The following is a 60948-nucleotide window of genomic DNA, read 5'->3' as shown; positions in this document are numbered from 1 at the left end:
ACTTTTTTCCGTACATCCAAACTAATCTTATTATTATTAAGGAGAACCCATATAGATGATAAATGAAGATCTAATCACAGATAATAATAAAACTACTTGCTTATAAAAAGTAAGTATAAACTTCACATACCACCTCCGTAGTTTCGCACTTTCTTACTTTAATATTCTATATTTTAAAATATATTAATTTAGTACCTTATAATTTTATTTTTTTCTTTTCGTCAGTCCTTCCGTTAATTTTTCGTTAAATCACATATAAAAATCTTTCGATACCTCATTTATAATTTATCGAATATTCACTTTAGTACATTTTAGTTTTAACTTTATCACTAATTTAAAAAAAAAAAATTAATGAAAGGGATAACAAAAAGAAAAAAAAATCACAAGATGCGAAAGTGATACACTTTAAACCACAGAACACTGAAGTGAAAAAGTGCGAAATTACTAGAATGGTATTTGAAGCTTTCCAAGAAAGTATGATTAAAAAGTTGTTCAACAACAGACAAAAAGACTTAAGACTGATATCCAAAGTCTTCATACTTTTACCTAAATTTACTTATGGATAAATAAACAAATTAAATAGCATGCTATTACGCGTTCCGCTAGGTCAAAATTGCAAGTTTCTTTTAGAAAAAGGATTTAATTCTGATGCATTTTGCTGATAATAAACAACAGAGACGAAAGAGTCAAAGTTGAAGAGTCTCTTCAAGACGACAGTGGGAGTAGAGTGGGAGTAGACTCGGTTTTTGAAGTTTTTACTGCTTCAGCCACGGCCGTACAACCGCATCTCAATCAGCAGCTGATTATTTGGTGAAGAAAAACAACAAAAAAACTGGGACTTTGTTCAACTATTGCTTCTATTTTTAACTACAGTTATTTACAATAAAAAGCTTAGCAAATCTAAAAAGCAAAAACTTTTGCTTTCCCAAAGTTAATATTAGTATATCTCTGCTAATATAATGCCTTTGCTAACAGCACTTTTGATGAAAAGGAAAAAAAAAAAGAAAGAAAAAAATTCCTCCACCACGGAGACCAAATTTGCCACCGCCACCACCGTCGCCGCTATCGTTATCGCTATCGCTTTCTTCACCACTACTAAGTATCACTTTTGCTGCCCCCGCCGCCACGGCCGCAATTTTCTACGCCCATCCTAAACCATTGATTACCATTTCTCTCACTACAATCATCATCACCATATCTCCCCATCATAAAGATTTTTCTTTGAAGCAATCTTTGTTCAAATCATCATAAATGATTCTCGCATTGAATAATGCTCACATAAAAACAAACAAACAAGCACAAAAACATGTTTCATCCTCCCCCAGAAAAGAAATCTTATTTCGAAAATACAACTTTTAACTTTTGAGAATGGTATATCGCATGAGCATTGACGATGCAGATTATACCACCATGCAAACTTACCAAGCTCATGGTATTACCTATCGGTATTCGAGATAAGATAAGCATAAAAGCATATACTAAATACGAGTAAACATCGGAATCATAGAGAACCTGATCTGTCTTGTCTTGTTCCGTCGTCATCATCTCCGTCGCTCTCCGGCCTGGGCTCGAGATATTCCGGAGCTTCTAACTCTAAATCGACATGAACCAAGTGTTCTCCTTCCTCGACAACTTGCAGGTGATCGCCTGCTCCCCTCGCCAACCACAGAATCCTTTGGAACGTACGCGAGTCATCGAGAACAAACTTGTGATCCTGAGTGTGTTGCTGATTGAATCGGCCAGGAAGATTTGAGCAGCTTTTGTAGCATTCTTCACATAGGTCAAAGCCAATTGCCTCTTTGCAATCCTCGCATTTGTACCGCTTCCCAATAATTGGATAAACCTGGACGGAAAGATAAAATATCTTTTAAAGGGTTTGTAAACAATCTCTTGGTTTTGTTTACTAAGTTGAAAGATGGTGGCACGTCAGTTAAAGTTAGCCGAATTTGAAAAAATTGTCCTTTTTTTTCCTCTCTAGATGGATTTAAAGACGGCAGAAGGTCTCAAATCATAATCTTACAATTGGTAATCTTACTACTGGGAAAAGAAATGAACTATCAAAGACCATACCCCGCATGAATCGCAGCCAACTCCTGCATGAATATTTGCCGCATTTTCATTCAGCCATATATTGCTGAACTGAAAAGGTTTGCTCTCTTGCTTTTTTGCTGGCTCAGCACCTAGAAGTCACAAAAAGGGTCAAAGTTAAACCAACATTAATCTGTCCACCAACTCATACTGTGATATGATTCTGACGTAATAATGCAAAGTAATTAAATAGAAATTTCACCTGGTCGGCCTAATATGTTACTATTTTGCAAGCCTAATAGATAGACTAAGCATATTGCAATCACAAAGGAGTTATTAGAGGCATGATTCTTATTAATTAGTGAGCTTCAAAGATTGCCCACAGCAAAAAGCAGCATCTGTTATCATAAACCATAACTATGGATAAGTGATAAGGCAAAACAAATGGCGATAAGACAAAACCAATGGTCTGCGTAAAAAGAAAAGGGGGTAAGATGTATACAGCTATGATACATTGTTACTGAAGTCCGAACAACTAGAATAAACCCAGAAGTACAACTCCTGAAGATGTAGCATTAAAAGCTTACTAGATGATGAATCTCCTTGGTGATATTGGATCTTTTTGAGCTTAACTTTCTCTTTCCTTGATGCATATTCCACGGGGAATGTTTCTTCCAAGAAATTATCCAGATACAAGCAAACATTCGGAAACCCACCGGGATGTGGGCTTTGGCAAATTTGACATTTTAATTCTTCACCAATCAAGCTTAGTAGACAATTTTCACAATAGACTGCACAATTAAAAAAATCAAATAATTGTCGGCATTTTTCTTTTTCCTGAATTTTTAGCGAGCAACCGACCATGGAAAGCACAAAAATACTCACCATGGCCACAATTAAGAACAGCAGGTCTATAAAGCAGCGCCTTGCATATGGAGCATAATACATCATCCACAGAAACTTTCTTTAATACATCATCTGTGGAAACTCTCTTGGACAAGGGAAATGATGCATCATCAACTAGGTCATGTTCTGTAGCACTCGGCTCTTTTGCAGCTGTACTGCTCCTGGCTCCAAATGTATCCTTACAATTGCCATTCGCTTACAGAATACAGGTGAACTTATCAACGAAATACAACGTGTTGCAATTATTAAGAGACATAATTATTCCGGTTCAGCAATGCTAAGACAAGATTCTTACCAGAGTGAGTCTCTTTGGAGATTAGACGATCTACAAACTGAGGTGAGTAGACCTTAAGTCGCTTTTCTTCCTCTAGAATATAGATTTAACAAGACAAAAATAAGTAACATTTAAAGTGTGCAAAATGAAGAAGGTAATTATCAAGAAAGTGAATGTATGGAAAACGTTAATTTGATATAAGGAAAGCAAGAGTTGCAAGCTGGTATAAATTACTGATCTTGGATCAACATAAATTGCACCAGAACACTTATTCTTAGTTGGATGAGAGAAATGAGATGAAATAAAGGAATTAAGGGACTGTTTGGTTGCATATAGTTGTAACTGCACTGTAGTTGTAATTGCATGCAGATCAAAATTAGGTGCTGAGTTTGATGCATTTAAATTCCGCTGCTACAGTTGAAACTGCACAAGGAGGATCAACTGCAACAGTGAACTATTCCCAAATTAGCTGCAATTCCAACTCTAGTAGTTGGAGAAAGTAACTTAAAACAAAAGATAAGCCTGCCTCCTAGTCACCTTCTAAACAAAAAATATTTTTTCTTTTACATTGGGGGTGATCTCACCACCAAGGATTTAATTGCCGTGAGTCGTGCCAATGAGTCCCGGTCACAAAAAATATAAGTGTGCTAACACATAATGTATTCGTTTAATTTAACAACAAAATATTCTAATTGCTTATTATGTATCTTTATCAAATCTTTTAAATTTTATAGAGAAAATTATATACTAATTTAAAGAAAAGAGAGTTTTGAGTCGTGCCATCGGCACGAGGCATGTAGGCTGTATCGTGCCGATATCTTGTTGGCACGATAGATACGCCCGTGCTAATGGGCACTTAAATCCTTGCTGACCACCCTATATATAAAGTGATAAAATTTTGTAAATACACTTCTCAACTTCATGCAACCTAACATATTATCTATAGTTGCAATATTTTTCTACTACATCCAACTAAACAAGATGCACACGGTTGTAATTGCTGCATTTTCAACTACATGCATCCTTGATTACAATGCATTTGCAATAACATCAAACCAAACTGCCCCTAAATGCATTTGGTAAATGCAATATGCTGAGCAAGAAAATTATAGACAAGTTTAATAGTTTTGCCCTTAATTAAGCTCAATTTTCTGGTCAATTTTCTGGTCTTTACGAAGCGATGGAGGAGACTAGCGTGAAATGATAATATTTCTAGTACAAACTTGGGGAAGGATCAATCGGAAGTAGATTAGGATGATTTTTCATTTTAACCACTAGAAGATCCATGGATGTTTGTGAAGAATAAATTGTTATAGCTACTTATGCTCGTAAATAAGACCACTAATTTGTCATCTCATTGTGATTGTTTCATCGACATTCTGTGCAAAATAATTTATGTGTCCCTCAACCTTTGGATGCATCCTGAGCATAAGCAGTTAGTATTCTGTAGCTATATATACCAAAGCAGTTGAATTCATTTATTGCCATACCATAATCTACATCTGTTTACTAGGATAAGGACATTCACATGTCTACACGGTACATATATGTGTCAATCATTTCTTCAAATAGTATGAGGTTTGGAAGGCATATCACATTTATAGCCTGAAGTTTTTATGCATTTGGTACTCAGATGTTAGAACTCACCTAGCACCTCCTTTTCCCTTCTTTTGTATGCAGCAGGTTCCAAGTTTAAAAGCAATTGATGGAGTAATTGACAAATACTAGGAAAATGAATATATGGCTTCCTGCATAAAGCACAATGTGATTCTTGCACACCATGCATGGCTTTATGTACACACCAGAAGCAAGAAATATGACCACATGCTGCAGTGAAAAACAGCAGATTATTCTATAGAATAATGGAATCTTCTAAACGTTGAGTTGAAATGGTCCTCTCTTACCAAGAACAACTGGCTTGTAGATAAGATCCCTACAAAATCAAAGAACTACAGTTATGAATAACAGAAACGTAAAGAGATAAAAACAAAAAGGACCATAAGACAAAACAAAATAGATTTCAAATACACCAAAAGAGTGGAAGCAGGACAGCTGAAGAATAACTTCATTTTTAAATGGTTGTCTAGAGACTTTAATTGAACAGTGGAATACAGATTAAAAACACTCGCTCTTACATAAATGCAGAGAACAACTTCAGTTTAAATGGTTGTCTAAAGTCTTTGATTTAATAGTGTAATGCAGAATAAAAAGACTTGCTCTTGTACAAATCCATGTAGTGATTAAAATAATAATTAAAGGATTGTAGCTCAATAAAAAGCATGTCTGCTAAAGCCCATGTCTTCAATTGATTCACTTTTGACTATTGGTTCTTTCAAGTATCTTGTGCATTACAAAATTCATGTGAGTCGTCATTTTATATTTCCAAGACCTCATATGTTTATTCTTTTTGAAAGTCAGTTTGGAAGAAGAATAACTCAATTACCTAGAAGGAATTTGCGAAGTTCAGCTTGTAGTCCAATTTGTAGTCATTTTTATGAAGTTCAGCTTGTAGTCCAATTTGTAGTCATTTGGTATATTCCTTATGCACAATTAGCAAGTCCCACAAGATTGTGCAACTATAAATGGTTGATCTTCTATACCACGCGAGATTGTTTAGACTTCCAATTTGCATGGAACACTTTCTTTCACATCAGCAAATAGTCTTCTGTTTCCTTTATGACCTTGAACACATGCTTCTTTTGCATGCATCCTTCTGGCATAGTTCTAACACAGCAGCAAATTTTCTACATAAACCATAAATCTCCGTAATTAATTTCTGCAACAAGATGTAACATTTATCTTTGATTCATTAGTCCCATTGTTCCAAAAAGCGGCCAATGCGGCTGCATATGCGGTGGGACCATCAACTGCACCGCATATGTGCACTACAGTATACAGTCATACCATATACGTGGTAGTTTTCCTTTCTTTCTTTTCTTTTTTGTTTTAAAGGTAGGATTGAAATGCAATGTTGAATAGAAATGTTTGGTCAAAGATTATACATATACATATGACTATTTTTATACAATTTTGGTTAATATGATGCATATAACTGTACTTATCTTCTTTTAAATATAACCCATTACCAACTATCTCTCTTCTTATTTTAGTTGCTATTATTCCTAATATATCAACTAATTACGTTTATAAATATTGGCGAATATGTTTGTACTTGTTAGATGTTATAATGCTAGATCTTTGTTAAGTGGCAATTTGGCCTATTAGATGACTACAAGGGATCGTGAATACCACCTCGTGAAAAAAAAAAAACTATTATTCTTCACAAAAGTTTAGCCAATTTATTCCACGTTTGTTCCTATTCTTAAATATATATATATATTAGTTATTTTTTACATTTATATATGATTTTTTTAAAAAAAATTTAATAGATGAACCGTATATACGCCTGCATATGCACCAACATACAGCATATGCACTATGCAATGGATCGACTGCCCACATACCGCATACCACATTTTAGATCACTGGTTAGTCAACAATTCTTTCATTCTAGTTTGTTCAATTTTCAACCTACGAAGTTGCATATTATACTTCATTAGCTGCTCGCATATATTGCAGTTATAATTTTCCTTTATTTTCCTTTATTTCCCTACGACGAGCATCATTGTGCATTGACAGAGTGGGAAACTATACATCAATTGAAAAAATAAAAAAGAATAAATTAATTAGTCAACAATGACATATGCAGACCAAGATAATCTATTGCTGTAATTAAAAGGTTGTTGAAGAGTCTAGCTAGATCACATTTTGTTCAAATTACAGCCCTCTAGTCGACGAAAACAGCCTAAAATACCATATGATTATTCTGCAAAGCTATGTGCATCGGAGAACTAGTCAACATCCGGTCATGCTACGATTCTAAAATTGTTTATTCCAATCCCCCCAATTCAACTAAAGAAACCCTAGTTGAAGACAACAAGCGCATCGAAAGAAATCGCACGGATCAAATCTTCGCCCTAGAAGCATCCCGATTAGAACGGGGATCGCTTCAACGAAATTGCACGGGTCAAATTTTAGCCCTAAAAATCGTCCGTATCACGCCGACATCGCACTGAGATCACACGATCCATCTCAAATCGAGGAAATCCGGTGCGGAACCGGAGGAGGTGGGGGGAGAGGGGAACTCACAAGCAGACGCAGCATATGAATCGGTGGTTGGCGAGGTCGTCGAGGGCTGCGCCGCCGCCGCCGCCGTCGGCTACGGCTCCTGCGGAGGTCGGCGACGACGCCTCCGCCGCCCCTCGCGGTGGCGCACCGCCGTTCTCCGCCATCGCTCCGGCGAGGGGGAAGGGGAAGAAGAGGGGCGGGGGAGGGGAGGGGATGGGGGATTATATAAGGGGGGGAGGTTATTGGGGCCCCGAGAGCTTCAAGAGGAAGCGCTTCGACGTCACCGAGCGGAGGAGAAAAAGTGCTTCTTCCGGAAGCGTCGTGATCCGTGCATATCTTGATAAAATAGCATGCATGGGGCTTTTTTTTTTTTTTCTTTTTTTTGGGGGATAAACTTCAAATACCCTGGTGTTGTTTGACATTTTATCACTTTAGTACTTTATAATTTAAAGTGTATCAAATTAGTCCCTATGGTTTCGCACTTTCTCACTTTAGTACCCTATGGTTTAAAGTGTATCAAGTTAGTATCCTATGATTTCATTTTTCTCTTTTTATTATTTATTTCACTAATCTTTTTCGTCAAATCAGCGACAAAGTTTAAATTAAAGGATACTAAACTGAATATTCGATAAACCTAGATAGGGTATCTGAAGTTTTTTGTATATAATTTAACGAAATATTAACAAAGGAAAAAAAAATTAGTGACAAAATTAAAAATAAAGAGTACTAAAGTAAATATTCGATAAACCTAGGTAGGGTATTGGAAGTTTTTTTGTATATAATTTAATGAAATATTAACGGAGGAAAAAAAAATCAGTGACAAAGTTAAAAATAAAAAGTACTAAAATAAATATTCGATAAACTTAGATAAGGTATATAAAGTTTTATATATATATAATTTAATGAAATATTAATAGAGGAGCCGGCGAAAAAAAAAAAATGTGAAACCACAGAATATTAAATTGATACACTTTAAACCACATAATACTAAAGTAAAAAAGTGCGAAACCATAGGATGGTATTTGAAGTTTTTCTTTTTTTTAATATATGTATATGTATATGTATATATAAATACAATGGGGGTGGTGGGGTGCTTAATTAAATTTTGCATTTGAAGAGCCATTATTATTTAAATCTCGATACTAAATCAAAATTTTAAAAGATTGGACAGTCGAATCAAAATAACCTGTAGTTCAAATAAGTTTTATACAGGTTTACCAAAATTATATATTATTTTTTATATTTATGAACTAAAGTATTTAGGTTAAAAGTATAAAAAGATTTGCAAACAATGCGGACCTCTAGGCAGAAGAGTTTTTCCACCTCTCGCATCATTTCTTGTGGGGTTGGGACTGATTTGAAATGGGTTAATTTTTATCCTATTTTTTACCTTCATTCACCGCTCCATTTGAAGTAGATCGCGACGAATCAAAGGAAGAAGGGAGTCCCCCACCTTCTGCTTCATTTTCTTGGTGGATCGAACCTAGGGGTGTAATGTGGGCCGTGCCGATCGGGCCAAGGTTCAGCCCGGCCCGGCCCAATTAAAATTTGGGCCGTGCTAATGCCGAGCCAGATTTTATGGATTGTCGGCCCAGCATGACCCTCCAGCCCGGATGTCACAGGCCAGGCAGGGCTCCGGGCCAACCCTCTAATATTTTTTATATTTTTTAAATATATAAAATTTTCAAAAATAAAAAAATAAAAGTCATTTTTTGCTAATTTGTTGGCTAAGAGATAAAATTTATTAAAATATTTAGAGAATACTAAAATTTAAATAATTTTGAAAAATTATTTAAAAATTTCCTCTACGAAGGAGGATCTAGGGTCCTAAGCTCTTCATTTCCTCTCCCATGGGACTCGGGGAGCTAGAGTTGGAGACCCAAGTCCCAATGTTCAGCTTGGGGAGTTGGGGCCAGGGCCGCGTCGTGCTGGCCCGACAGGCACGGCCCATGTGGGTCGTGTCGTGCCGGGTCGTATGCTAAACTATCGGCACGGCACTGCCTAGGCTCGTAACGGTCGACGGGCTCAATTTTATTGGTCCAGCACGATCAGGCCGGCCCGGCACGGGTTCTAACGTACCCATGTCGTGCCTACGCCCGGCCCACTTTCGTGGGTCGCCCGACCCATTTTACATTCCTAATCAAACCGGATTCAAGACGAATTTTATTTTTTCATATATTTGGTTTTTACTTACCAGTTACCACTTCATTCCTAGCGGATCAGAGCGGGAGCCCCACAAGCCCGAATTCATTTGCATGCCTAATTGCAAAGACAATTTTTCCCCCCAATTTATTTATTTTTTAAAACAATTTAAAAAGATTGATGGAAAAAGTCAAGGCACCAACCAACCAATGGAGCCGCAGGAACCGGACCCACCACTCACACCTCTCCACTTGGTGCCACGTGGCAATTCAGTTATTCCTCCCCCTTTCTCCCTACAATAAGTTGTGGGGTTTTTGTCTAAAACTAAAATTTTTTTTTAAAAAAAAAAAGCAAGCAAAAGATTCAAAAAAGGGTAGAGAGAGAGAGAGAGAGAGAGAGAGAGAGAGAGAGAGAGGGAGGGGTATGGCTTTTAGTGTAGCCACTCCCAAGTTGATAAATTTTGGCTCAACCATGGTTAGAGTAATCGCGCGGAATCCGAGGACTTTTTTTACCGCGGTTACACGGCCTCTGCAGGTGAGCGAGTCCAAAAATATGACATATCTATCACAACTCATTCAAACAAAAAATTTCTATTCATTATTATTGTTTTAAACATAATATTGCAAATTTAGCACATCTCAGTACATTTCTATGTAATGCCTAAGTAGAAGAAATATATATATATAATTGCTTGAAAAAAAGGGAAAAAAAATACGCAGATTTTACGACTATTTTTGTTGAGAAATAATTAATTTTTTAATTTGAATTTTTCTTTATTTATTATTAGGCGAGCGCAGAGAAGGAGGCTAAGGAGACCCACAAGAACATCAAAGATGCATCTAGCGAGCTGAAGAAGACAGCAGAAGATCTCAGGGGGAAAGTCAATGAGGCTGCCGATCAGGTTGTCAATTGAGCTTTAGATAAGCCTCTTTGTTTGTTTAGCGTAATTTTACTGTATTGTTATTTTATAGTTTTATTTTATATTTTAGAAATAGTAAAGTAATATATCTTGTTACTCAAAAATTTGATGGAGGAGAAAACAGTCTAGAGATGTCAATGAGTACAAATATCCGAAAATTTACCGGAACCTGAACGGAGTGGATTTATCCAAAATGCTAAACGGATATGGTTTCGGATATTTATATTAAAAACAAAACTCGACAGATATGAATTTGGATACGGGTTTTGACTGTACCCGACTCAAACCCGAACCCGATCCGAATCCGATCCAAACCCAAATTTATTTTACATTATATATAATATATATATAAAAATTTGATGTTATATTTGAATTTATATTTTAAAAATTTAGATTTAATAAAATATATTTTGAAATATTAAAAAGAGAAATAATTATTTTGGGTTCGGATTTTCGGGTTCAGGTTTCGGATTTTTGATTGGGTTTGGGTTTGGATATGAATTTTTAAAATTCGACAGGTTCGGGTTCGGGTTCGGATTCGGATTCGGATTTTGGGTTGGGAGTCGGGTTCGGATTTAGATTTTTGAAAATCTACCCTGAATTTGACTTGTTGACATCCCTAAACGGGTCCAGAAATTCATATGAACACGGACGCCAAATATAGATAAGTAATATATTTTGTTACCTAAAAGTAGCGGTGGAATTGGGACTGTCGTATTTGGGCGGAGCTTTGGGTATTAAAAACATAACTTTGGATTCGGGCCAGGTTTAAAAATTTAGGCACGAAAAAGTTTTAAGCTTATTTGGGCATGTCCAAACCCAGCCTGAGCCTGGCCCAAAAACCTGATATATTAATTATCAAAATAAAATATTTAATTATATATATAGTATTTATCAATAAAAAAATAAATGATATAATATATCATAGTATATATTGTTATTAATGATATATATTTATATATATGAGGATGTATTATATATTAACAAAATATTTAGTTTCATATTATGATATATTAAATAGTATTATTATATATAAATTAATTATACATATTTATGAATAAATATATGGTATGGTACATATTATTATATATAGCTAATTAGTTATGTACATAACACTTAATAAATATATATTATTTTAAAATTTTCAAAAAAATTAATTAGATGTTCTATGTACATAACTTAAGGATAATTTTAAAATTTTAAATACCAGAATACTCTTTTATAAAACCACATATACGCTAATTAATTAACGTTCTATATTTTTACCCTTACATGAGAAGTTCCTATCTTACACAGGTGGATAATTATCGGTAGACATTAATGGTATTATATTTGATGTTAGTTACTAATTTTCTTTGATATGATCAAACCCAATAAAAATAGGTATTTTATTTTAATTTTATATAATAAAAGTATTTATGTATTATATAATAAATGTATAAAATGAGCCTCCACAAATCCCGATGGGTATTGGTTATTGGGCTTGAGTTTGGGCTTGGACCGAGCCATATTTTAAAAAAAGGTAAAAGCCTGACCCAAAGCCCAACATTTTTTTGGGCTGGCCTTAGGCATAGTATTACTTAAGCCCAACCCCCCCCCCACCCCCTCCTATAAAAGATTTGATTAATAGGAAATAGGTCAAAAATCTATATTAACACTTTTACTCGCATGGCAAAGGCATGGTGGTAGCGGTGGCAATCCAGCCTGTTTCGAGCCGGCTCGTGTTGGCTTGAAATAAACTCGAGATCGGTTAATAAACGAGCGAATACGGAGCTGGGGTCAGCATCGCCTCGTGTTCGGCTCGATAATAGCTCGAATACATATATTTTATATTTATATAATTATTTAATTTATTATTTTTATATAATTTATATTTAATTATCATAATTTATATTAATACATATATTTTATATTTAATTTATATTTTTATATATAAATAAATAATTATATATAATATATATTTTTATTATTTTATTTTTAGCAAAATAAAAATATAAATGCGACCTTAATTATAAAAAGATTCATTTATATATAAAGTTTCAACTATTAGATTAAAGTCTAATAGGTAAGATTTGATAAATTTATTTTTTATATATATTTAATCTAATCATTTTTAATTTATTGTTTGTTGGCCAGCTCGTGAGCTAGCTCGTGTTCGGTTCGTTAATAAACGAGCCGTATTAACAAGCCGAACGCGAGCCGAATTTTTCGGCTCGTTTATTAAACGAGTCGAGCACGAGCTGGGGTTAGCTCGCTCGTGTTCGGCTCGTTTACACCCCTACATGATGGTTGTACCCGAGGTCCCAAGTTCGAATCCTAGTTGATTTATATTTCCAGCTAAGTTTATTTCTAAATGAAATAAACGAAACGGGTAGCGTGCTACCTATCTCTCGAAAAAAATATTTTTACTCGCGTGCATGATAGATATAAAAAGCGTATGAAATTAATAGATGAGATCGTCAAATATACTAATGCAATATATCTTATTACCCAAAAAAAATGATCTAATAAAAAACAGATCTATAAATATGTTAACACTCCTAGTTACGTAATTAATTAATATAGTAAAAAATAGGTCCAAAAATATATATATATTAACATTCCACTCATGTATTAATAGATGAGATGAGATATAAGATAGAGATATAACCTATACGCGCACGACGGATATAAAAATGCATGTGTTAAAGTGGGAATTGCACGCACGATCTCATAGAATGAAAGAGTTTAGAATTAGTTATGATACCATGTTATACAAAATATCAATTTTGTAGGAAATGGGCTCTGAAATATGAAATTGAACTAACTAGGAACCTGAATAGAAATGCATAAAAATTATTAAAAAGGTTTCTAGAATAATTCCCATTCATCCTTCTATTGATAACATACAAGATATATATACATAAAATTCCTATCATTATTATCTCCACAATTATAGGAGATACAACTGGAAGGAATAGTTACAAAGGAATAGGAGAAATATATGCTGAAACTGCATAACAACTTGAAACTGCATAACAACCTTATTTTCAACACCCCCTCTCAAGTTGGTGCATGGATATCACACATTCCCAACTTGACAATGGAATCATCCAGAACACTACCAGCTACTGCTTTGGTAAGGACATCTGCTAGTTGATGTTCAGACCTTACAAATGGAAAAGTAATAATCCCCGCTTCAAGTTTCTCTTTAATAAAATGGCGGTCAATTTCTACATGCTTAGTTCTGTCATGTTGGACAGGATTATGGGCAATTTCTATTGCTGAGGTATTGTCACAGTGAAGTTTCATGGCTTCATTTTGTCCAAATCCCAGCTCCTTTAGTAAATTCTTAAGCCACAACAATTCACATAATCCAAATGCCATACCTCTAAATTCTGCCTCAGCACTAGACCTTGCTACTACAGGTTGTTTTTTACTTCTCCAGGTTACAAGATTTCCTCCTACAAAGGTAAGATATCCTGAAGTGGATCTTCTATTGTCAGCTGAACCTGCCCAATCAGCATCAGTGTAGCCTTCTACCTTGAGATGTCCGTGGTTTGAAAACAATATTCCTTTGCCTGGAGTAGATTTTAGGTACCTCAATATTCTTTCTACTGCATCCATATGAGGTTTTCGTGGGTCATGCATAAACTGACTCACAACATTTACTGCGTATGCTATGTCGGGTCTGGTATGTGTCAAATAAATCAACCTCCCAACAAGCCTCTGATACCTCCCTTTGTCAGTACTAACTGCACTTGAGCATAAAAAATACTTGTGATTTTGTTCCATGGGAGTGTCAGCCGGTTTGCACCCAAGCATACCTGTCTCAGATAACAAATCCATAGTGTATTTTCTTTGAGATAAGAAGATGCCATGTTTTGATCGAGCTACTTCAATTCCTAGAAAATATTTTAAGTCTCCAAGTTGTTTCATCTCAAATTCAGAAGCCAAATGATTTTGTAAACTAGAAATACCCTCATAATCATCTCCTGTTACAATCATATCATCAACATAGATAATCAAGGCAGTAATTTTACCTTGTCTTTGCCTTAGGAAGAGGGTGTGATCTGAATTACTTTGTTTATAGCCGAAGTTCTTCATTGACTTGGTAAATCTGCCAAACCAAGCTCTTGGAGACTGCTTCAACCCATAGAGAGCCTTTTTTAATCTACATACCATAGGAGTATTCAAGTATTCTGGTATGCCTGGAGGAGGATCCATATAAACCTCTTCACTCAATTCTCCATGTAAAAAAGCATTTTTAACGTCAAATTGGAGTAGTGGCCAATTTTGATTTGCTGCCAATGACAATAGCACTCTCACAGTATTGAGTTTTGCAACTGGTGCAAATGTCTCTTGATAATCTAGTCCATAGGATTGAGTATAGCCCTTTGCAACTAACCGGGCTTTGTATCTCTCAATAGTTCCATCAGCTTTATACTTGACAGTGAATATCCACCGACATCCTACAGTTTTCTTTCCTGTTGGTAATGGGACAAGTTCCCAAGTAGTATTCCTTTTTAATGCTGCCATCTCTTCTTCCATAGCCTGGGTCCATCTAGAGTCTGCTAGAGCTTCCTGTAAATTACTAGGAATAGAGACAGCAGATAATTGAGATACAAACAATGCATATGATCTGGACAACTTGTGGGATGACACATGATTTCCTATGGGGTATTTGGCCTTGGATTTTAGATCGGGTTCATACCTGATTGGAGGTTGTCCACGGTTAGAACGAGATGGAAGATGGTATTGACTCACAATAGAGGTAGAATCAGATGCACAAGTGTTCTCATGGAGATTAGATATAACAGGAGTAGAACTTGGAGTAGGACTGGGTGTATCAAGAATTTCAGCAATATCAGTTTCATGCATAGTAAGTTCATGATCAGATGATACCTCAAGTGAATTTTCTGGTGTAGATTGGATCAGTGGTATTGGAGTGGGATGTCTTGTACCATCATTGTTCTGAATTTCAGTTGAACACTCAATGGACTCGGTAGAAGTTACATTGGGTACAACTTTAGCTACCATATCAAGTAATATTATATCTTGGATGTTGCGATTCTGCACTTCATCATTCTCATTCCCCCTCTGAAGTAAAGAACAAGTAACTCCTGTAGAGTAAAATAAGTCTTGTTCATGGAATGTAACATCCATCGAGACATAAAATCGTCTTGATGTTGGGTGATAAGCTCGATATCCTTTTTGTGTCATACTATACCCTACAAATACACATTTCATGGCTCGTGGTTCAAGTTTGCTACGTTGGTGTGAATGCAAGTGGATATATATGACGCAACCAAAGGTGCGGGGTTCTAAATGTGCAATTGGAGGTAAAGTGCAATGGTCAGAAAAAACATCTAATGGTCTCCTGAAATTTAGAGCACTCGAGGGAATACGATTGATTAAATAAACAGCAGAACTTACGGCTTCTCCCCAGAGGTAGGATGGAACATTTCCACCAATTAGCAATGATCTAGTAACCTCTAATAAATGCCTATTTTTCCGCTCAGCAACTCCATTCTGCTGGGGGGTGTTAGGGCATGATGTATGATGGAGAATGCCAGAAGAATCCATGAAATTTTTTAATTCCTGCTGAAAATATTCCCCCCCATTATCAGATCTAACAACTTTTATGTTAGCCTGAAATTGAACATTGACCATTTTATGAAAAAGAAGGAAGACTTTACACACATCACTCTTATGTTTTAGCAAATATACCCAAGTCATCCTCGTGCAATCATCAACAAAGGTAACAAACCATCTCATTCCATTATGAGTGGGTAGTGGGGCGGGGCCCCAAACATCAGTATGTATAAGGGAGAAAGGTGTATTAACCTTAGTATTATTCAAGGGGAAGATGGCTCGATGGCTTTTGGCCATTATACATGTTTCGCAATTGAAATCTGAAGGATTATAATTATAAAACAGTGATGGAAATAATTTCCTAAGATAACCAAAAGAAGGATGTCCTAATCGCCTATGCCATAGCCAAATTGTTTCTTTATTTTTATTCTGCAAGGTGTCACTCATAAGGTGGGCCCGAACTTCTCCATTTGTGTGCTGAAAGTCACCTTCTAGATAGTACAAATCTCCACTCCTTTTACCACTGCCAATCTTCTCCTTGGTATGGATATTCTGTAAGACACAATGAGTTGGAAAGAATATGACAACACAATTGTGAGACTTGGTTAATTGGCTGACTGAGAGGAGATTGCAATTTAGTGAAGGAACAAACAAGACATTAGAAACGGATAAGGAGGGTGATATAAGAACAGTACCCACTCCTGTAACTGGGGAAGAAATGCCATTTGCATTAGCAATAACAGGTTTGGAATTATTAGATGACAAGTTTGTGAACTTGGAACGGTCACAAGTCATATGATCAGTGGCACCTGTATCAATTATCCAATCGCTGGTCCTAGTAAGAACAGAAGAACTATAGGCAGAGTTAGATATACCTGACTTGGCCATAAGACCGGCAGCAGTAGTAGGCGCTAAATTATTTTTGGAGCTCTCTATCTTTGATCCAGATTTGCCTTTAGGGTGCCATTCAGGATATCCATGAAGTTTGAAGCAGGTTTCGACCAAGTGATTATCACCATTGCAGTAAGTACACTTGCGAATTCCTTTTTTAGAGGATTTTTTTGCAATCATAGCAGCCCCTTCATTTGATGCTCCATGTAACATAGCTTCTTGGCGATTTGTTTCAGCACAGACATTTGCATAGACGGTTTGGATATCTGGAAGAGGAATAGTGGCAAGGATTCGGCCACGAACTCCATCCAGATGAGAATCAAGTCCAGCCAAGAAAACATACACACGTTGAGAGTTCACCTTAGTGGTGTACTTTTCAATATCCTTCGAGCATTCCATTGTGCAGTTTTCAATAGCATCAAGTTCCTGCCAAAGCCTTTGAAGTTTTCCAAAATAAGAGATAACGGATCCTCCATTCTGACGAACAGAGGTTATCTCACAATATAATTGATATGCTCTGGATGCATCTTGACTTACCGAGTATGTTTTCTTTGCAGTGTCCCAGATCTCCTTGGCTGTCGGTAAGCGGATGAAAAGTGATCTAATATCTTTATTCATAGCATCCAAAAGCCAAGACTTGACCATGCAGTTTTCATCCTCCCAGGTTTCATAATCTTCAGAATCTTTATCTTCTGGTGCAAACTTTTTTCCAGAAATGAAGCCCCAACGTTTTCTGCCTCTGATTTTATTCTCTGCATTTAAGGACCATTCGATGTAGTTGGTACCATCAAGACGTTCAGGGGTAAGTGATGAGGACAACTCCTGCATATGAAGAGTAGACATAGCAGGAGCCTCCTCCTTCATAGGTTTAGGACTACTATTATCTGGAGTAGTCATTAGAAAGAAACCAAACTCTGATTCCTAGGGTAACAGAGAGGTAATCAGAGTTGGCTCTGATACCATATTAAAAAGGTTTCTAGAATAATTCCCATTCATCCTTCTATTGATAACATACAAGATATATATACATAAAATTCCTATCATTATTATCTCCACAATTATAGGAGATACAACTGGAAGGAATAGTTACAAAGGAATAGGAGAAATATATGCTGAAACTGCATAACAACTTGAAACTGCATAACAACCTTATTTTCAACAAAAATGACATGGAATGTGAAACAAATGTTGTTGATCACTAAGTATACATCCATGTTTGAATGTCAGGTTATCGAGAAAACAATAGAGGCAGCAGGAAAGGCGATCGGGGCGGCGCAGAACAGCGGAGGAAGCGCGAAGGCGACGGCGCAGGGCGCCTGGGGGGCGGCAAAGGAGACCTTCCACAAGGTGAAGGATACGGTGGCCGAAAAGGTCGAAGAAGTGAAGGACCCCATCAAGAACAGTGCAGAGACTATCAAGCGCGCCGTCGTCGACGCGAAAGATTGAACCAGTTTACTGAACCTGTCATTCTTACATCTGAATCGAAATTGTTTTCGTTGTTGTCGCGCTTGTTTTCGTTCCTAAATTCGAAAAGGATTATGATTTGTGAGAGAGAGAGAGAGATCTTTTCGATTTCGGTTTTTAAAGTGGCACGGTACTAGCTCAGTACGATCTGAATTTATTTCGATTTTAATTTCAATCGCGAACCAAACACACCCTGGAGGAAGTTCCAAGTAGTAATTGTTGGTATTGTTCGTCCTCTCACTCTCTCTCTTTGTGATGAGAATTAATGATGTTAATTCCTATAATGAATTGGATTCTGATCCTAGTTATTTAATTCGCGAATTATTCGTGAATTATTGAAAATCTGAATTAAACGGTCTGTTTACGAATTTTTTTTTAAAGAAAGAGAATTATTCGCGAATTTTTGGTCTAGCCGAATAATTCGCGAATTATTGAAAATATAAATAAAAAACTTATAATTTTTATTTTAAAATATATATTATCTTATATTTTATATTTTATATTTTATATTTTATACCGAATCCGTTTTTTAAGCCAAAGTTTTCAACGAATTTAAAAATTAGAAAATAAATTTTATGCGTATTATATCCGTACCGAATTTTTGTCGAATCAGAGATTCAGAATTAACTAACTATGTTAGAAACTACTTGCATTTGCTATTGACCCAATGCAATCACACGACCACGTAACAGCCACTGGGACTGTCAAAAAAGAAAAAGAAAAAAAAAAAGTGTGAATTGGATTTTGATACCACATAGTTTAAAACAATTGTTTCTCTTTAAAGCTTAAGTTATTAGAATACTCTCCAAATTATGTACAAATAATTTAAAGTTTCATTTTGTCCTTAATATGCAACTATTATTCCTAACACATAGATCCTAATTTCTCTACAATTTTGTTTCCCCCTGAATATATATAAATTTCAACATGCGTTTTCTTATAAAAACCTAAACTAAATATATAAATTATATAAAATATACTGATTAAATTTGTAAAAATATACAACGTGTTTAAATTTTTGAAGTTTAAAAGTTATTTAGAAGTTTAAGTTAACTAGAGTAAAATTCAAAATTTTGAAACTTACATAGGTGTGGATTGAGTTTCTTGTAGTAGGATGACTCATCACCTCGAGATTCACGTACGCGACGAAGATCAAAAGCATCGCACCCTTCGTTTTTCGATATAAAATAGAGCATCTTCACCCGAAAAAAAAAACAAGAAAAAAGAAAGAAAGAAAGAAGCTAAAGATACACGCCACGTGTCGTACTTTGACGGGTGAGTTGTACCGGTGAACGTCCGACCCGTCACATCCGGATCCAGCGCCCGAGCTGCGTGGGGTTCACAACGCCCGCCACGTGGACCTCGCCATCCGCTTTCAACAAGAACGCCACGTCCGCATACGCCCGAACCGGGCCATCGCCCCGAACCGGGTCGGGCCCCTTCCACTTCCCCGGCCCGGCCCGCTCCGGCTCGACCCGCCGCCCGAAGAGCGTGCCCTCCGTGAGGAACTCGTGGGCCAGGTACCCGGCCAGGAGCTTGTTCCCGCTCCGCACCTGATCCGAACCCGAATCCGAACCCGAACCCGAACCCGAACCCGAACCGAAGCCCTTTTCGGGTTCGGGCTCGCCCCGGTCCGGGTCCTTCCGCTTCCGCCCCGCGCCACGTGTCGCCTCGCCCGACATCGCGAAATCGCCGAGTAAAAATAAAGTTTAAAAAAGAGAAGGGAAATGGCAAAGGGCAAAAGATGCGGGGGTAAAATGGTAAAAGCGGGGGGTGGGCTCGCCGTTATCTAACGGAGGGCGGTGGAGATCCGACGCGCAACGCCGTTATAACGGCGTACGGAGAACGGCGATCGCCGGATCCTCGAGAGAAGAGAGAGAGAGAGAGAGAATTTGGGGGATTCGAAGGGAGAGGAAATGGAGAGAGAGAGAGGGAGAAGGGGAATGGATAGATATATAATTGGGGGTTTACTGAGATTTTGCCCTTGGAGTTCGAGATAATTGCTAGATTGCCATTCGCACAAATTGTGTGTATTTTTTTCTTGTGTTTAAATTTTAAATAAAAATTTAAGATAAACTTCAAATACAACCCCTTATGGTTTCGTGCTTTTCTATTTAAGCACTTTATAGTTTAAAATATGTCAATTTCGTACCTTATAGTTTCATTTTTCTCTTTCTGTCAGCACCTCCGTTAGTTCTCTATTAAATAATACACAAAAAACTTCAGATACTCCACCTATAGTTTATCAAATATTCACGTTAATATTCTATTGTTTACTGAATTTTCACTTTAGTATCACGTGGTTTTAACTTTGCCATTGATTTAACGAAAGAATTAACAGAGGGGATAATAAAAAGAGAAAACGAAACGACAGGTACTAAAGTAGTACATTTTCAACTACAAAATACTAAAATGAGAAAACATGAAACTACAGGAATGGTATTTAAAATTTTGATCTAAAATTTTTATCTAAAATATTTAAATTATTGAAAATAAGTGTTTCTTTTGAAAACTGTTTTTCTCAAAAAAAAAAAATATATAGTTTTTCATACTTTTCTAAAAAACCAACCACTCCGTATGAATGCCTTTTAAAATTGGTGGACAAGTTCATTAAATCTTGATAATTACAGTAATAGAAATATAGTTGTGCGATTTTTATAGGTAGAGCATGTAATTTATGGATTTAAATTTTATTTTTTTATCTGACTTGTACCTGTATTTTTATTCGATTTACTAGCAATAATAATTTATTGAGCTCAAATCATTGCCTCAAAGGGTTAATTGCGTGCGGCTTCCTGTAAACATATCGAATAACAGATATATTCCTTTATTGTTCAATTTTTTATATTTACTCCTACAAAAATCCTATATTTTGAAATATGACACTGCTGTTAGGATCCGTTAGGAAAATATAGTTAAAATATCATAGGTAAAATATTTAATCCTAATTAATAAATGAGGTAAATTGATATTTTTATCCATCTTATATTATTTGTGTTGGTAGAAAGAAAGAAATGGCCGTTGAAAATTTATTAAAAGCATTTCTTCATAATTCTAACAATTTGGGCTTTTTGAAGGGACATATTTATAATAGTAAAAATGTTATTTCACTTATCTTCTGTTAAAAAAATATTAAAAAATAAACAGTACTCTAACGGTAACAAATTAGACGGGCAAATATAAATATCAATAAATTTTTATAAGGATAAATATGAAAAGTTAAATTTTATAGGAATATATTTGCTGTTCGATATGTTTATAGGGAGCTGTATAAAATTAACCCTTGCTTAAAATACTTAAATCCAATTATTATTATTGTTATTAGAATTTATAATTTTTTATATTTTCAATCATAATTTTATTTTCATCCGATGTAAAATTATTAGAGCACTATAATTATACTAAAATAACTATTTATGTGAATGTTACAAAAATAATAAGAATATATTAGAGCAACGCTAGCCCTAAAAGAGTGTGATGCCAACAAAAGTGTCAAAATCAAGTATTAATTATTTTTTGTGACCAAATTAATATGACATAATTAATCTTTTTTTTTTCATAATATTCTCGATCAATAATTTAATATAGGATGACGAGAGTGAGAACAAATAGTCATTTTATTTAATATATAGTGGCCTCTGACTAGCTATAGATATATTTATTTATAAATAGGGAAAATTTCAAAAACCCTCTCTGTGGTTTCGTAGTTTCTCACTTTGCCCCTCTGTGGTTTAAAATGTATCAAATTGCCTCCCTATGGTTTCGTTTTTATCTTTTCGGTAGATTTTTCGTTAATATTTCATTAAATTATATACAAAAAACTTCAGATACCCATCAAAATTTATCAAATATTTACTTTAGTACCCTTTAATTTTAACTTTATCACTGATTTAAGAAAAAAAATAATAAAATTGATAAGAAAAAGAGAAAAAAGAAACCACAGAGGGGCAAATTGATACATTTTAAACCATATGGGGGCAAAGTGAGAAACTACGAAATCATAAGGGGGCTTTTGAAGTTTTTCTTTTTAAATATAATATAATTGAGTGTATTATATGAATCTTTCTTTTGTATGTTTGAATATTTAATTTAATATTTGAGTACATAAACTGAGATACTTGAAGCGCTAACTAATTATCCTAAAAACACGTGCTGATAGGAATGACGCATCCATCACACTTAAGGGCTAGCTCAACCACAGCGCTCGTGAGTTTCAGGGCTTCGATCTGATTCAACCCACCTGAAATATTGGGTTTATTGTTGGGCCTCTTGCTGTTAGGTCTCTTGTAGACCACACATCCATTCAACTTATTAGACTCATCCAACTCAACTTATTAGTCTTAGTTTATTGTTTGTTATCACTTATTTCATTTGAGGCATAGTGACACATGTATCCCTATGTTTAGTGCTTTCATTTGTACAGAAGCATGATGATAGTGTTAAAGATAATGGATAAGGACAAACTTATTTTGAGAAAATATCTCAACCAACTCCATTGAATTGTTATTCAGTTTTTGATGATTTGTTATTCAGTTTTGAATGTAACAAACATAGTCATCACACCTGTATATATGTACCATAAACTATGAATGAAAATTAGTGTGGAGATTTATCTCTAATCCTTCTTATCATGGTATCAGAGCCATATCCACTTCTCTAACCTATTAAGAGTGCCTAGTATTGTTTCATCACACCCAGATTTCATTTTCTCTCTACTACAATATGAGCTCTTCGACAATTAAAAATTACCCACATTGGCCATTCTCAACTTCCAACCTCTTCTACACCTTTGCACCTCAAAAATATTTATCTAGTACCATCTATTAAAAAGAACCTTCTCTCTGTTAGCAAGTTTACTCGCGAAAATAATTGTTCTCTTGAGTTCACCCCCTCTGCTTGTTTTGTTAAGGATCAGGAAAACAAAATGACTCTGCTACAGGAATCTCATCATAATGGTCTTTATTCTCTCAATTCTCCAAAAGCTATTTTTCTTTCTACAAAGAGGGCTTCTCCAAATATTTGGCATCAACGACTGGGCCATCCTTCACAACAAGTGGCAAATCATTTAAACAAGAATGCTGCAATAAAATTCTCTAGTATGTTCGATTCCAAATCTTTATGTGATAGTTGCTATTCTAGTAAGCAAACTAAGTTGCCTTTTCCAGTTTTAAATAAAAGGGCCTCTGCTCCTCTTGAAATTATTTCTACTGATGTTTGGGGTCCATCTCCTGTTCCTTCAATCACTGGCTATCGATTTTATGTAATTTTCATTGATAGCTATAGTAGATTTGTTTGGTTTTATCCTATGCATAATAAATCTGAAGTTTTTTCATGCTTTCTTAAATTTCAAAAAATGGTAGAAAATCAATTTAACACCAAAATTAAAATTTTGCAAAGTGATGGTGGTGGCGAGTATATTTCTAAAACATTTGTTACACACCTTGAAAATTGCGGAATTATTCGCCAACTCTCATGCCCCCATACGCCTGAACAAAACGGTGTTTCCGAAAGAAAACATCGCCATATAACTGAAATGGGTTTGACACTTCTATATCAGTCCCAAGCGCCATCTACTTTATGGGTTGATGCCCTTTTAACAAGTGTGTATCTAATAAATCGATTACCTACACCTTGCTTACAAAACCTATCCCCTCTTGAAACTCTATTTTGTACTTCTCCAAATTATCATCACCTACGTGTTTTTGGATGTGCTTGCTATCCTTATTTACGCAGCTATTCTTTGAATAAATTTACTCCGAGGTCTACTTGTTGTGTTTTCATAGGATATAGTCCTCATCATAAAGGTTATAGATGCTTAAGTTTATCCGATGGACGCGTCTTTATATCCCGTCATGTTCATTTTGATGAGTCACGATTTCCCTATGCAGAGTTGTCTTCCAAATCCATTTCTACATCACCTGATTCCATTCCCAAACAACAGAGGTACTCATTTCCTATTTGTCCACCATCTCTATTAACTTCTTCTCCACAAAACATTCAACCATCCGATACTATTCTTGATTCTATAAGCCTTCCCCAATCCAATCTACCAGAGCCCACAAGTTTAGATGTTGAATCTGTCCCTTCTACAAATCCTGTTGACACCTCCACAAGAACATGTCATCCCATGATAACATGCAGCAAAGATGGTACACGCAAACCAAAGGTTTTTCATACCTCTCGACACCCAGTGCCCCAATATTGCTTGCAAATTACTAATGATGAGCTTCCTTCTGAACCTACATCATATTCTGAAGCCTCTAAAGATCCTCAATGGCGCCATGCTATGGCAGAAGAATTCAATGCTTTACTCAAGAATCAGACATGGTCACTTGTTCCTCCACCGTCAAATTGCAATATTATTGGTTGCAAGTGGGTGTATAAGGTTAAACAAAAATCTGATGGCAGTGTTGAACGCTTCAAAGCTCGTTTGGTTGCTAAAGGATTTCATCAACAAGAAGGACTTGATTACGATGATACATTTAGTCTAGTAGTTAAACTGCAAACTATTCGTATCGTCCTTTCGCTTGCACTCTCCAAAGAATGGCCAATTATGCAATTAGATGTTAAAAATGCCTTTTTGCATGGCACATTAAATGAGGAGGTATATATGTTACAACCTCCAGGATTTGTTGATCCCTTATACCCTTCACACGTATGTCGGTTGCGCAAAGCAATATATGGTCTTAAGCAAGCTCCACGAGCTTGGTTTCAAAGCTTCAGCGGCTATCTCCTTCACTTGGGTTTTCATTCTAGCACTGCAGATTCCTCTTTATTTATTAAGAAATTGAATTCAGGCATTCTCATATTACTTGTTTACGTGGATGATATTATTGTCACCGGAAGTAATGCGACATTATTGGCCAATCTTCTTACAGATTTACAAGTTCGCTTTGATATGAAAAATTTAGGAACCTTGAATTACTTCCTTGGAATACATGCCATGTTGGACCGTAAGGGGTTATTTTTGAATCAAACAAAATATTCTCTTAGTCTGCTCCGTAAATGCCATATGGATGGATGTAAACCAATTTCCTCTCCAATTGCTCCTGGATCGAAATTATCTCTATTTGATGGTGATCTACTACCTGATGCTACTGAATATAGACGTATAGTTGGAGGCTTACAATATTTAACCTTTACGCGACCTGACCTTACTTATGCAGTCAATCAGGTGTGTCAATTCATGCATGCACCTCGCACTTCGCATTTTAATACTGTCAAAAGAATTTTGCGCTACCTAAAAGGCACTCTTGATTATGGAATTCACATTACGAAGAATTATTCCTTCGATATCTCTTGTTATTCAGATGCTGACTGGGCAGGTTGTCCTGATGATCGTCGCTCGACATCTGGTTATGCTATATATATTGGCTCTAATCTTGTATCATGGTCTGCTAAGAAACAGAAAACTGTTTCACGATCAAGCACGGAAGCTGAATATCGTGGTATTGCAAATGCTGCGGCTGAAATCCAATGGCTTCAATATCTTCTATCAGATTTAGAAATATCCTCCAACAATTCTCCGGTACTATATTGCGACAATATTAGTGCGACCTATTTAACTGCTAATCCAGTCTTTCATTGTCGTACCAAACATATTGAGATTGATGTTCACTTTGTTCGTGACATGGTTCGCCAACGAAAATTACGAGTTCTCTTCATCCCGAGTGAATCTCAAATTGCAGATGTCATGACTAAAGGCATATCTTCACCAAAGTTCAAAATGCTACGTTCCAAGCTTACCGTCATTCCTATGCCAATCAGCTTGCAGGAGGGTGTTAAAGATAATGGATAAGGACAAACCTATTCTACCTGTTTTGAAAAAATATCTCAACCAACTCTATTGAATTGTTATTCAGTTTTTGATGATTTGTTATTCAGTTTTGAATGTAACAAACATAGTCATCACACCTGTATATATGTACCATAAACTATGAATGAAAATCAGTGTGGAGATTTATCTCTAATCCTTCTTAACATTGTTCCCTGTGTTTGCGCTTAGAGAAATGAAATTTTGACCAAGGAGAGCAACTTTTTCTTCAAAATAGGAGAGCCATACAGGCTCTCCAAAAATGTTATGATATGATGAATTGATTTGTGGGAAAATTATATCGAACTCTTGAACTTTGGTCCAATTACACTCACTAGCAAACTTTTAAAGCTTTTATCTGAATAAATAATAAAATAAAATCGTATATGAACTTTCAGTATATTTCAATCAGCTACTTGACTATCAATTTCCGAATGGCTATCATGAGCTATAATTAGTATCAGATTTTCTGGAAGTTAGAACTAGGTGATAGGTATGTAAAGTAAGAAAAAAAAATCAAATAATACCAAAATTTAGGATCAAAATAAAATAAAATAACTCACAGAGCACTATAGAGAAGAAATTTTTGATCAATCTGCAGAAGCAAAGATTTCGGCTATAATCTAGAAGGCACGAACCGAACTTGGTGTAACGACCCAGCCCACTAGCAATAATAACTCGTTGGGCCCAACCACCGGCCCAAAATGCTTAAGCCCAGTTATTATTACTAGTGTCTAAGTNGTTCAAAATGCTACGTTCCAAGCTTACCGTCATTCCTATGCCGATCAGCTTGCAGGAGGGTGTTAAAGATAATGGATAAGGACAAACTTATTTTGAGAAAATATCTCAACCAACTCCATTGAATTGTTATTCAGTTTTTGATGATTTGTTATTCAGTTTTGAATGTAACAAACATAGTCATCACACCTGTATATATGTACCATAAACTATGAATGAAAATTAGTGTGGAGATTTATCTCTAATCCTTCTTATCAGATAGTACAATATTTGAAAACTCGCTATATTTACTTATCACATACTTCTTTTTTTAGCTTATACTATTGATGCTTTGAATAGACCTAGTGACGTAAGTCGTCGCTATCTGTGACTGTATCCATTAAAAACTATTTTTCAATGGTTTATTTCACATCCTTCTATCATTATTTTTTTTGCAGAGTCATGTACGTCAGCTGGTGATCGATCATGGTAAAGGAATTTCGAGGTAGATAGTCTTTCTCCTCCTGGACGAGCTCTATCGGAGGCCCCTTTTGATGTTGGACTTGTTAGTTGTATATAGAAAGTGAATGTAAATGATGTTTTCGGTTGGAGACTTGTAAATATAATCGTAGTTGTGATAACATATTTACATTTTGGTTCTGGTACAACTACCTACATGTTTTTCTTATTTATAATCATATTTGGATGAGATTCTTTTGTAGGTCGTGTTACACTTTTTATGTGCTTGGTGTTCCCTTGCATGCGGGCGGATCTGTTAGCGTGCTCAAAAAGCTTCGGCTATAATTCGAGACGTGACAACTTGTGTATTAAGTTGTATACAATTTATATAATAATTGTTGTGTTCGTCTAGGTAAATGCTTATACAATTTGGCTATTAGAAAGAGCATAGTAAAACGTTTTCTAAAAAATATGTTAGTGAAAAACTTTTTTTTTTAGTTTTCTTTCACCCGTTTTGGTTAAAAAAAAAAAACTAGTTTTTTTAAAAAAAACTTTTTTCAGATTTCACAAAAAACTAGTATTTTTATTTTCAAAAAATTAGGAAATGAAAATAATATTTTTTTCATAAAATCTTGAAAAAAAAATTTCTGAGAAATTAATTTTTCTTACAACCAAATGGAGGAGTCCAAAAAAACACTTTTCCTTAGAGAAATTCTTTTTATACTTTTTCTAGAAAACAAACAAAAATGTTTGGTTCCTCCAAAAAAATATGATTTTTTTTTTTCGAAAAAAAGTGAGATTTAGTTATCAGTCTATTTTTGTAAAATAATTTTTATTTTCACTTTCGCAAATCAAATAATTGATAAAATGTCACCTTTCCAAAATGTCACTTTTGATGCCTCACTTTCGGCCAACCAAACATGCCGAAAAAAAGCTAGCTTTCTGGAAAGTTTGTTGCCAAATTTCATGAAAAATCAGTTTTCTGTTTGACAAATTATTTTGAAAAATAAAAATATTAGTTTTTCATATAATTTGATTTAAAAATTTTACGAGAAAACTAATTTTTTTTTAACTAAACTTACGAAAAACTGAAAAAAAAAAACCTTCTTTTTGGGAAAAAAATCACATTTTTCTACAACCCAAACAAGGATAAAATTTCAGTTGAGCCTTCGATTCGCTGTCATGTGTTAATTTTACCTCCATCTAATAATTTCTTTAACATATTTTAGTATTCAATTTTTTTAAAAGATTTAAATTTAAAAAATTAAAATTTTTAAATAAATATAAAAATAACACGTGACGAGGGATTGATCCTGCCTATGCAGAGGCTCCACTAGAGCATATTTTTGTGATACAAAGAAATGTAATCCACTTCAAGTGAGAAAGGGTATTTTGGGTATTTTATTGGGTTAATTGCTAGGGTTTCTTGGGTGATTGTGATCCGTTGGATTGTAGATTAGCGGTTCGTGATGGTGGTGGGCCCAGCAGTATAGTTAAAGCGGTGGGGAAGGGGCATTTTCGTAATTAATGGTTGGTTGCGTGGATAAATAAGTAACCTAAGAATGATGGAGGGCAAAATAGTCATTTTAAAAAGTTTTCACCTAAAACACTGTAATTGATTTTATTGCAAATTAACACATAATAATAATATTAATAAAAAGCTTACTGCTATAATACTTTTTTTTGTCCTTTTATGTGTTAGTATAAAAACTTTTAANATTAAAATTTTATTTTTGTCCTTTTATGTGTTAGTATAAAAACTTTTAATAAAAAGGCTAAAGATAAAAAACTCTCATATAAATATCTATTTTTTTTATTTTTTCTCATAATTTTTAAAAATCTATATTTTATTTTTTAAAATTTTAAAATTATTTTCATAGATTACGACGTTAAAATTATCTTTAATTATTTTATTAGACAAAAATAAAATTTTAATATATATATATTTTTTTAGTAGTATTTCCGATATGAATTATAAATAACGAAACCCTAACGGAGGCTAAATGCATTAATTTGAAATTTTAAGGGAGTAAAATATAGATTTTTAAAAGTCGAAAAAAATAAAAAAATTAAGTATTTACATGAGAGTATGTTGTATTTTAACCATAAAATAAATAAAAATTGTGTGATAATTATAATTCTAACGTTTTGTTCGCTTGTATTGGGGATAATCTTATAATGTTTTAAAATGCCCCCCCAAAAAAAGTCCATTTTTATGTTATAACACATGAAAAATTAACAAAAAATAAAAATAAATCTATCAATTTATCCTATTCTTTAATCTTGATGCCTAATTAATTATCAAACTATAAGAGAAATTTTTTTTTTGTGTTATAAAATTATACAAAATTACTTGAAAGATATAAGATCAAAAAGGCTATTTCATTCATAATTTTGCCGAAGTGAAGAGGCCTACTAAACTATTTAATAAAGTTTAGAGGCCAAATTATTTAATACCGACTGTTTCTAGTGCAAGTGACAAAGAGTTGGTACTAGAGGTTCGAAGTTTAAAGCCTAACTGCTTCATATTTTCAGCTAAGTTTTATTTCTAAAAAAAATGAATGTAGCAGGTATAATAGAATGCTACCTTTCTCTAAAAAAAAAAAAGAGTTTAGAGGCAAAATTAAAAGTTTAGAAGGGTCTTTCTACAATTTTTTCTTACTTTTTGTGTAAAAATGTTGAGAGTTCAAACTTTATTATTTTAATAAGGTTTTTTGAATTTTATTTTTTTTATTTGAATTATTTTAGCTAGTTCATATTTTTTTTATTAGCTAGTAGTAATTTTAGTTATACTCAATAAAAAGTGATTAAAACTTCTATATGACACAAAATTATTAATCAATTAAATAAAATGTATATTCTTTTGGTGTTAATAAAAGAATAAAGTGGAGGAGCCAATATTTCAAAATAGATTGTAATATAATTGGGGTGTTCTCCATACATCCTAGTTATTTTATTTTCCTCTCGTGGACCCGTGGTTATGATTTTTTTTTTTTTTTATTTGGAGATGATTGATATCAATTTTTTTACTTTTTACAATTAATTGACGCGAACTACTCACTACAACAAAAACGATATATAACAACACTTTTAAATATCTGTATAAGTCAAAAAAAGTGGCCGTTGGCTAAATTACCGACACTTTCTAAAAGTATTGCTATATGTGGGGGTCGCTATATGTAGAGCTGCCCTGATATTTGACATCCACTCCTCCAGCAACCTGTGGCGGAGAGACACGTGGCGATTGTAGCCCTCTACAGTCCCTGCAAGATCTTCGCGGCTAAACTTCAGCCGTCGGAACCCTATCTTGTCGGCTGCGACGGAGAAGGAGAAGGAGAGATGGTGATCAATTTTTTTTTTCTTTTCTCTTTGTAATCGGCCGAGTGGGTCGGGTGGGGTTAGTTGAGTAGAGAAACTTTTTATTTTTGATTGGATTAGTCTTTATATTTAGGCCTTAGTAGATTTTTTAAAGAATTTTGACATAAATGGAACATTTACACAAAAGTGTCTTAAAAATGTATTCTATAATCTAATTCTGTTGTAGTGATTATAGTTTAGAGCAGTTGATTAGTATTAGATCATCGGACTTTTATGATCTTTCTTTATGTGAGTTTGATTTTTATTTCTTAAAAGATTTGGATGTCTACGGTTGTTGTTTCATATAATTTAAGATGATAATTTAATATGATATTCGAACAGAAGAATCTAAATTCGAGTCCTATTAATAAGTTGTAATATTATTGAACTTACTCTTATTTAATTATTCCACCTCTTAGGCCTATTGAAATATCTCGAGTCCACGGTGAAGAGAAGTGTTGAGCTTCAGGTCTACTATTTAGAGCCATCTAACCAACATTAATAGACAATGTTTTCTAGTGGAACCTCGACTTATTATGATATGCAAAACATAATATTAAGTATATATGAAAATAAATAATTTTTTTTTCGGCCATACTTACTCATTTTTTACTACACGCAACACAATCTTATTGTTATTCTAGACAAAATTTTAAGTTTTCGAAGAACAATGGTCAGATGTTGCATATTATTTAACAGTTTTCAATTCCATTTTACCTTTTTTTTTTTTTTTTTTTTTTTTCATATTATGTGTCTAAGGTAGAGAGGAATGTCAACAGGTCTAATTCCGAACAGACTTTTGAAAATCCAAATTCGAACCACGACAACCAAATACGAATCCGAAAACTCAAAACTGAAATAAATTATTTACATATCTTTACCATATTTCAAAATATATTACATTAAAATTTAAATTCTCAAAAATATAAATTCAAACATAACATAAAATATTCATTTATATTACATAATGTGAAATCAATTCAGATTGGGATCAAATTCGTGTACGAATAAAATTCACGAATTCAAATACAACAAATTTTTTTTTTTTTTTATATTCATATTCGTCGAATATAAATTCGCAATGTTCGGATTCAAATTCAGATAAAATTTAGAATATCAAAGGTTTAAATGCACGCGGGAAGCAACATAAATGACATGGATCATGCACGTTGGCAAACGGTGCCGCTTGGATTCTCGGTCCTTGGAATTTCCACACCCACCCGGATATGCTGTTGACTTAATTTTTAGAGCCCTGAGAAAGAGTATTTAATACCACACTCCTCCCAAAGTCAAAGCCCACAAATTATTGCCTGCACCTGATGTAGCAGTGCATCTCGCATCAGACAACAACTTTTTCTTTTTTTTTTTTTTCTAGGGTTACTTGCGTACAGCTCTATGTAAACATATCGAAAAGCAGATATATCCTTACGAAGTTCAACTTTTTATTTTTATCCCTGCAAAAGTCCCACCGTTTTCAAATACATCCTTACTGTTAGGATTCGTTAGAAAAATATAATTAATTATAAGTAAAATACTAAATCCTGATTAGTGAATCAGTTAAATTGATCTTTTTACTCTTTTTATATTGCTGGATAATTTTTTTTTTTGGAGGGTATTTTTGCATAATTCTAATAGTTGAAACTTCTATTTATAAGGGTAAAAATGTCATTTCATTTATCTGCTGTTAAAAAATAAATAATACTCTAACGATAACAAATCATAGGGGTAATAAGGATAAAAATAAAAAATTGAACTTTGTATGAATATATATTTGCTATTCAATCTGTTTAAAGAGCTATATGCAATTAATTCTTTATTCTATTACATCAATTTGATTGTATCAAAAATTAAATTATTATAATTTAATTTGTGCCAATTGTCCGAATGATACCAAGTTCAAAATCTAATTGGTTCATATATAATTTTAGCTAAATGTTGTTTTTTAAAAGAGAACAATGCAGTAAGATGCTATAATAATAATAATAATAATAATAATTTGTATCCTTATAATAATAGTTTCGTTTTTCTTTTTCCGTTGTTCCCTCCGTTATTCTTTTTATTATATTAGTGATAAAGTTAAAACCACATAATACTAAAGTAAAAATTCAGTAAAAATACTAAAGTGAATATTCAATAAATCATAGATGGTGTACCTAAAGGTTTTTGTATATGATTTACCGGAGAGTTAATGGAGGTGCTGACAAAAAGAGTAAATAAAATCGCAAGATACTGAAATGATACATTTTAAATTATAGGGTATTAAAATAAAAAAGTGTGGAATTACAAGTTGGTATTTGAGGTTTACCCTAAATTACCTAAATTCAAAGATATGGTGCATGGTGCACCGGGCGCATGCAATAGTTGCCACTCATGGCGAGTGAGCTGTGAGACAGTTGGGAAGTAACTCTCTCTTAGCCACTCACGTAGAGCTCTCATTTACTATATACCCTCTCTCTCTCTCTCTCTCTCTCCTCATGATCCTGTATAAATACTCCTATGTATACAACTGATCCTCTCACTCCACCCAGTAATTGTGTAAGCTTAGATATTACAAATGAGAGCTTGGTTTTATGGGGTCGTTCTTGCGCTTCTGCTTCTCGCCGCCGCGGCTTCTGCGGCGGCGGAAGTGGGGGGATCAGTGGCCGAAGAGAAGCGCTTCTTCTTCGGCCGCCGACATGCGTTCGGGGGCGGCTTGGGCCATGGGATATATAGCAGGGGGTTTAGACATGGCTTGGGTCATGGGAGGCTTGGTGGTGTTGGTGTCGGTGGCGGTGTAGGCGCTGGCGGAGGTATCGGCGGAGGAGTAGGCGGTGGCGGAGGTATCGGTGGAGGAGTCGGTGGTGGTGGTGGAGTTGGCGGAGGACTTGGTGGTGGTGGAGGCATTGCGGTGGACCTTGGCAGTGAGCCGGTTGAGGTGGCGAGGCATTGGCCGGTGGACGCCGGAGGTGGGTTGAGCCGCCTTGCCAGCTGGAACCGGTGGTGCGGATGCATTGGCGGTGCATCGCGGGCGCTTGCGCTGCGGAGGCATTGGCGGTGGCATCAGTGTGGAGCCGGCCGTGGCGGAGGCATTGGCGTGGCATCGTGGTGGACGCGCTGGCGAGGCATTGGCGGGGCAGGAGGAGCTGGCGTGGCATCGGCGTGGGCGGAGGCATTGGCGGGGACAGGGAAGCTGCGGTGGCAACGGCGTTGAGCCGCGTGGCGGAGCATTTGGCGTGTGGCGCGGTGAGCCGCGGTGGCATCGTGGGACGTTGTCACCCGGCGCGGCGGAGGCATGGCGTGGCCGCGGCGAGCCGGCGGTCGCATCGGCGGGTAGCCGGTGGCTGGCGGAGGCAATTGGCGGGCGCATAATCCGGCGGTGGCTTGGCGTGGGAAGCCGGTGGTGGTGACAGGAGTGGTGCAGAGCCGCAGTGGATTTGCGTGAGGCTCGTGTGCGGCGGAGTGCGTGAGTGGTGGTTCGGTGCGGAGAGCGTGGCGGGGATACAGGGTCCGGAGGCGGGTTCGCGCGGGCGTGGCGTCGGGGTCGGCGGCGGAGGCGGATTCGGCGGCGGCGGTGGGGCCGGGTTTGGTGGTGGTGTTGGTCACTAAAAATCTCAACAAAGTTAATTAACCTAAAGCATGTATTAGTGTCTTAATTTGTCTCTTTTAATATGATCTTTGGCATTTAATTTTGTCTAATTGTTATCTCTCATAAAAAAAAGTAAAAAAAAGAAGAATATCCTCTAATTTATCATGAGTTAACAAAAAAAACGTAACTTAATTTTCTTATCACTTATCATGTGTCAGGTTGTGTCCGTGGATGTGTAACTCTTTATCATGAAAAAGGAAAACAACAATTTCTCTTTTAATCAAATATGTTACTCAGGAGCTTTTATTCATTCCTTATACATGTTTTTTTTTTTTTTCAATTATTAATTCATAAGAATACAATTTGATTGGTTGGAGCACAGATGAAGGTGTGATACAGAAATATGTAAATACACTAGGAATAGAGAAAAAAATCTTGTAGCTATAAAATGAATCAAATTTAAGAAATTAAAAAGTTTAGATATTAAAATTATAATTTCTAAATTCTAGAATAGGAGGTGTAAAAGATGTATTGTATATCATTTTAGGTGTATACCAAGTATTGAGGATAATAAAAAAAGTAAATTTTAATTTTTCCCCTTGTAGTATAGCGTATTTTTACTTTGCCAACTCATGGTTTAAAAAATTGTACTTTATTATCTTGCTTTTTAATATGTATTAAAATAAAAATTCAGTAAATTATGTTTTCTTACTTTAGTATCTTATATTTTTAATTTCTTTTTAACGTAGGCACTTCTGTTAATTTTTGTTAAATTATATACAAAGAATTGCAGATACTCCACTTATGAATTATTGAATATTCATTATAATAACCCATAATTTACTGAATTTTTATTTTAATACATATGGTTTTAAATTTGCCACTGATTCAACGAAAAAATTAACGTAGGAGATAACGAAAAGAGAAAATAAAAAGTTCTAAATTAAGAAAGTGCGAAATAATCGGGATAGTATTTGAAGTTTTTTCCTAAATAAAAATTTTTTGAAATTGGGGGGGGGTGTGTGGAGGGACTGATTTCAGATTCAGCTAAAGGTGAGGGTGTTTCCATAAAATTGAAGTTTACAAAAAAGCTAAGGGACTGATTTCAGAATCAGTTAAAGGTGAGGGTGTTTCCATAACACAGCATCGCGGCTCCCTAAAAATCCCTAATCCCTAATCCCCCATATCCCTAATCCCTTTCTCGAACATTCCGAGATTTTCTCCTTTCCGCGGCGATCCATTCGCATCGAGCGCATTTTCAAGGTGACATAATCTCTAAATTATCGTACCAGTTGTGGATTTTTGTTGAATCAATGCTCATATACGATCCCTTTTCTCACAAAATGTTGCTAATCCTATGCAATTTACTTCTAGATCCAATTCGATTTTTAATTAGAATCATAGTTTGGTGAGTTTAAACGAATGGGCGAGGAGTTGAATTTGATTTGGATTGTGAAGAGGCCCTGTAGGGTTTAAGCGATTTTTGCGCTCTAGGGCATGATTTTGATTTTAATTGGAACGAATTTTGTGGAGAAATTGCTTTTTAAGATAAGGAGTAAGTGCTCTTTTGTGGTAATTTTTCGCATTTTAGATTGCTATTCTCAAATGATTGTAAAAATATAAAAACACCATCCCCTAGTAGTTTCAGCTTTTAGAGAAATTGGTTGATATGTGCAGGGACGTTCGGAGTTCGAATCCCAGTAGAAATATTTGAATGTAAAATTTAAATAAACAATACCGCTCTCTAATAGCTTAAGATGTTAGAGATAATAGTTATTTCACATATATTAGAGCAAGAGGTTTTGAATTCGAATCCCACCAGGCTCTTAGTGTTACTTAATTTCCTCCCATTCAAATTAAGTCCACGTCTTGAGCTTATTAAAATGTCTTGAGTTCAGTAGTGAAGGAGAGTGTTGGATATAAAATATATAAAAAAGAAATGCTTTTCTTTGATAGCCTAAGTATTTGGAGAAAAATGGTTCTTTCATATTCATTTAACGGGCTGCTATTCAGCCTTGACGTGAGGGAAAGTGTTGAATATAAAATATAAAAACACTGTTCTTTGGTACCATATGCGTTTTAGAGTAATTGGTTGTTTCACAATCGAGTACGACTGGGACTTAAACGGTAGCATAAAGTTCTCTATTGTATTTTGTAGAGGTCGGTGCACTTAGATGGAGAACATGCAGTATGCGGAAGAACTTGTGAGGGAGTTTCTCACATTCAGAGGTTTTACAAGCACCTTGCGAGCTTTTGAATCGGAGTTGTCTACAGATATAGGCAGAAGCTTTCAAGTGGACAAAATCTTAGAATTGATTTTTTCACAGTATATACCAAAATATCAGGCTGACAAATTGATTTCCCTGCTAAGTTTCTTTAAGCAGTGCTTGTTTTCATCTTTGGATTCAGTACTTATTTCTACATTATCCAAATTGGAGTTGTCGATATTACGATTCTATATTGTCCATGCGTTAAACTCTGGAAGGAAAGACAAAGTGGTGGAGTTCTTTGGCGTGAACGGCAACTATTTGCTGCAAAAACGTGAAGATTGGTTGCCATGGTTTGGTGGGTCTCCTTATCCCGTTTTGCTTTTCATCCTCTTTCTAGTGACCTTTTTAGTTTGTCTGAATAGCATGCTATGCAGTTATCCCATATCTCAAGAACCCAAGTTTGGATCCTCAATTCCGCGTGTACTTTTCAAAGGAATGGTTTGATGCCTTGTTTCTTTCATTCCGGAATTTTTTAAGTGAGTTGTTCAATGACACTCATATCCTCAATTAGATTTTCATGAATGTTATCATGATCTTTGTTTTTGCTTCTCTTTTATGTCATTTATGAATTACTGTATTTACAGAACCATGTTAGCTCAATGCATTCAAGTTATGTATTTGCCTAAACTTTGATGTTTTCCTTAACGATATCACGGATCCCTGCTCTGTTAAAGATAAGTACAGAAAAGATTACTGTCAAACGTCTGAAAAATGACATAAAGCAGCTCAATCAGAAGCTCTCAGAACTCCAAGCACTTCTAGAAACAAGGGAAGCTGAAATATTGCGGTTGAGTAGGTATACTTTTTCCCTTCTGATTATTATCCACATTGTTCTGTCTACAAGGATGTTTTGTGGACATATGCTTTTGCAATTTCTACTAATGTTAAGTTATTGAGGCGTATTTGTTCACATATTCATGTATTGTGAACCGGTTATTTCAATGGTTTTCTATTTTAGAGGATTTGCTGTTGAAGCACTTGTGATTGTTTAATGTCCACCTATTAAGTCATTTGTAACGAGGTTCTAAGCCTTTTTTATTTTTTTGAAGAAATCTGACAAAACTTATTCTGCAATTTTTATTCGGGTAATCGAGTTCTGAAGAATCTAATGAACTTTTCTCAAATCAAGTAGCACTGTAGTTGAGTTAATTAAATTAAAAATCATTATAGTTCAGGGAACTGTGTGCAAATGTTCTATAATCTGATGAGCTTCCTGTGTTTTGTCTATGTGCATGCTATTTGGTTTTTTTCCTTTCACCTCTTATTTAAGAACCATTTATTTGTCCCCTTGGACATTATTTTACTTCTTCCAATAGTTTTGTTGTTTCGATGCTCAGTACGTCTTCTTTTACGCTGGCAACACCCATTCATCAAGGAGAAAGCTCTACTGGTCATCTGTCAAGTGAGATTGCTTCTAAGGATAATACCACAGATCCTCGAAAGAGGAATTTGCTTGAATCTACTATCGCTAGTTCTTCGCATCAAGGAGAAGAAAAATTAGGAGCAAATGGGGAGTCTTTGGCTTCAAATAGTGAATCCCAATGGTCCAGCTCATTAAAGTCTGGACCTGCTTCAAGTTCAATGAAAAGATTTGGTGGAGATGCTGAAGCTCAAAATGCTTATCAGATATCCCAGTCAGGTTGGACCTTGACTTCCCCCCCATCATTATTATTTTCTTCTGGCGGACAATCTTTTTTCATCCTTTTCTGCAGTTTTGCTTGCTTTTGTTTTTGTTTTTTTTTGCCATTTTCTTATAAGTTTTTGTAGTAGAGAGTTTGAGACTTATCTTTATGTTGTTTTTATGAAAGTAACATGTGGCGTCAATTTAATGTAAATGTTGTGAAATTAAGTATTATTATGACTATTCTGTTATTTAAATCAATTTGATCTTTTTAAATGTTTGAAGATGATTTGATAAACACTCTAAATTAAAGAAGGAGAGCCAAAATCATCAGAACAGCCATAATTGAAGATATCTTTTAAAGGACAATGTAAAGTATTGATTAGGATATATTTCTTTGAAGTGAATGAACTTATTCGCCAATTTGTGCATGCAATTCAATGCTGCAGAAAGGAAACAAGATTCGCTGAGAGAAGACGAGTTTCCTGAAGTGAAAGTGGATTTTCAAGTGAGCTACTGCCTCTAAATATATTAATATTTTCTTAGTGTGACACTCTTCTTATTATACTGTCTAGTTAAATTCATTTCGTAAGTCTCTTGTTTGCAGGAAACTTTTTTAGGGCATACTAGTCCAATAAGTCGGTGCCGATTTTCTGCATCAGGAACCAACATTGCAAGTGCTTCTGTTGATGGCACTGTTAGGTAGACAAGTGTACAGAACTTTTGTGCCCATAACACTTAACTCCTTTTTCTGCGTACTGACTTATTAGGTTTCGTTTGCTTGTTTTATAAACTTGTTGAAGGATTTGGACTTATGACTCATCAACACCATCATCCAGAAATGCTACTATTTATTGTGGGGCTGAGATTATGTCATTGGATTGGGAGTGTAGATCTGACCGTTTGGTATGCAAGATTGATTTATCTAATTCGTACTTATCATTTTTCATGTCCATTTTGGAAGAAGAAAAAGTAATGCAGCAATTTATATCTTGGATTTCTTCCTTTTGACAATAGCTACTCATAGGCACAGCTGATGGTGGTATAAAAGCTTGGAATGCTGATGCCAAGAGAGTTGTCTGTGATCTTAGTACGACAAAGGAGTTTCCAAGGTTATCTCACACTTTCTTCAGGAAGCTGTGAAACTAATCATGTACTAATTGTGACCTGTAAATTCTTTACAGCGTATTGGATTTGAAGTGTAGCCCTGTGGAACCAATTTTTGTTTCTGCAGCTGCATCGCGACGGTAATCGGTCAATTTCTTTTTAACAATTGCTTTATCAATTTTATAATTATTCTGCATGGAATTAAAATTTTGGAGCGCAAGCTGAAACAATCATGAAGGGCTACCTATGAATAACGCATCTACTGCACTCATTTCTTTTTCTGTCCATATGGAATACTTTCAGGCATGGATCGAGTAAACTTGAACAAGTGGGCTTTGCTTCCTTGACAGTTTGGAATATGAAAACATGGAAAGCTATGGTATATATGATATCTTGGATATTTTTTTGACAATTGTGCATGATTTATGTAAATAGAGCACTTATAATTGTTTTTATATTTTATTTTGTGAAGACAGTCCTTCCGCTTGGTGAGGATCCTCCAGCAATCACCTCACTATCATTCAATCATAACGGAAAAATCTTAGCAGCCTCTGCTACTGATGGAATGATTCATATGTTTGGTATCCTTGAATGCTAGCTAATTATACTCATCAAGAATACGTGCAAGGAGTTATACGTGACTGTTATCTTTTTGTTTCTGCGGAATTGTTCTAAAGCATTCCTCTTCATGCCAATGGAGTGATTGGATGCTTTGCATTTAGTTATGTAACCATGAATTTTCTACAACATTCATGTCAAGATATATGTAGCTTTGTGAAAGGTCATTTAAGAGCTTAAGCTAGGAGTTCTTACGGATCGTAAGGTTCCTTAACAATCCAAAGACATGTCTGCTGGCCTGCAAATAACAGGATGGCCTGCCCATGATTCAGCAGTAAGTTCAGTTCTATTTGGACCTGATGAGACCAGCATCTTCAGTTTAGGCTCCGATGGGAAGGCAAGTAAATTTCAGTTTCCTGATTTAATATGCAATCTCTTATGGTGCTTGTTCCCAGAAGAATCTGATGGTTCAGAACAGACCTTAATCATTATGGTATTTCTTCACAAATTTGCACCTTGGTGTATATCTTTTGGAATCGCTGCATGCAATTTTCTCCTCGTCATCTATCGAAACTTTCATCGGTTCTTTCCTCTAATGTTGAGTTTGCATTGTATAAATGGAGTATCAGACTAAGTTGATTTATACTGCACTAAGCAATTATCGAACTTCCATCTTCAGCAATTATTTCTGTTTTACAGATATTTGAATGGAGCTTACATAACCAAGGTCAGATCCTTTGGTCAAGAGATTGCAGTAGGTAAATATTTGCAACCTAAGAACAATGTAACTGATATGCTTTATTGACATTACGTGAACAAAATTGCTTGCCATACGCAAACTTGGTTGCTTGATGATAACTCAACATGAAAGCTAAGACGCAGAATACAGTATGCCTAGTCGGTTCATTCTAGATGATGCTAATTAAAGATGATATTGACTTAATTAGCATAGACATTGCGAGTTGCGCTTGTTTACGCCATTTCACTGCGAAGAGATTAGATTTACTTCCTATTGTAAGCTACTTGTCTTAGACACCTTTTTAATTGTTCGGCCTCTAAAGTTTACAGCTAATGTCTTAGTACTTCTGGACAATGCATTCCCAAAGTAGGCCTTAGTGGTATTGGTGACCTCTCGAATTGATTTGGGCAGCTCGAATTTGATAGTGTATAAACAAATTAGCATGTTAATGCCTAGAGTGCTACAGATGTAATAAACTTGTTATCTTAACATGCAAAGATGTAGTTGACAGAACAATTATAATCTCTCGTTTACCATCCTAACAATAGTAGTAAGTCAAACCTGCAGAAATATTGCTTCTTAGTTACACATTTTTCTATTGATAGGTTCTGCAATCCTGAGAGCTTGAAGAAATGTTGGCATGAAATAGCATTAGATTCTAATGGCAGGAGATTGCTGGTGACATCTGGTTCGGTTAGATCCCCAATATACCAGGTCTGCGGCAGTTTGGTTTTGTTCTCCATCTTTTTCCTAGTCGTTAAATTGTTCAAATAATTGGAAAAAATTTGGACCTGCTTTCATAGGTGCAAGGACATATGAATGGTCTACGAACACTTCCCCACTCCGCCGGTATCACTAGTGTGGATTGGCACCCGACACTTCCAATGTTCATAACTGGGTCGGCGGATCACTCAGTACGAGTTACATCCATTCTCTGATGAGTGATTGCATTTGTATGATAGCAATACAATCTTGTCTACGAGACAACATTTTTTTTGTTGTGGTATCAGTGATTACTGCAAACATAGACTAGTCGGAAATCTCTGAGACGAGCCTTCCAATCTAACTTTCTTTTTATGTAGACGAGTTCATTGTTTATTTAGTTATGTAACAAACATTCTGATGTAAAATATTGGAGCTTACTATAAAATGACAGAAGCTTTTGTAGCTGTTAGTTTGTAACTGCAGAAACTTTAACTTGATATTTTAGTTGGTATGCATCTAATGTTAGCGTTCATCTTCTGTGTGTTGTGAGGGCTCACATGGTTTTTGGGATGGTATGTCGGGCGTGGTCATTTGAAATTGCAGGGAGGTTACGTTATGTGCGTGTACTGAGGAAGTAGAATAGAAAAATACTTTATTTGTACGTAATATCATGTTGCGCATATTACAATGAGTCAGTTATGATGTATTTTTTATAATCTCGTAGCAAAACATAGAAGTATATATATCTCTATTGTTTTCAGCCAAATTTTGTTTTGCTTACTAATGTTAGGTGGATATCAAAACCAAATGGGCCTTTAGTAAGAGTCTTCAATACACTGAATTTCAAAATCTAATAGTGAAGGTGTGTTGTAGATTTTTTTTATTATTATTTTTTACTGTTTTTTTGTCCTGTGTTTCTAAGGAATGCTCCTTTTAATTTTATAACACGTTTCATACCTACTTCATGTTTGTAGATCTTTTTTAATTTAATTTTATTTTTTGCCTAATGCGAGTTTTCTTGTGGTTATTGGAATCAAGCAAGTTATTTTTAGTTCCCCACTAACACAATTATCTAATAAAATTTGGTTACCGACCGGCTCTGGTGCAAGTGGCAAAGAATTTGGTGGTTGATATCTGAGGTTTCAAGTTCGAATTCTAGTTAATTTACATTTTCAGCTAAGTTTATTTCTAAAAGAAAAAAACGAAGCGGATAGCATGCTACTTATTTCTCGAAAAAAAAATAAATAAATAAAATTTTGTTGAGTAAAGCTAGAATATTATTAGAAGTAAACAAGATCTTTTACTTCATTTGGCTATGGGGCATTCAAATCTCCGATCAAATTAGTTCAACATGATTTAAGCTATTTAAACTTTTTAGGAACCAAGTTTTACGGTCTACGAAATCATTTGCTTAGTAGTGACCAAGTGGTGTTAAATTCATCTTATATTACCGATTAAAACTTATGAATTCAAGAATCACTCAAATGCTAAGCAGCTAATGTTCAAATATTACGAAATTTGAAACTTAAAAAGTTTAAATATGCTAGATTATGTTTAATGATGCTGATCATCAATTCGGATGCTCACAATTCGAAAGTAATCGACCAGGTATGTATCTAGGAGTACTTTAACCTGGCTCATTGTTGCGTGAGTAATAACAAGAAACTATCCCCAATTTCTTTTTTAGTTTCATTCGATTCTCTTTTCCACAAAATGCGTTCCCATAACCTGTTAGTATGACAACTGGGGAACATAAGTAAAAATAAATTTTCTTCCATTACACAACATAAACCTTTCATTGTTTTCTATATTTTTCGATCAAATCGTCAAATAATAGTATCCGACCATAACATGCAGGCTAAATAAATAACAGCTTTTGTGATATCCTGGATCTTAGTAAATAGGCAAGATTGCAATAAGAATTTTTAATCAGTATTTTTTTTTTTAACCGTGCTTGACTGAGTTTAAGACGTTTTGGCGTGAAATAGAACGCAAAAATAGACTCGAAAATTCAAAATTTAGATTGTGGAAGAGTAAAGTTAAAATACTTAATTTTTGAGGAACTTTAATAATTTTTTTGCTGTTTTAAGGAGTGCATTCGGCCTAGGCACACTCCATCCTCATGCTTTCCTTACTAAAGCAAGCATGCTTGGTTTTCTTTTGTAGCGAGCTAGCCGCGCGTGTGGTTTTTCGGTGTTTCGACGTCGGGATTAGTATTATAATATTATTGTTTTTTATTTAGACTTTTTTGATGAACTTTTATTGAAATTGAGAGTTAGAAATTAATTTCTATATATTTTAGGAGCTAATTTTGTGTGATTTTGACGAGAAATTTTTTGAGCCACTCTAGGGTGTTTTTGCTGACGTCAGACTAAGATAGTTGTAGCGGATCATTTCGCTGTCTCGACTATCGATCTGTTTTTTGAATTTGCGATATAAGTGGGTTCCATGTCATCAAAATTGTCGGACTAACTTATACATCCATATTAATCGACTTAGTTGAGATGATAATGATATTTTGATATCTATTTGTAAAATATATTGAGACAAGCATACGTTTCACTGCTAGTGTTATATGGCTTGGAGGCCAATAGACAACAGTAGATAATGTGAGTTTATAACAGTATTTGAGACATTATGACAATACTATCATGATTTGGTTGATCATCGCATTTGACTATAGTCTGCATGCTATTTTGCACTTGACGGTAATACTGTACTCAGTAGGGATAACGTCCCGCGAGTGCCACTTCGGAGCTTAGGCGATGAGATATTATTATAACATAGGCCGGACAGTAGCCTACATTGTAATGGACCACTATAGGTGGGTGTTGGACACAAGGTGGCACAAACTAAACTTGACCGCTGAGTCGATCACTATGATTGGGTATTATTGTATTATTTTATTTAGTATCTAATTAATGATGACATACATGATTTACAATTTTCAATTATATTGTAGAGATATGATAGCAGTAGTTATTTTCAGCAGTTATTCATATTGTTATTTATTCATTTATACTGTTCAGTTATTTACTATTTCTGCATCTTATGAATCTAGTGGTGTAGATTGTCAGCATTGTCGACCGTAGCTATCGGGGACTATTAATTATAATATTTTATTTCAAAGCCTTTAGTACCAGTGACTGATCAAGATAAGAGGATTACGGATAGTTAGCATATCTTATTCTTTTTGTGTGTATAGTTGGACCATCTATCAATATATATAGTAGCCTATACAGTGTTTTGGGATTTGGAGTGGCCAGAAATGTTATATCATTTTGAGAATTTATGTGGGGATGATTGTATATCTATAATGTTGCTATAGTACATAATTTTTATTCTACTCTGATATCTACTATTCTTAGATTTTAGTAAACTTCTTTAGGCTGGTTATGTATAAAACGTATACTTGTGCATGCAGCGGGTCTACTGACATAATCTGGACTTCCACTGTAATCCGGGGCGTGACAACTTTTGCACTCAGCCAACAATCCAACTTACAAGTTACTATAATGTAAAATATGTAGCCAAATAACCTTCGAAAATTTGAGTTTTGAGTATCTTGCCTCTCTAAGTCATTTGATTTGAGTCTTTTGATGATAGTATAGAAAAAGTTCTCGCCCATACCTGATGCGTTGGTACATTTGTGCAGCATATCTTTATCTATCCTCCACAGCATTTGATGGTCCAATCGCCGAAGCATAAGATGCATCATGGACAAATGAAGTCGCGCACGGCGCATAAATGTATGGAAAAACCTGGAAATTTTAGAGGTTGAAGCTTCATAAACTTTTACCATAAGCATCCAAACAGTTCAAACAACTAGTTTCACAAATTTTGATTCTTACAACTCACCGATAATTTAGCTTTCGCATCTACATCTGATACCGCTCCGAGATGCAGTAAAACTCTGTTTCAGAGCGGAGCAAACACAATTTCAAGTTATCCCTGGTAATACCTGCACATTTTCTCAGCACTCACAAGTTTTTTTTTTTTTTTCATCCAGAGAAATAGCAACTACACAGAAGCCACGCATCGAGCGCGACTAACACATATTAGATGCAGCAAAATATCAAAGATAGAAAACAACAACATATATGAAGTAATTGGACAAAAATATACTGTACAATGTTATACAAAGGGAACGCTCCTGAACCACACCAGGTTTATGACCACTATACCTCCTCCCCGAGATTGCCCCAAAAGAACCAAGTTTTTTTATTACATATACCCAAGAAATAGAAAAAGAAAAAAGTAATAAAAAAAAAACCCCCACCCCTACTGATTACTTGAGGAGTTGGGAGAACCAAAAATTGTTTACTCTCGCACGTTCTACTTTGATCAACATTCGCAGTGGAATACGGTGTTGCCAAAGCACGCGCTCTTAGGTGCAATTTTTCTCACACAGGTCTCGTTGGGGGTTCGGAGGGTGAGGGGAGAGATGAATATCCTGTCCATCATATTTATCTTGGGTGCCTCGAGAATCGTCTTCGGAGGAGATAAAGCCCACTGCATCGCCCAAATTGCGAGCGGGCGCATGTATATTAGCGACCTGTAGTGCCCGTCGGTAGTCCATCCTTCGGGGGTCTGGAACCAATAGCTAAAGAAGCACCAAAACGAAAACAAATATGATATCAATTTCATCCTTAAATAGTAGAATAGATTTACAAGAAAAAAAATTATCGGCAAATATAGCTATGCAGAATAAAGCAGAAACTAGGGCACAGAAGAGGAGGCGGTACAAACAAATTGATTACGGGTCTCGAATTCATGTTAAAGACAATTGAATTAAACAGAATGCAATCACAGAAGAGGAAGCCTCATATGTCTAAGAGAGAAACTGCTAGGCCTATATCAAGAATCCTTTCATGTCAAAATCGTGCATCTCTTTTCGTTTATTTTTTTGTTGAAAAGAGTGATGATCCTCAAACCATTGTTTGACCAGGACTAAAATCCAACACCAGAGCATTTCAGACAGAAATGTAACAATTGAGAAGATTGGAAAGTGAAAGATAAAATTTGCCAAAAATACAAAAAAAAGCAAGATGAGATCAAATTTACGAGCACAGAACAGGGCATGCAATAGCAGGTAAGCAAGAGTTACAAAGATTGGAAGTAACAGAAAAGATAAGAAAACTTACCCATATCCTTCTTCAGACCAACCGGCAATAAATATACCTTCTGCGGTAGTAAAAGCCTGATACTCCATCCCATGAAGAAGCATCGTTGCAGCAACGCTGTATGTAACTCCCGTCCAGATTTCCCGCGACTGCATACAAGACTCGTCGACCTTTCCATCAGGCTTCATACCATTCACCGCTCCCATCCGACCCCCTTTCACCCTCATCACATTGAACTCAAAAATCTTCTGAAGTGTGCTCCTTATTCTCCCCTCATCAAAAAGTGAGGGCAATCCTGATGAAGCCGTATACCATTGTCCTGCCAGTTGATCTGCCTGTATGGATCGGCTATTGCTGCTCGTCCCACTGTCGTAATTGAAGTACGAACCGTTCCACAACTCGGCTTCGAAGACGTGCTTAGCTTTCAGGAATTTAATCTTGCATTTCTCAGCAAAAGCATGATCTCCGAGGCGGTGAGCCATTGTTGCCGCAGCTTGAAGGGCTGCGAGCCAGAGGCAGCCGCAGTACGCACTTACTCCATGAACCGTCCAAGCATCGTAGGTTTGATCAGGGAACCCATCGTTCTCGATAAGGCCGTCGCCGTCACGATCAAACTGTTCCATGTAATCCATGGCAGCACAAACTGCAGGCCAAACATCCCTTCCAAAGGACATGTCACCAGTTGCAGCAAAATCCCTATACACCTGTAGCACGAATTTAGGGTTTAGATCTTTCCATTTGCTTGTATCATGTATATTGTAGGCATTCATTTCGTGCCAAGGGTCGTGAGTTCCTAGATCATGGGGGACAGCGCCTTTGACCTTGCGAATTCCCCAGGTGCCATCGGCAAGAAATTTGACTTTCCTACGATCCTCACACAAAACAGCCCGAGCGAAATCGCGTTGAATGCTCAGTTCGATTTTTGGGAATAGGTCCAGAAGAGCAAAAGAGGCATAAAAATGGACGTCGTAGGTGCACCACATGATGTACTCCACTCCTTCCAAATATAAGAATTTCCCGACATTTTCAGGACCGCCTTGTGGAAGTAGAAGGGGTCCGGGCTGCGGAGTGTCATGGCCGTGTATGCTATCACAAGTGGTTGAATCATGCTCAGCTGGAAAACTTGGGATTATTTTCTCATCACCATTGTTTAGCTCAATGCCAGAAAAACTGACATGGTTATTCTTCGTGGCTACAATATTCGATGAATTGTTATTAACCGCTTTAGTAGATTTCTGGTGGTTGGAACCAGGACTTAATTTCTCATCAAAAACTGGAGCTTCACCATCTGCACATCACAAAGTAAAGTGGCTAAGACAACATTTACTTAAGCGACAAGTAGAGAAGTTTAAATTCCCGAGTTGTTTGTTAACATATCTTTCGCGGAAGAGCACTATAGTCTAAAATTGTCTCCACAATTCGACAATGCAAAGATCAACATGCAAATTCTAAGACCGGTTAAAATAGAAATCATCACATTTGCTGGTGCCTACGTTACAGAGGTCATCAAATCTTTAAGTTGTTCTCCAAACGATATTTGGAATTCACGAGTAGAATACCAGCAATGATAAGAAACCTAACAACACAAAGTGAAGTACCTGTCCAAACTGTTCCCCCAGCAACCAGAAAGTAAAGCTCGTTAAAAAGAGTAAATTTATACCTGAAAGCATGAAAACAAAGTTCACCAAGAGGATAAAAATGGAATTATACAATTCTTCAATTACTACTGGTATATTCATAGCTAGATTAGTGAACAAGTAATAAAAATAAAATGTTACCAGGAATGTCAAATGCATGATTTAAAACATGCTAAAGCGTGAAAGACGGCATATAGGTGATGGACATGGAACATGACTCCTTAGGTTTTCAATGAGTAAAACGTATTACGGAACAGACGAAAAAAAGGTAAGTGATTGCAGATGTCGAATTACCATTCTGGGAGCCTTTCATCATGAAGTATAGGGTTTTGCCATTTCTCGATCTCCTCTTCCCACCACTTGTATTCTGACACGCAGAGGAAATTAAGAATCCATCATCAGTTAAAAACCAAACGAGAAATGTAGGCAAAATATTGTAGCAAAAGAAACCCGACCAAAAAACTTAAAATTGCAAACAAGTAATGCTTAGTTACATCTCATTAAGATTTTAACAATTATGAACCCTGGTGCAGCACACAAATGTAAAACATTTAATATTCCCAAAAGATGGCAGAATATGTTAGAGTGATAAGCGCTAGAATCAAGACATACTCTTCAAGGCATCATGAACCAAATTGATAGCTGATCTTTCGGAAGTTCCATAAAATTTTGTATATCTCCTGCAGAAATGGAAATGCAACATAGTCAGCTGATAAAGAAGAAACGGAAAATGGATACATTTTAACATCTTAACTAAAACACGATTTCAAATATTAAGCATAGCAACTACCAGTGAATCAGGTGGGAAAGGCAATAGAATACCAATGTTTAGACATCAACTTTACTCTAAACGAAATGGCATCCTATGAAGGGTCTAAGACACTTGCAAAAGCAAGTTCAAAAGCCTTATGCTTAACAGGATAGGATTTTGTACACATGAACAGACAAAGAATTGGAGAACTACGGCTCCAAAGCCAGCATGTAAGCACAAGTGGAGGGGTGACATAATGCATTCAATATATAACAACGCGAGAAATAACATGCAATCTTATAAATTTTCTCGAAATACTTGCAACTACAAAAAAGAAAATAAATAAGAAAAGAAAAGCAAAAAGGTGAATGTTACGCATAGTAAATATTTTTGTAAAGATAGGGTACTATCTCATGCTGACATAATAGAAGTCCATCTGTCTTCCCATTTGGTCTAACAGAAGAACAAAGTTTCTTCTCTTCATGTCTTTGTCAACGTACTATGGGCATGTTTGTTTGGGTGGAAGTGGGGTGGAAGTGGAGAGGACGGAAGTCGTTCTCACCGTAAACGATCACTTCCGTTGTTTGGTTCGTCGTGAAAAAGTTACGGTTGAGTCTCGAGTTAACCTGAAACGGCGTAATTGACTTTGGCCCATCGTGGGCCGAAGTCAATTACGGGAAGAGAGGTGAAGAAAAAATTATAAAATAATATACTAGGTAAAGATAGTTATATTTAAATATATTTAATTATAGTACTAATTACTCTTTTATTCAGTTGGCATTTTAAAATATGATAAAAATTGATTTGTTAAGTTTCAATATTTTTTTATTTAGTTTGTACAATTAAAATATGATAAAAATTGATTAATTAAGTATTAATATTTTTTTTACTTTATAATTTTATTGTTGTATTACTATAATTTATGTATAAAAAATAATTTAGTTGTTTTAAATTAAATTTTAATTATATAAAAATATAATTATATTATTTTTATTTACTAAATTATTTATTATTTATATATAAATCATAGTTTTACATCATATACTTTCTACCAAACAAACAGCAGAATTAATGAAATTTCATTTCCATAACTACGAAACAAATAGCGGGAAAAAAAAGATCCCAAGTCCGAATCCAAGTTGATTCACATTTTCAGTTAAGTTTCTTTTTAAAAGAAATAAACGAAGTGGGTAGCATGCTAACTTTCTCTCAAAAAAAAAAAAAAAACAGCGGAAAAGAAGTAGTTTTCACCGAACTCCTCTTTAATCCAAACTCCACTTCAACCCAAAGTCTAGTTTCGATGAAACAAACATCCCTATGTGCTCATGATCTGCATGAGCCTCATCCTTGGTTCAAGGTTCTTTTAGAAATAAGCCAAAAAAAGCCTCAATTAAGCATTTCTAAACAATGGAATCTTGAGTAAATAAACACTAGTAGCCAGCGGAACATGTCATTTATTAATAAATTCCCTGATACAAGGAAAAACTAATGATATAATAAAATAAAACTAAGAATAGAATAAGGTAAGCAAAAAACTGCCAATATTCCATACAAGTGGCAAAGGCATAAGATACCAAAATAAAACTAAGAATTGCATAAAGAATAAGGTATGCAAAAACTTCCAATATTCCATATAACCAGCAAAGGCATAAGATACCTATGGTATGTGCATCCCTTCTGAAACTTCACTTTTGGGGACGACCAGGCTAAGGCGAACGCGACAGTACATCTTCCGTGCGCCTCAACCCAAGTAGAAGCAGAAACTGCAGCACAAATTGTATCACCCGAAGAAGGCATACTTGGACCAGCATCAAAATTTCCCCGCTCAAATTGTCCACCCTTCACAAGAAAAAGTAAGCAAAGAAAAAAGATGTTAATACCATGGCCCTGAATGCTAAGACATGCATCAAAATGCAAACGACTACCTGCACCATGGTACCCCACATTTCCCTGGCTGTGACACAATTTCCATCGGAAAGGCCGAAAACTGGCAAAACTGTCACATTGACATTTTGAGTTTCACATGCGGCTATGGCAAAAGTTACAGGAGGGTTATCTTTAGCAGTCCTGAAATTTTATCATTAACCAAAGAATATTAAAGAACAATTTTTAACCAGGTTCGTGGCAAACAGTGCAAAAGAGAAGTAGATAAAATCAGTAGAGAAGGCTGATTGCGTGGCATTGGTTCCGTAGACAGAAGTTATCGAAGAAATTTAAGCAAGAGGATATGCAAAGTGGACATCAGTTGCCATTGACCGCATGAACAACCTAAGGGAAACTGCTAACCAACCATCAAAATAGAGAAAACAAAGATTGGCACTTGCTTGTGATGTAGAAGCACTCCAGAGACGCCATCTTCTCCTCTGCGCATTCAAAAACAAGGACTTCAATCATTCCAAATACTAAAAAAGAAAGTAAACAAAGTCTGCCACAAAGATCTACTAACATGAATGGCTCATTAATGTGACCTCCAGAATGGTGGGAAACTCCTCCAATAGAATTCTGTGTCATCACAAAAGTTACATGATAAAAGCATTGTTTAAGGCTCTAAGATTAAGCAACATACAGATAGAATTAAAGAAGGCCAGAAACCAAGTCACCTACCGCCCAAGTTAGTAGCAAGCTGACTTTTGCTCTATCTCGTCCAGTATTCACTAGCTACAATCGAGAAAGAAGTACTTCAGAAAGAAGGCACACTGACTATAAGAGATTCCTATCTACCATATTCACAAAGAAATAAAACTTTCTCAATTAAAAACAACAAAGTGAAAGGTGCTAGCATTCACAGAAGAAACAGCTTACTCCCCCAGTAAGGAATTGGCTAAAGCACTAAGACATGAGAAGCAACGTCAAGAATTAAGAGTTCTATCAAATCAAGAAAAATTCTAAGTGCAAATATGTCATCATCATAGCTATAGCTTCTCTCCCCATGCAAAGAATTGGCCACAGCACAAGTCAAAGATAAAAAGCACAATCTCCTGAGCAGCAATCAACCGGACCTCATAACATTAGTGACTAGTGACCAAATCCTCAATAAAACAGCTCATATGCAAAGGGGGTACCCCAGTAATCACCATGTCACTTTTTGGGTAAAGCTACCTTTTTGGGCCAAACAAGCCCCGTAAATCTATATATTAACCCAATAGCCATCCAACAGTGGATTCATTGCATACCAAAAAAGCTCCATAAATGTATGCGTCTCTGCATGTGTACGTCTATATATATATATATGTAGAGCAACCAATAGCCATCCAGCAATATATTCAATTGCATACAACTTTATAAGTGTGACCAAACAAAGTCTTATCCTAGTGTTGTATGGCCACTTATTAATGATGAAAGAAATGTTGCTAACTATTTGCATTCCTTTTGAAACCACAAAGAAAATAGCATAAATCTTACAAAAGAAAGTAATGGAAATATCAAAGAATACTTTAACAAACTTGCTAGTTTCTATTTGAAAACTGTGGTGCTCAAGTTACACAAGATTCAGCAGTTCAGTTGATAAGGTAACTACCAGGACTTTTTAAACATCCAAAATAACAGACATGTTCATAAATGAGTTATTTAACATTGTGATTGCTAGTATAAAGAATGTACTTTTCAAGTTTGTAGTACAATGGAAAAGTCACACTTACAGTGTAAACAAAAACAGATGCTGGAAGACTGCTGTCTCTATAATTGTGAGGTATAAATGGTGATATTTGCCGACAAGAGATTTTAAGGTCCGGATCGGGTTCACCTAAACAAAGGAGCAAACAAAGATGTATTAAATCCCAGATAGAATTAAAATGAAGAAACATGCTTATATCTAGTTACAAAGGCTACAACTAAGCTTCATATTTAGGTTCAGAGCTGCGTGCATTGGAAATTTCTCCCAGCTCCAATTTCTCCCAACAAAAACCTAGCACGGCCCCTTCATGACTAGTAATTGCTAAACATCCTAACTAGAATGACTATACTCAAAAGACAAAATTTGAAAACACACCATCATAAACTGTCCATGCCCTAGGAAATAAAGCATGATAGGTTGAATGTTGACCACTCAAATTCCAGTCCCACGATGATATTCCTTGGTCCCCTGATTTCCTGATAAATGAAGAAAGTTAAATTGAAATGAATATAGCTTCTGGAACAGAAGTTGCACTCTTGCAAGAGCACATTTTTCAACAATAAATAGCACATATAGACTATGAAATAACAAGCTACAATCATAAGTACATTTCACGAGATGAATATTCATCATTGCAATAGAAAACTATACTACTTTTCCCAAAAACCAGAAGGCCAACTACTTTATCTTTTAAACAATTGGCTTTACTGCAATCATACACAGGAAGCACTGAAACAGTGTTAGCAAAGACAAGTCCACCACAAGCTCCAATACAACTAAGACACCAAATTATACAATATATAAGAGAACAAGATCCAGGGATGTCGGACATATTGTTTATTGATTATTTAAAAAATGCTCGGTATTCATATTATAGAAAGAACAAATCGATTTTGTTGTTAACTATAAGACTGGACCAAAGCCTTGTTCCCCTATCTTCCTTACCATTCTTAATCTGAGGATTTTTGAATGAGGTATCCAAACCTAAGAGTGGAAGAGAAAAAAAAACTCCGAACATTGGAAACTTTGTCATTTGAGTACCTAAGATAGCTCTATCGTAAGTCTATCACTCTCCCAAACATGATAGGTGACTAGTAAAACCTACTCAACTAATACAAACCCATCCTATACAAATGATCTAGATGAGGGTTGAAAGTGAAGTCATAAGAGAATGTCTTCTATGACGGCAAGATTAAAGAAAGCCGATAAGTAACTTTTGCAACTCCAAGTCAACTCCGTCCAAGATCATTGCATTCTCCGATCTTAGGATAATGTGTCAATTTGGTGTACAAAAGAAAAAGTACAGATAAGGAACATTGAGAATCCAGGGTGGCTTTCAAGTCAAGAGCTAACCAGCATACAGTCAAACAACTTCTTTAGCCATCTCTCCACCGCTTGAATAGATTATTCAGCTAACGTTTATATGTACAAAGTAACTGCCTGTTGTCTGGAAGAATAATATGAATAAAACAGTATTAACCTTTTCGAGAGTTTCCTGCATTGAAGTGTTTAACATTTGCATACAGTAAAAGCCATTTAAACCAAGAGACATTGTAGATCAAAATAATTTAGACTCAAAAAAGTGGAAGATGATGTCTGATCAATCATAGCAGTATTCAAAAGCTACCTTGAACCTATGAAAGTGCATCTTGGATCTTTGTTTAATCAACTAGAAAAGGCAGATAATTAACTTGTAAAATAGAACAGCTCATAATGTAGACAGGTTGGCAGATTATAAATCAAGTACACAAAGTACAATATTACTGGCACTTAGGCAGCTGATATCAACATAGAAAAGAAAAAGAAACTGCCAAATATGGAAAAAAGAGGAAAGGATAGTGGAGATACACTTACTTTAAACCTTCATGATGACCAGGAGCTAAAACTGATGAGTATTTTCTGTTTCCTCCATCTCGAGATATGAAAATCTGCAACATAGATGAAGACCAAAGAAAATTATTTTTCTCAGTTTTCACAGATCTCAGCACAGAGAGTACATCTAGAAACGACCTTAGATGCAGTATTAGACATCAGCAAATTTCTAATAGCCACCAACCAGCTAGATTCGGGAAAAAAATGTATAGAGAATTAGTACATAAATATCACCTAAACTGTAATCTCTAGGTTACACCTTGCATTTGAAATCAGCACAAAGGTAAAATCTAAAAGTAAATTTTTGATAAATGAGCTCACATGATGTCTGTACAGAGTGAGAGAAGTACAAAGAAAGTGTAAAGGTACCTACAGTTGACCTAAAGTACAAATGGTAAGTATATTCATACAAACACAAAACGTACTAGGAGACGATTTAAGTATTAGAACACAATGGATGAGAAAGAATTGGAGGTGCAATCGTGATAGTTCATAACGTTTTTGATCCGTATCTTGACCCTTAATAGGAGAAGATCATTTTAGCAGCCTCTATACTAATAAGAAAGTTACAACACTCAAGTGAAAAAAATCATAAATATAATCAGAGGTGCAAACACAAAATCTATAAAAAAGTTACAACACTCAAAAGTAAAACTTTGTAAATATAATCAAAGGTGCAAACACAAAATCTACTAGGAGAAGATTAAATATTAGAACATAATGGATGAGAAAGAATTGGAGAATTACAGAAAACTGGTTTGCCATCACCGGAGACATTTCACAGGAACCAGGAGTTATTTGCCAATGTTTAAACTCTCCCCTAAAACCTCTTGAAATGCTACCACTTCTGTAAACAGAACTATCAAAAATAAGCAAAAAGAATCTGAAAAGTCAAGGAAGAAAAACAAAGATAGCATAATTACGTATAACCACGTACCCCATCCCACCAAGTGGTACTCCTTGGGAGGCTGATGGCTTACAACGTTCTCGTGTAAATGGATCAATAGGTGCTTTCTGACACAAAAAAAAAAAAGAAGATAAAGAGCAAAAAGAACATGTAAACTGAAGTGATAGTGAGAAATAAGAAAACAAGCTAATGAAACCACCAATGGAAGTGTGAAAGGGGGGAGGAAAAAGTGGGTTGAATTACCCTTCCTTGCGAAGCTTCTTCTCTCACATATGTCCAAAGACGCACACCAAGACGCATCTGCATTGCGAAATCACAACGAAGTCACATAAAAGCTCATTATACAACAATCACCTGCGAAGACGACTAACAAGACAGTTAACAAAATCAAAGGCAGGGGTTTTCTTTATACCATTCTAATTGCTTCCATAAAAGTCACGCTAAACTCCTTTAATATGTTAGCATGACTATTCAACCTCCTCCTCCATGCCAGTTCTGGTGGCGCACCACCATCAAAGTCCAGCTGCAATAGTATAAAATAAAGATCATAGTCAAAATAGCCCTGGTGAAATTGAACTTGTCCAGAAAGTATGCATAACAGCCACTGAATTATGAAGAACACACAGATTACAACAAGAAACAATGCGACATTCAAAAGACTCTAAATATGGTTTGAAAACATGAACTTTGAATAATCCTAAAGCAAGTCATAATTCAAACAAGATATCTACTAAAATACTAGCTTTGGATTGTAGAAGTGCAATGACCGCTATTTCTCGAGATTAAAAAGAACTAATTTCAATAATGTCATCCAACAAATAACAAGGGAAGAAGAGTAAGCAGAAGAGCTTTGCAAAAAGGTGTTACGCAAAATATCGATCATAGTAAACAGCCCCAAAAATATATATTAACAACCCCACTCATGAAAGGCACGTGAAATTGAAAGATGTAGGAAATGGAGATTTAACACATTAAGTACAAGGAAGAAATTTAACTTAAATGTTGAAGGTGGGGATCGAGCCCACGATCTCACCGACCGGAAGGGTTTAGAATTAGTTTTGATAGCATGTTACCCAAAAGATCAATCTATTTTAGGGAACAGCCGAGGAATATAATATAATATCAACAAAAGTTAGCAAGAAGTATTAATTTTATTTTGCTAATCATATAATCACAACTCTGCAAAAATTTATATTTTATCATCTCTAACTAGATCCAATCTTCAGAAAGAAACTAAATTGAAAGAGTTCAGCTTCCAGAGTCAAAGCAACTGAGGTAAACGATTAAATCGAATAAAAGCAGTGAGATTGCAATATAGGAATGCTAGTGCTCACCAACTGCAAGGTGACTCTGCTCACATACTCCTCTGCGGGCCATGAGTTCTTCCTACAGTGGAAGAGGTGTCCACTCACCATATTTCCTACTACAACTACTAAAAACAACTACAAAACCCTCAAATTCAACACAAATGATCAAAACTTTCCTAAGCTACAACCCTAAAAAAAAACACTCTCACAACAAGCCTCCCCCACTTCAGAAACCCTTGCGAGATTCCTCTGAGGCGACTTCAAAAAAACCAAAAAATAAACAAATTTATCAAAAAAAAATAAAACTCAACACCTCAGATCACACTTATTCCCGCTCAGAAACCCCAAATTCCGACAACTCCACAGATACAGAACCCTAAGGATCCACAAATGGAACACCTTCATCGATGCAAACCCTCCCCAATCTCATCGAAGCCCTCCAACAACAAAAGGCGATGGATTACGAATCGACCGATCCGATCGACTAACTGGGGCAACAAAAAGCGGCCCCAATCCGGCGCTGAGGGATCTAATTCGAGAATCGGATCCTTCCCCCTCCCACCGATCGAATCAGAAAACCCTAGGGATCGCTCTGATCGCTTCGCCGAAAACCCTAATTCACCGCCTCGGCTCGGCTTCGATCACGGAGAAACGGGAGAGGAGGGGATCGGAGATGGCGCCATTTGTTGTCGCTGCGAGAAAAGAATATAAATACATAAATAAATTAAAATTAAAATTAAAATTAAAATAAAAACTGATTCCCTTCTCTCTCCTTTTTCGCCGCCCTTTTAATTTCGTACTTAATTAAATATTAAATAATTAAAAATTAAATTAATTAATAGTTAATTATTATGAAAGGGGTTTTAGACTAAATAAAAAAGTAAAACATTAATTAAAAGTATTAATTAATTAATTAAATGTTCATTAGAGTTTACAGTAGGGAGAAGAGCTGTTCTCAAAAAATGAACGCGTGGACACTAAACTGGAAACCACGTGTACAAAATAATATTTATTTATTTATATACTAGTGTAGTTACCCGCGCGATGCGGCGGGCAGGTATTATCAGAGTATTAGATTGTTAATCTAATCCAACTCATCTTAAACAGAAACTATCAAATAATTCTAAAAAATACTATAAAATAGGTTAAAAATATATTAAAAAATAGAAAATAAAAGGAGAGAGAAAAAAAAGAAAAGATAGAGAAACTCTCACTTAATATTGGTCTCTAAGAGGGCGAAGCTTGCCATTGCTTTTACTGCCGCCTCGATCTCCACTGTCATTGCTCACGCTTTCTTCCGCAGCCGTCTTAGTCTCCACTGCCATCACATTCACCGCCTCCGCCACCGCTATGACCCGAAGCATCACCCACGCCTTAGGCTAAATGAGAAGAGGATAATACATCAAAATTAGGAATTAAAAAAAAAAAAAAAGTAAATAGATCCCACACCTCTTGCTAAATGAAGGAGGTTGTATTTTATTATAAGAAACAAAATAGACTTTCATTTTCATAACATGCATAGGAGAGAAGGAGGCTTTTGCTATGGTTTACGATTATATTAGGGTTAAAATGGGTGGATACATTAATTAGACGTTATATGCAGAGGGAAGGCAGAGGGTTGGGCCTTTTGGATGGATTTCTAGATTTACGGTTTAGATAGGGTTAAATTAGACGTTATATTTGGAGGGAAGGCGAAGGGTTGGTTTCATAAGATAAAAGTCCAAAAGTAAAGAATTTGATATTTAATGCTATTATTGCTTAGTGGTTCAATGAATTTACATCGTCCATATTAAACTGAATGAATTTATTAGCAACAAACTCAAATAGCAGGTAAATAGAGAGAGTTAATTATTTTGTTAATTTGATATTTAGATAGAGGAAGTGGTTTCATTTATTTATTTATTTATGAGGATGAAGGGATGAAGGGTGACTTGCCACGTGGCAAGAAATATTGTGCTTTCATTTAGGTTTATAGATAAAACTAACAATAATAACATTGTATTTTATATTTATTTTGGTATATCTGTATACAAAAATGAGTCAGGTATAATATATTTTTTAAAATTCAAATAAAAAATATAAAAATTTATTTTGATATATTTTGTCCTAATTTTATTTTATTTATTAATGTTAGATAAGCCTTCATAATAAACGGGCCTTTAATTGTAGATTTTTTTTTGAAAAAATCGACATTAAAAATGCTTTTCCAATTTAACAAAATATTATAGATACCATATTAATAAAATTTTTATTTACCCTTTATGCCTCTTGAGTTAACTTAAATAAGATTTGTTTGAAAATTATAAATAAACTAAGCTACATAAATAATAAATAAAAAACAAAATAAAAAACATATTCATAAAAAAAGTACAACATATTTTAATGTTAATTAACTATTAATTAAAATTAATATCAGATCTATATGACATTGAATTGATAAAAACTTAAGTAGACAAAAAACACAATCATAACATAAATTATAAACCAAAAATATTATACTTTTAGGTGAGAAATAAATTTAGTAGCCCCACGTAATAATACCACAAAACTATTTATAATTAGGTATAATTAGCAAAAAATTAGACCAAAACTTTTGGTCAGATGTTTTTGTATAATTTATTAATCTATAAGGATAAAAAAAAATATTGATAATTTTGAAGAAGCATTTATGATAGTTTATAATTTTTGAAGAGCATATTTGAAATTTGCCCCCCAAAAAAAAAAAAAAAAGAGTAGAGGAGTCCATGAAGAAATTGTGTGTGGACTCAGTTCACCAAGTTAGTGTGGACCACACATTTGAGTAATGTCATAGGCTTGTAAAATTGCTCTCCTCGTGCACTATTGATATGTTAACTTATTCGACAAATAATTATATATTTTTTTATTTAATTTATACATGCATTCTAAAATATCATAAAATTTTTTCGATGAACTAACAACAGTGGGCTCTATCTAAGAAAATCAAATTATTCTTTATTATTTATTTGGATCACATACGATGAATTTTATTAAGACGTTCAAATAATGGCACAGTATAAAAATTTTAATTAATTTTTATATTATAGATGTAGAAAACCACAAACATTACATTAAATGCTATATTTTAGCAAGTGTTGTAATAATAAGATGGATTTGAATGGAAAGATCCACTGCTGATGTGGTAGACCAGGTCCACACAATAATATAGAGTGGACACCAGGCATAATAATTCTTTTGGAAAGGTCAAAAGGTCAAAAAGTATAGGGCTTATTTTAATTTTCATTTATTTTTATCTAACTATATAATTTTTAAAAATTTAAATGTTACTATATAATCATTTTAATTTATTTCATTTAAGTCAATTAATAGTTTTTAATTTAAATTTTAAGCATATTATTTAGTTTTATGAATCCAATTAGTATAGTTTATATAATTTATATAAACTTATTAAAATAAGTAATTGATTTTAATTTTATACTAAAAATAATTAATTAAATTAAGAAAAATTAGATTACAAAATTAAACTTTTTAAAAAATAGATAATCAATTTAAAATAGTACGTAAGCTCCAGTAAATTCTATACATTTTTCGCATCAGTCGACGTGGAATGTCGACGTGGCGGGTATCGTATTCTCTTCTAGATTCTCCCACTGTATGCGGACGTTTTGCATAAACTTTCTATGCGGAACATCTCATCTCTCCGTCCAATGTACTATTAACGGTCGAGATTAAAGTAATTGGAATAGTAATTTATGCGGAATTTCTAGCCGGGAATCTTCCGCTTTTTGCACCGCTTAACTTTAAAGTGGTAATCTTTTTTGACCGTGACATTGCGTCTATAAATTAAAGTGGTAATCTTATTATTATTATTATTATTATTACTATTATTATTATTATTATTTTGAATAAGGGGGTTTTTGGTATCTTTGAAAAAATATAAAAAAGTATTTTTTTAGAAACAAAGTTTATGATGAAAAGTAGTTTTTGTTTTCGAATAAAAAATTTTGAAAATTAAAATATTAGTTTTTTATGAAATTTGAAATATAGACCATTATTTAATCCGATTATCCAAATGTTTAAAATTTTGATTTTAGTATCCAATCTTTCAGTTTATTTGATTTAAATAATTTGATGGCTTTTCGGATATGCCATTTGAAATAATTACTTATTTTAATGAATTAGAGTTACGTAAATTACATAAAATATTAACTAAAACACATTCCAATTTTGAAGTAAAAGAGTCACTACTTGGCTCAAATCAAATAAATTAAAAGATTAGATAGTGAAATAAAAAATTTTAAAGGTTAAATAGTTAAATCTAAACGGGTAATAATTGAGATGATATTTATGCATTTTTTTCTCTTATATACTCCTATTATGGATAATAAAAGAAGGTTAAAATGCAGATGATTTTCATAGATGATTTTTTATATTTTACAATTCTTCAATATTAAAAATTTATAGGAAAATTTTCTTAATTTCTATGTGTTGCTCCCTCTTAATCCGTTAATTTATGTAATTA

At 35.0% G+C, this 60948-nt stretch overlaps 6 protein-coding genes across 6 annotated transcripts; 2 read left to right on the top strand and 4 right to left on the bottom strand.

Moving 5' to 3' along the window:
• On the bottom strand, nucleotides 1206-7627 carry LOC109707685 (E3 ubiquitin-protein ligase PRT1). Its single transcript, XM_020229152.1, has 8 exons — nucleotides 7358-7627; nucleotides 5113-5141; nucleotides 4856-5035; nucleotides 3230-3301; nucleotides 2914-3129; nucleotides 2616-2819; nucleotides 2071-2180; nucleotides 1206-1843 (listed from the first exon to the last, which is right to left on the bottom strand). The coding sequence occupies exons 1-8, from the start codon at nucleotides 7498-7500 to the stop codon at nucleotides 1502-1504; spliced, it is 1296 nt and encodes a 431-aa protein (XP_020084741.1). The 5' UTR covers nucleotides 7501-7627; the 3' UTR covers nucleotides 1206-1501.
• LOC109707079 (uncharacterized protein At4g13230-like) lies at nucleotides 9839-18538 on the top strand. The gene is made up of 3 exons (XM_020228153.1): nucleotides 9839-10012; nucleotides 10266-10379; nucleotides 18090-18538. Exons 1-3 carry the CDS (start codon nucleotides 9902-9904, stop codon nucleotides 18306-18308), a joined length of 444 nt encoding a protein of 147 aa, XP_020083742.1. The 5' UTR covers nucleotides 9839-9901; the 3' UTR covers nucleotides 18309-18538.
• LOC109707080 lies at nucleotides 19479-20234 on the bottom strand. Its single transcript, XM_020228154.1, has one exon. The coding sequence runs from the start codon at nucleotides 20006-20008 to the stop codon at nucleotides 19631-19633; it is 378 nt and encodes a 125-aa protein (XP_020083743.1). The 5' UTR covers nucleotides 20009-20234; the 3' UTR covers nucleotides 19479-19630.
• LOC109707418 (lysine-rich arabinogalactan protein 19-like) lies at nucleotides 33712-35484 on the bottom strand. The gene is made up of 2 exons (XM_020228658.1): nucleotides 35445-35484; nucleotides 33712-34253 (listed from the first exon to the last, which is right to left on the bottom strand). The coding sequence occupies exons 1-2, from the start codon at nucleotides 35482-35484 to the stop codon at nucleotides 33712-33714; spliced, it is 582 nt and encodes a 193-aa protein (XP_020084247.1).
• LOC109707750 (WD repeat-containing protein 91 homolog) lies at nucleotides 35363-41714 on the top strand. The gene is made up of 16 exons (XM_020229273.1): nucleotides 35363-35500; nucleotides 36396-36802; nucleotides 36882-37004; nucleotides 37162-37303; nucleotides 37845-38146; nucleotides 38578-38636; nucleotides 38736-38830; nucleotides 38932-39034; nucleotides 39146-39240; nucleotides 39313-39375; nucleotides 39539-39614; nucleotides 39708-39816; nucleotides 40078-40190; nucleotides 40493-40551; nucleotides 41138-41246; nucleotides 41336-41714. The coding sequence occupies exons 2-16, from the start codon at nucleotides 36412-36414 to the stop codon at nucleotides 41468-41470; spliced, it is 1974 nt and encodes a 657-aa protein (XP_020084862.1). The 5' UTR covers nucleotides 35363-35500; nucleotides 36396-36411; the 3' UTR covers nucleotides 41471-41714.
• Nucleotides 45311-57004, bottom strand: LOC109707453 (non-lysosomal glucosylceramidase). Its single transcript, XM_020228708.1, has 18 exons — nucleotides 56475-57004; nucleotides 55553-55663; nucleotides 55384-55440; nucleotides 55171-55247; nucleotides 54981-55080; nucleotides 54216-54289; nucleotides 52737-52837; nucleotides 52387-52490; nucleotides 51353-51406; nucleotides 51195-51250; nucleotides 51073-51111; nucleotides 50674-50815; nucleotides 50406-50587; nucleotides 48610-48677; nucleotides 48292-48364; nucleotides 47959-48020; nucleotides 46382-47648; nucleotides 45311-45840 (listed from the first exon to the last, which is right to left on the bottom strand). The coding sequence occupies exons 1-18, from the start codon at nucleotides 56553-56555 to the stop codon at nucleotides 45582-45584; spliced, it is 2907 nt and encodes a 968-aa protein (XP_020084297.1). The 5' UTR covers nucleotides 56556-57004; the 3' UTR covers nucleotides 45311-45581.

Source organism: Ananas comosus, linkage group 3 (assembly GCF_001540865.1).
Source record: "Ananas comosus cultivar F153 linkage group 3, ASM154086v1, whole genome shotgun sequence".
NCBI lineage: Eukaryota > Viridiplantae > Streptophyta > Magnoliopsida > Poales > Bromeliaceae > Ananas > Ananas comosus.
This window is presented reverse-complemented; position numbering and strand designations above follow the sequence as displayed.

What these genes read in the sequence shown, in the direction of transcription:
- LOC109707079 (XM_020228153.1), top strand. Translation starts at nt 9,902, where the DNA reads ATGGCTTTTAGTGTAGCCACTCCCAAGTTGATAAATTTTGGCTCAACC. An exon ending in CGGTTACACGGCCTCTGCAG is followed by an intron (nt 10,013 to 10,265) that starts GTGAGCGAGTCC and finishes ATTTATTATTAG; the next exon opens with GCGAGCGCAGAGAAGGAGGC. An exon ending in TCAATGAGGCTGCCGATCAG is followed by an intron (nt 10,380 to 18,089) that starts GTTGTCAATTGA and finishes TTTGAATGTCAG; the next exon opens with GTTATCGAGAAAACAATAGA.
- LOC109707453 (XM_020228708.1), bottom strand. Translation starts at nt 56,555, where the DNA reads ATGGTGAGTGGACACCTCTTCCACTGTAGGAAGAACTCATGGCCCGCA. An exon ending in GATGAAAGGCTCCCAGAATG is followed by an intron (nt 48,021 to 48,291) that starts GTAATTCGACAT and finishes TCATGCTTTCAG; the next exon opens with GTATAAATTTACTCTTTTTA. An exon ending in TGGGGGAACAGTTTGGACAG is followed by an intron (nt 47,649 to 47,958) that starts GTACTTCACTTT and finishes TGTGATGTGCAG; the next exon opens with ATGGTGAAGCTCCAGTTTTT.
- LOC109707685 (XM_020229152.1), bottom strand. Translation starts at nt 7,500, where the DNA reads ATGGCGGAGAACGGCGGTGCGCCACCGCGAGGGGCGGCGGAGGCGTCG. An exon ending in AAGGGAAAAGGAGGTGCTAG is followed by an intron (nt 3,302 to 4,855) that starts GTGAGTTCTAAC and finishes TCTATATTCTAG; the next exon opens with AGGAAGAAAAGCGACTTAAG. An exon ending in TGTTCTTAATTGTGGCCATG is followed by an intron (nt 2,820 to 2,913) that starts GTGAGTATTTTT and finishes TTAATTGTGCAG; the next exon opens with TCTATTGTGAAAATTGTCTA.
- LOC109707750 (XM_020229273.1), top strand. Translation starts at nt 36,412, where the DNA reads ATGGAGAACATGCAGTATGCGGAAGAACTTGTGAGGGAGTTTCTCACA. An exon ending in AGATTGGTTGCCATGGTTTG is followed by an intron (nt 36,803 to 36,881) that starts GTGGGTCTCCTT and finishes CATGCTATGCAG; the next exon opens with TTATCCCATATCTCAAGAAC. An exon ending in AAGTGAAAGTGGATTTTCAA is followed by an intron (nt 38,637 to 38,735) that starts GTGAGCTACTGC and finishes TCTTGTTTGCAG; the next exon opens with GAAACTTTTTTAGGGCATAC.
- LOC109707418 (XM_020228658.1), bottom strand. Translation starts at nt 35,484, where the DNA reads ATGCGAATGGATCGCCGCGGAAAGGAGAAAATCTCGGAAT. An exon ending in AAAGGAGAAAATCTCGGAAT is followed by an intron (nt 34,254 to 35,444) that starts GTTCGAGAAAGG and finishes TGAGATTTTTAG; the next exon opens with TGACCAACACCACCACCAAA.
- LOC109707080 (XM_020228154.1), bottom strand. Translation starts at nt 20,008, where the DNA reads ATGTCGGGCGAGGCGACACGTGGCGCGGGGCGGAAGCGGAAGGACCCG.